The 72,089-nt window shown below is 40.0% G+C and overlaps 1 protein-coding gene across 2 annotated transcripts; it reads left to right on the top strand.

The window, feature by feature from the left end:
* Positions 1–23,629: 23,629 nt before the first annotated feature.
* Positions 23,630–67,400, top strand: Kdr (kinase insert domain receptor). 2 transcript variants are annotated; one of them, XM_046463737.2, is made up of 30 exons: positions 23,630–24,005; positions 27,660–27,753; positions 29,819–30,015; positions 32,819–32,949; positions 33,213–33,381; positions 33,970–34,109; positions 34,720–34,897; positions 36,274–36,388; positions 36,479–36,642; positions 38,637–38,793; positions 39,718–39,841; positions 40,357–40,465; positions 41,323–41,658; positions 44,000–44,146; positions 44,477–44,608; positions 47,134–47,240; positions 47,659–47,794; positions 48,161–48,265; positions 49,493–49,606; positions 50,139–50,227; positions 50,815–50,968; positions 53,079–53,176; positions 56,197–56,319; positions 56,473–56,584; positions 56,832–56,931; positions 57,311–57,416; positions 58,479–58,630; positions 63,333–63,432; positions 63,887–63,972; positions 65,727–67,400. In XM_046463737.2, the coding sequence occupies exons 1-30, from the start codon at positions 23,918–23,920 to the stop codon at positions 65,947–65,949; spliced, it is 4,086 nt and encodes a 1,361-aa protein (XP_046319693.1). In that variant the 5' UTR covers positions 23,630–23,917; the 3' UTR covers positions 65,950–67,400. The 2 variants fall into 2 exon arrangements, with proteins under 2 accessions (XP_046319693.1, XP_058441586.1); XM_058585603.1 differs by lacking the exon at positions 65,727–67,400 and adding an exon at positions 65,315–65,688.
* Positions 67,401–72,089: the final 4,689 nt, after the last annotated feature.

The raw sequence follows: 72,089 nt of genomic DNA, 5'->3' as shown, positions 1-72,089 counted from the left end.
GTCTTTCCAAACCCTTCTCTGTCCCCACATGGAAAAGATCATCATCTCCCAATTTCCATCTGGTCCTTCTTTCTGCTACCATCCTATCTGGTTCTTGGGAAGGGAAAAACATGCATTAGAGCCTTCTCATGCTGCACTTGAGTCTTGGGGTAAGCACTGAATAAAATTGGGGTAGGATGATAGGAAGATACCCATCAGAGCACTAGTGAGAGGGACCCGCGAGAGCTCACAGAAAACACGGACTGGCAATTTGAGACATTATCCTGACACAGGTCAATATTTTTAACTACTGTAGTGCATAGGAAGTAAAAGTGACAATGAGATGACTTTCCCCCCCATTAGATTAGTCAAAGTCTAAAATATGGATAATATCAAGATCAAGAACAAGAGCTGACAGGAAAGATATTTTCATGTGTTGATGCTGGGAAGTGAATTGCTGAAACTTTTTAGGAATTGCCCAAACATATCTGTACCCATCAAAATTTAAATTAGGCTTTCACCTAACGGTGCCCATCTAAGAATTTGGCCTAAAGAAACAAAAGTACCAGTTTCTAGGTTTTTATTGTAGAATTATTTGCCAAAGGACTATAGACAATAGATATGATTCAATAAATTATAGCATGTCCACATAACAGAATAACATGCATCTATTAAAAAGTATGCCTTAATTCAATGACTGTCTTTTTATTTAGTAAAACAGAATACTTTAAGCTTAATGGTAAACATATTTATGTTCCATAAAGGCAGAGAGCATGAATAAACGTACCCCAGGCAAGCCTCAGTAACTTCGACAACTGCAGATATAAAGGAAGCAGAGTAGGCATATTAATAAAACCTGTAGGAGGAAGGAGGGATTAGTGTTAGGGATCTGAGAAAGTCATAGAGGATGGGGTCCAAAGCACAGAAGAAAGGACTATTTTTAGGTCAGAAGAAATAAAAATAGGACAGGAACAGATGTAGGCAGTTTACATGATGGCGAACCGAGTACAAGATCAGAAGGAATTGAACAAGGGCGTTCTGGAGAACAGGAAAGAGAGAAATAATGGATTTCTAGGGTCCATTTAAGGTTGGTGAGCAAGAACATGTGGTGGAACCATTGTATCCTCTTTAAATTGACATGAACACTTGAAATTATATCAAAAGTTGGTAAAATTTCCTGGTAAGATAGAAAATTGTAGTCACAAATTCATAAGTCCCAAATTAGGAATCATCTTAAGAAATGGACGGAGTTTGTTGTTCTTCTACATTAGAAAAGTTAATTTCAACCATAGGATTTTTTTTGGAAAACTTTATGAGAAAATAATTCACATACTATAGAGTTCAGCCATCTAAATGATACAATTCAGTGACTTGTAGTATATTCACAGATGAGAGCAACCATCACCACAATCAATTAGAATATTTTCACCCCACCAGATGTACCCCTTATCTTCATCAGGTAACCTCCCCATCTCTACTCCACCTTCCCCCAGCCCTAGCAAGCATTAATCTCCTTTCTCTCTATATAGATATGTCTGTTCTGATTATACAATATTTGTTTCTTTGTGCCTGGCTTCTTTCCCTTGGTATAATGCTTTCAAGCTTCCTGTAACGTGAATTGTGCTTCATTCTTTCTCATTGCCAAATAATATTCCATTGTATGAATAGAACACATTTTATTTATCAATTTTCAAAGAGTATTTCTACTCTTTGGCTATGATGAATAGTATGCTATTAACATTATTGTTTGTGTTTTCAAGTGGATATATGGTTTAATGTCTCTTAGGTGTATACCTAGGAGAGGAAGTTTTGTGTCATTTGGCCTTTTGAGGAACAACAGACTGGTTTCCAAGTGGCTGCAATCACAGCATGTTGGAACTAGGTATTATAGGAATGTATGGAACACAGAAATTATTAGAGATGCTACCATCTAGGACAGTTAAATGATTTAAAGCCAAAAGGCTTATTATTGGGAGTTTAGAACCTAGATTTTGATCTTTTTGTTTAATTTTGTTACATTTGTCTTCTATTTCTTTAACTTTTTCATCTTAAACATTTTAATTTCCTTAAATATGTTTCACACATATACATTAATGACCATTAATGTGATTATAAGCATGTTGTCTTAATTTAATAAGCATAGTTTAATAAGCATGTTGTATATAATTTTTGTGATCTTTCTCCCCCACCCCTTTTTTTTTAAACTGGGGAATTGAACTCAGGGGCACTTGACCACTGAGCCATATCCCCAGCTCTATTTTTTTTTAATGTTTTTAAGTTGTAGATGGACACAATATCTTTATTTATCTTCATGTGGTGCTGAGGATCAAAACCAGTGCCATAAAAATTCTAGGTGAGTGCTCTACCACTGAGCCATAACCCCAGCCCTCCCAGCCCCATTTTACATTTTATTTAGAGACACGGTCTCACTGAGTTGCTTTGTGCTTCACTTTTGCTGAGGTTGGCTTTGAACTTGGGACCCGCTGATGGGATTATAGGCATGTGCCACGGTGCTGGGCTCCTTTCCCTTTTTTGATGCTTATTTTCCTTCCCTCCTACATTACTTTATTATCTCAACAGGTGACTAATAACCTAACTAATTTTTGTTCATATTTTTCTATGATAATATAATCCTATACACATGAAAGCCCCTTCAAATCCACCAGTATACTTTCATTTCATTAGTTTAAATTCCCTCATAATAATAACTGATGTGGATATTTTACAGTTTATGGAGTCTACTGATGAATGTTCACTCCTTGTTGCTGGTTTTTAATGTTCATGGTCAATGTTACTGTTAACATCACTGATGTTGGGGTGGTCCTTCTAAAAAGAGAGAGAGAAAGAGAGAGAGAGAGAGAGAGAGAGAGAGAGAGAGAGAGAGAGAGAAGGAGAGAAAAAAAAAAAAAGAGAAAAAGAAAGAAAGAAAGAAAGAACGAACAAATGAACCTGGGTACTCGTGTACTCAGGAAGCTTGGAGAAGAGATGTTTCCTGTTAGACGAGTTGCGTTGTTGTTCTCTCTCTCTCTCTCTCTCTCTCTCTCTCTCTCTCTCTTTTCTGGCTTTGAACTTGCAATCCTCTTGCCTCATCCCTAAGCTGGGATTACAGGCATGCACCACTGCACCTGGTTTCTCTCTCTCTCTTTAAAATGTGTCCTTTTTAGATATACATGACAGCAGAGTGTATTTTGACATATTATATATACATGGAGTATAACTTATTCTAGGATCCCATTCTTGTGGTTGTACATGATGTGGCGCTCCCCTGGGCTGGGGATGTGGCTTAGTGGTAGAGCATTTCTTTATCAGCTGGATATTGTGTGGTGCCTTGTTCACAATTTCTGTGAACAGTTTCAGATACATGTTTGGGAGAGGGATAAAACACAATATAGGTTGGCAACAAGTTTACTCAATCTAAGATTGTTAAGCAATTGTAAATTAAAATAAAATATCATATTTTACCTATAAGACTGGAATAATAACAATATTCAATATGCATAGAGGAGTAGAAAAACAGATGAACTCATAAACTTGCTGATGGGAGTATAGATTAATAATGTGCTCTTAGGGGACAATATGGCAGTATGTATGTTTCAGTACACATTTTATGATTCAGAAAGCTAGGAATCTGTCTTACAGGCATTCACACATGAGAAACAAGGATAGTAAAAGATGCCCACTGACATATTTGAAGCCACTTAAAAGTCTACAGATAGAGACATGAATTAGCATATTTTGGTATATGAATAAGATCTACACCTGATAGGCAAAGCTCTACAGTGCGTATTGCTAAGCAACAAATAAAAAACATCTCAAAACAATACGTTTTCTACAACCCACTTTTGGAAGTAGTAACCACAAAGGATGTGTGTGAGATCAGTGTGTACTTGTATGTACCTATCTAAAAAACAGAAAACCATGTACCAAACTATGAGCAGTAGTTCTCTTCTAGTGTGTGTATGTGTGTGTGGTGGTGGTGGTGGGGATTACTGATTGGAGTTATTTATTTCCTAAATAACTATAATGTTTAATACTTATGGAGCACTTGCTACATGTCCAGCACTGTGCTAAAAACTTGACACCTATTGTTTAACTTAATCTTGACCACGGCCTTATAGAGTATTATTACCTGAATTTTGTCTGAACTGAACCACAAATGGGTAAAGTAATTCGCTTGAGATGATAGAGTCAGAAGTTGAAAATCTGAACAAAGGTAGTCTGACTCTAGAGACCACGCCAGAAATTTCTGTCCATGCACCCATCCATTCAAGTGTCTGTCTTTTATCTGTGTATTATCTATCCATCTATCAATCATCTTTCTACACTAAGGTTGTTAGGCTGCTGCAGAGAAAAATAAACCAGTTTTTCATTTCTGTTATTGAAATATAATGTAGCTTCTGAAAATACACTAAGCCTTTTTAGAAAGTAGCATGGAAGACAGATAATCTGATTGGCTTGGTTCTTTGCCAGTGTGAAGGGGGTCAGCTCATTCCAGGACACCTGGGGGAGATGACAACCTGATGGTAGGACTCCAGATGGAGTAAAAATGCAACCAAGTAGAATCTGTGCTTCTACTCTGATGGACAGAATGAAAGCATATCATAGCAAAAAGACCTCAGCAATCCTCTCCATTATTTTGTTAATGAAGAAACAGCATCCAGAGTGTGTTAGTGGAAGAACTGGTAACAAAATCAGGTTCTCTGACTCAGGTCAATGCTGTTTCCATTATATCATGATTTAGGATTGTGTCATCTATGACACACATTTGCTTCCCAAGTTGTAACCAGAGAGATGGGCACAATTTGTTGGCTCATTCCTACCTCTGGAGAAGGCCCAAATGTGTGCGTCTTTGTCTAGAAGGAAAGCAAGGGCTGGAATGCCAAACTGAACATTTATTTCACCCATCGGCTTTACAGGTTTGGCTATTACACTCTCCTTAACAAGAATCAGAAGAGAATTGCGGAGGTCTAGTTTATGTCCCAATGGTCAGTTTGAACTCGTTGGTTTCCCAGGGGCTCCCTCCAACTCTGCTGTTTCAAAGGCCACCATCCTATTAAGTAAGAAAACCAACGAGGCTGTCTGGTTAGGCAGAGGTGTTGCTAGACGACAGCTGGACATGAGGCGAACTGTCTACGGAAGACATGGGCAGATCATTGAGCTGCAGTGGCGGGTCCAGGCATAGAGATGGGCAGGATGTCACTGTCAGCTAAGCTCATGTGCAGGTGACTGCCCCTGGACAGAACAAAGGTCAAGGGTCAGGAAACATGTGGACCCTGAGGAGGGCGGAGAAAGTACTGAGTCGAAACTACTTTTCCTGATTTTATTCAAGCCAAGCGGAAGGCAGAAGGCTGTGTCAGCTCCCTTCTCCGAACTGGTGCATCAGCAGGATGGTGGAGCCTCTCCCACTGATCTCCAGATACCACTCAGAGTTCACGGCCATCCAGCTGCCCTGCAAGAACCCTTCAGGAGAAGCAGGAGAAAGGCCCCTTCGATGTTTAGAACTCCTCAATCTTGCTTGGGCTGAGAACTGTCACAGAATGCCATCAGGGAGTAACACACCAGAGCCACATAACACCCACTTTTCAAATTTAGATTCTCAAATTTTTGATCAGTTCCATGTGCCCTGTGATTATTTCAGTCTGGAAGTTCAAGATTCCGAGGCTTTGAACTATTTATTAGCACCAAAATATCAAAATATTCACCCATGTATTGCTTAAGGAAAATTTGATTTTCTGTGAGGTAATGACTGAAAAGCTTAAATAAAATAATCTGCATCATGACTGTTCTTCATGTATAATGATTAATTTTGATGGGTTTATGGTTAATAGTTTACTTCACTTTCAGTCCCTAGGATCTGTTGGTAAAATAGTATATGAAAAGCAAAAATGTAAATGTAAATGCTGTATATATACATGTATGTATATACAGCATATATATACATATATGTATATATATATATATATATACATACATATAACATATACATACCATTTAAAAAATTATTATTGTTAATGTATATTTAAAAATCTCCACCAGCATAGAAAATAATGAAGTAAAAAAATAAGTCAACTGCCAATTCTGCATAAATCATCATTTCTAATGGTTTCTTATATTGTGTCTTGGGATTGGTTTGTGTGTGAGGTACACATATGGAGTAGAGAAGACTTTTTTTTTTAACTAAATAGGATTATACAAGACATCACTACTACTTGGCCATTTGCTTTTTCCCACTAGTAATATATTTAACTCCTCCCTAGTGGTAAGTATTCAGACTCTTTCTACTTTTCAACTTTTTAATCATCTAATTTTGCAATGAATATCCTGTCTCAGGCAACTTTGTAGACTTGGACATGCATATTTTCAAAACATTATATGTTGGTGCTTGTTACTCAACCCTAGTTAAAGTTTTGAAAACTGGAAATGGAGCCCAAAGGCAAAAACAAAGGGTATAATCTCTGGATTTTCCTCTTCAGTCTCTATCTTCAATACAACAGATAATTGAAAGCTGATTGCAGAAAAAGAAGAAGGAAAGAAATGTGTTTAGGAAAGTATGAACAAGGATTTTCTGTTCAGCTCTTAGCAGAGTTGTGAACTAACATTTTCATCCTGGCAAACTATTTAAAAGAAAGTACTGTGATTTTGTTTGTTACCACATCAATTACCTTTTGCCTTTTCAAATCTCACCACCTGCCAACCCCAGCCCTTGGTTACTACTTCTTCTAAAGGGTGGCTGTGGCACTTATTGCTGTCCTGTTAATTTGATATCTAGATTTGGGTACTTATCTAATATACCTATTCTTTTTTATAGAGTTTTTTTATATTGACTTTTAAAATTTTATTCATTTATTTATATGGGGTGCTGAGAATCGAACCAAGTGCCTCACACATGCTAGGTAAATGGTCTACCACTGAGCCACAACTCCAGCTCCTAAGGTACATATTCAGATGTCCTGATCTTAGGAACCTCTTCAGGTCAAGTTTTGTACCTTTCTGCACTGCTTTGAAAATAATAGTGAATAATTTAATCCTTTTATGAACTGGTTTCTCTAGACTTTAGAGCTCTACTTTATTTTTTTAAAGAGAGAGAGAGAGAGAGAGAGAGAGAGAGAGAGAGAGAGAGAGAGAGAGAAGAGAGAGAGAGAGAGAGAAGAGAGAATTTTTTAATATTTATCTTTCAGTTTTTCGGTGGACACAACATCTTTATTTTTACGTGGTTCTGAGGATTGAACCCAGCACCCCACGCAGGCCAAGCGAGCGCATTACCACTTGAGCACATCCCCAGCCCCTCTACTTTATTTTTTAATTTGCACGAAGAGATGGATAAGGAAAATATTTTTTGTTTTCACATTCTCTTTCTAAGGTAGACCAATTCTTGGCATCCAAAATGAGTTTCTCAGTTTGTGTTTCTAGGGTCTGGGTGGACCAAAATATGGCATTTTGGTAGATGATGACCATGAACTTTTGTTTTGTTTCTTTTCCTAGGTTGGATGGCCTGAGCTGGCACATAAGTAGAAACAGATGTTGAGAAGGACAAGGAGGTATGTGGTGCCAATGTCTCAGTTCTGGGAAAAGGAAACACTTCACAGAGAATAGGTGCCACCTGTAGAGGGTTGCAGTTTGCCAAGTGAAACCAGTTTGGCTAAAGATAGCCAAAAACAATTCCTCAGGGCATAAGGTAATGTTTGTTTACACTCGACACTGAACAAGGGTGTGTGTGAGTACGAGTCTGGCTATGTGCATACCTTGTTATACATTAAAAAAATCAATCAATGCAATCTGACATAACAACAAACTAAAAATGAATAACTCTAGGATTATCTCAATAGATTCAGAAATTCAACATCCATTTACAATAATTCCCAATAAATTAGGAACAGAAGGGAACTTCCTCAGAACTTCCTTGTGCATGTTCCTTATCAGTGAAGCATTTTGACCTAGTCTTGAATCCAACTGCTGAAAGAACAATTTTTATTTAATATTTGATCTGTTGAGAAGAACAGAACCGTTAAATTTTTAATAGGCATGGAAGAAAGAATTTTAAATTTCTTGATCTTTTTTACTATCCTACTGAGATTTGCTAAGATATCTGAAAAAGGATTTGGAACTTTGAAGAGCTGTGTAGCTCTACACAATGATAAAATATTGCTTATGTCATCTCAGCAGAATGTGGTACATTTGGAGAATTAATTATGCCAGCATTCATTAAACAAAATTTAATGAAAAACCCATTCTCTTTGGGCAAGCCACTAAACTTCTTGTGCCTTAATTTTCTTATATCTGAAATGAGAATAATAATTGTAATACCTTGCAGAGTTATTTAAAAGGGTCAATGTGCTAAGAAAGTTGTACACAGCATACAGGAAGTTATCTATTACTACTACTATATCACTAATAAGACTACAATCCTCATTCTTTTTCCTACCTTTTCTCCTTAAAAAAATTTTTTTTAGTTGTAGATGGACACAATATTTTTATTTATTTTAATGTGGTGCTGAGAATCGAACCCAGTGCCTCACATGTGCGAGGCAGGCGCTCTATCACCGAGCTACAGCCCCAGCCCTACTTTTTCTCCTTTAATTCACAAAGATCAGTAATTTAACTTAGTTGTAAAATTCCACTGAAATTTTGAAATATCTCCTAGATATGGGGATCCATAATTCTCTTTAATGTTGGAATTTAAGTCGTGAGGCCTGATATCACGAGAAGAGCAGTATATTAGACGTCTTGCAACGTGGACTAATGATATTCCTGTGGAAAAGTTGTCTCATTTTCTGGATCTCTCTTTACTAGATTTTAAAATGGGGGTGGATGGATTAGTGAGATGATTTGTCAGGTCCCTGTCAGGGAAAAAATGAAAATGTCTTGGATCATGATACAGACCAAGATGTAGAAACAAAACAACAAAACAAAACACCGTAATGTTTTATACTACAAGGTGAACTCTACTGCTAGTTTATTTTAAAGATTTAAAAAATAATCCTATATCAAATAAAAGAGCGTAGAACAGAAGTGAACATAAAATTTTCTAAAATTGCCAAACAGGTATAAAGATAAGGGCATGGGGGGAGGCTGCGGCTGTAGCTCAGTGGTAGAGCGCCTGCCTCACACAGGTGAGACACTGGGTTCGATCCTCAGCACCACATAAAAAAGTAATAATAATAAATAAATAAAGCTATTAAAAAAGATAAGGGCATCGGATTATAAAATACTCAGGGGTAGGGACAATGTATGAATATGTATCTTTGAATCTTCAGAGGCTGGCAGAAACCTGGCACATAGAAGTACCCCCGAAGAGTTTGTTAAAATGAACCACACAGAATTTACTGTTGTTGGAGCTTGTGAACTCAACAGTACTCAATTTGAATTGAATGTTTGAATTTCGAGTATGCTTGACATTTATGAAATCTGAAGCATTATATTAAGACATAAGTTCTCTTGAGTTTGCTGGATCAACCCAAATTATTTTGGATCAAATACAAGATAATAATATAATTTCACCTTCAATTATATATGATCCAGAAAATAGAAAAGAAAGGAATGCTTCTCAACTGTGTGAGGCTACCATTACCAAACTAACAAAAACCAGAGAAAGAAAATAAGACTATAGATAATATCACTCATGAATATGCATCAGAAGTGCTTCACAAAATATTAACAAATTGCATATAACCATATGAAGAAAAGTGAACAAATATTGCCCAAGTAGGGCATATTCCAGGAATGCAAGTTTGGTTCAATTAAAAAAAAATCAATCAGTGCAATTTGACATAACAACAAACTAAAAATGAACAACTATAGGATTATCTCAATAGATTCAGAAATTCAACATTCATTTATAATAATTCCCAATAAGTTAAGAATAGAAGGGGACTTCCTCGGCCTAATAAACAGCTTCTATGACAACACACTTTAACAACACACTTAAAAGCCTCTGGCCTTCTTTTCATGCTTAGATATAAAGTAAGGATGTACATTCTCATCACTTATAGTCAACATTATATTGAAGATGATAGCCTATGCAATAATTCAGCAAATAAATAAAAGGCATACAGATTGGAGAGGAAGAAATAAAACTTTTTTAAAAAAAATTCATAGTAACATGATTATCTACATAGAAAAATCTCAAACAATTCATCAAAAATCTGCTAGAAATAACATGAGTTTAGCAAGGGCACAGATGACAAGGACAATATAAAAATCAATTATATTTCTAAATAATAAAAACAAATAACTAGAAATTAAAACTTAAAAATTAGAACTATTTACAATGGCACCAAACAACATAAAATACTTTGAGATAAATCTACTGAAATATGGTCATATTTGGATGCTGCAAACTATAAAACAATAATGAAAGCAAGTGTAGTCAACTCCAAGATGGCCTCCAATGACCTTTGTTTCCTATTAGTCAAGTCCTGATGTTAATGTTCTCCTGCACTGAATAGGGTTGACCTGTGACCTAATATCATATTGTGGACATATGAGTGTGTGACTTTGGATTCTAGATCGTAAGAGATGTTGTAGCTTCCACCTTTCTATCTTGTATCACTTGCTCTAGGGTCACCAACTTCCAAGTCATAGGAACATTCAAGTAACACTATGGAGAACTCCTAACATTTCATGAGGCTCTGAGTCTTTCTACCAATTGCCATGTGAGAGAGTTGCATTAGAAATGGATTCTTCAGCCTTGTCAAGTCATCACATGACTGCATCCCTGCCTGTCTTGATTGCAAACTCATGAATGACCCCAAACCAGAATAACCCACTTACATTGCTCTCACACTACTGCTTCACAGAAACACTAAGATAATACATTTTCATTGGTTGAAGCTACTAGATTTTGGACTCACTTTTTATATAGTAATAAAAAACTAGCACAGGATTTGGTACTTGGAAGTGAGATGTTGTCATTACAAATATTTTAAGTGTCAGTGTGGCCTTCAAATAGGAGTGGTCAAAGAGCTTGTTAAGACTTAGAGAAGTATGTTAGAGAGATCATAAAGAAGACTGAGGAGATTGATTGGCCAAAGCCAGACAGGATTTAAGAAGCCTGCCTGTCAGGACTTAAAGATAAGTGGAGGGAATATTATTGGACAATGGAGACAGAAAGTTTAGCAGACACATGTAAGATGTTGTCTTAGAGGATTATCCAGTTATACGACAGGGCTTCTAAGAATCTGAAGGCCATTGTAGCCCGGCAGTTCCAATAGATGCCTGAGGTAGAGAAATACATAGCTCAGAGAGACTTGTGGGTGTAGATTTTAACTAATAGAGTGAATATCAAGAAGAACTATAGAAGAACTAAAATTTTTAAAAAGAGCGATGAATGCAGAATTATCACCAATTTAGACTGATATCCAGCCAAACTTCCTGATTGTTTCACAATTTTCATTTCCATTTAAGGACGCTATGAAGACACAAAGATGTAGATTGAAATACTGCACTTCCATTTACTAGCAGTGGTGCCTGTCAAAGTTTCTGATGCTTGTGAGAAGAAAATGAGATAACGTATAAGAAAATATTTTGTACAGTAAGGACTAGATATATGTTAGCACTAAGTATATTTTAGCCAGGAGTAGAATTAAAGAGCTACTCCACCCTGTGCAAGAAGAAGGGCAAGTGCAATCCAGAATCCCTTACCCATCCTAGCAAAGGAGACATTCATCAAGACACCTTCAAACTAGAAAGAATGAGATGGTCATTCATGATGTTTTTATTTATTTATTTATTTTTAGTTTTCGGTGGACACAACATCTTTGTTTGTACGTGGTGCTGAGGATCGAACCCGGGCCACACGCATGCCATGAGAGCGCGCTACCACTTGAGCCACATCCCCAGCCCCATGTTTTAAAAATCCAAAATGTATTATTATAAGTTTATTACTTATCTTATGATTTAAAGTGGTAAATTATCAATGAAAATATTCAAAACCATAAAAGAGAATAGAGTAATAAGTAGATTCCTTTCTATCTTCCTAACTTCTACCCTGAACTTCAGGGGTAATTATTTTTCAGTTTCATGTGTACCTTTCATGATTTTTATTCTATTAATATGTGTATAAAATTATTGTATGATTTTTGAAGAAAATTTAAGTCATCATATTTTTCTTGCTGAGGAATAATCACTGTTAAATTCTGATGGGTAAGTTTTTAGTGTATATTCTGTACACAAACACAAACACACATACGCAGACATTTTTAAATCTTCTTTTTTAAAAATGTTTTTTCAGTTGTAGGTGGACACTATACCTTTATTTTATTTATATGTGGTGCTGAGGATCGAACCCAGTGCCTCACGTGCTAGCGAGTGCTGTACCGCTGAGCTATGACCCCAGCCTCCAAAATTTTTAATCTTTTTCAAACAGCTCATGAAGAATTTTAAGGATGGTTATAGTCTAGACTGAGTTCTTAAGAATCCTTATAACTGGCTATAAGAGTTATTTCTATTAAATTGGGGGGAATCAAACAACAAAAAAGAGTTATCTCTATATATTACTTTTTTTTCTTTCTTTCTTTCTTTCTTTTTTTTTTTTTAAATTTGGCTTAACTTTAAGGGCTAGGGAAAAAAAAAAAGACATCATATACTACTTTGTATTCAGCAATGTTTCCAGATCAGAGAAACTGCTTTAGATGATTTATCTTTCTTGAAACTCAATTTTGTTGTCTTCCTTTCACCCAACCTCTCCCAAGCAGTTCTTCTTTCAGTCATAATAGCATTTAACAAAGAACATGACTCAGAAAAAAGTGAGAGAATTGCTTCCATAAACATAAAAAGCTTATCTTCTGTTCGAAGCTGAGACCTAGAAAAACAGTAATTTTCTATAAAAATGAATTGGTGTTTCCAGACTGTTGACTTCAGACTCTTACTTCCTTGACATTTTTCATTGATAGATAGGAGGATTTCATGCTGCCAAATGTTGAATGAATTTGAAATACTCAAGGATGCTTCAAGACTTTGTTATAGCTACTTTATCTAGTGGAAGATCCACCTTAAATCGGGCAAAAAACATTAAAATTGACTCACAACTCACATTAAATAGATTTTTAGGGGTGAAAAATATTTAAAAGTATTCTTGGTAGTTTTGAGTTTGTTAAGAATAAAGTATTTTGTCCTTAGGAGTTACATTTTTTAAAATTTCTCTCATATTTTTGGCACTCATTAGTAAGTCCACTGTGACTCTATCACCATGTTTTCATGAATAAGAGTTTAATATATCATTTTACACAAAAGAATCACATTAGAAAATAAACAAAGCTATGGATCAGGCTTTCCTTCTGGAGATTTTGATTTAATTGATATAGCAATGTGCCAGGTATCCGTGTTTTTTTCAAAGCTCTCCAGACCCAGGAAATTCTAATGTGTAGCCAGGATTGAGAATTAATGACTTAATGTTAACATATACATTCTCTAACAAATCTTAAATAACAAATAAAATAACTTTGAAAGTTAAATAATAAATATCTAATAAATTCTGTAATAAAAATCAGGAATAGTATGTTTGGTGCATGGGTAATACTTTTAAAAAGGTCTAAAATTTGGGTGTTTGTATAGATATGTCATAAGTACCTTGCTTTTAAAAAGCAAGCTAGGGCTGGGGGTGTGGCTCAGTGGTAGAGCGTGTGCCTCCCATGTGTGTGAGATTCGATAGGTTCGATTTTCAGCACCACATATAAATAAATGAATAAAATAAGATCTATCAACAAAATCATCATCATCATCATCATCTAATACTTTGCTGAATGAATGGAGATTGCTCAGCAGTTTTCCACCTGGTCTCAAGGAACAGGCCTCTGGCCTACAGAGTGTTGGGTGAAATCCCTGCTGTTGATGTCTTGGAAGACCCTGTTTCGTCACATGGCAGGAGAAGTTCGTGTTGCCAAGGGTGATTGTGGAGAGTTGTTTTCAGTCTCTTCAAGATGCAACCAGTCAAGGTCCATCTTAGTGGCTAATGGTGGTTGACTGAAGACAGAAGACTGGGTTGTGTCATCTCTTGTGGGTCCCCACAGCTCCATGGGTTCTATGTGGGAGGATGAACAACCTCAGAGTCAATTGTCATGCAGCCCCATAGAAACTGTGAAGAGCAGCTCCATATGTGGCCTAGCATTCACTCCTGATGGTCTCGTTCTTTTCTGATTGTGAGCAGAGTGCATCAACATTGAAGATGGTGTCGGGAAGAAGATGGTTGAGGTTAGCGACATAGTTTTGGGGGAAGGGATGAGACCAATTTTCAAATACATTCTTCTAGCAGTCTAGCCAACAGATGGTCAGAACTTGAATGGTCAGCTTAACGTCAGAACGAACTAGGAAGAGCAGAGATATGTTAGGAAGGAAGAATTGGCAAGATTGGGCAGCACTCTGGGATGACTGAAAGACATGAAAGAACTTTTTAGTGAATGTTTTCCAGGACATTTTTTTTTTCATTGAGAAAACAATAAATACGAACCAACACAAGAGTCTGCTTCAGAGTGCAGACTTTGGATTCACTCTGCTTTGTCTCAAATCCCAGCCCCACTGAACACAAGCAACATGGCATTAGGCAAGTTTCTTCCCTCCTGAGCCTTAGTTTCTGCATCCGGGAAATGAGTAGGTTAGCGATGAGTCAACCCATGAAAAGGGCTTGCAACATGGCCTGACCCATGGTAAGTCAATACACGTTAATTATTGTTCTGATGCTACTGTTGGATGAAGGAAAAACAATTTGAGAAAAAGAATAAAAAAGTTTGTCTTTATTTGGAAGTTGAGAGAAAAAAATTATGAAAACTATGCTAAATCTGTCCTCCATCTCACAATATGATGAGGGAGACAGATACACATTCTTCAATCTGGTATAAGGCAGAATATCATATATACTAAAACAAATGTTGAGCAATGAGTCCTTGGAGCATGCTTTATATAGTGGTCACTGATTAGTTGCGTCCTTAACATGCATTTCCCCTCATGTCCTAAAAAATATCTTCAGATTTTTCTTTGAGGACCAGTCTTTCCCACATTTTAATTATGTAGTTTGGGTGTTATTAACCTCACTCTTCGTTGCAAAGGTGAACTTGATTTTTTAAAAATTTATTTATTTTTTATGAGTTCTGATCAGTTATACATGGAAGTAGAAAGCTCTTTGATTCATTGCACACAATGGAGCAGAATTTTTTCTTTCTTTCTTTCTTTATTATTTTTTTGGGGGTGCTGGAGATCAAACCCAGGGCCTTGTACAAGCAAAGCAAGCACTCTATCAACTGAGCTATATCCCCAGCCCCGCAGAACAGAATTTTTCACTTCTCTGGTTGTATATAAAGTAGGAGTCACACCATTTGTGCAATCATACATGCACCTAGGGTAATGATGTCCATCTTTCCTACTCCTGTGCCCTTTCCCCCTCTCTTTGCCCTCTCTTTGATTGATATAAGTCTATTGAATCCTTCTTGACTGTGGTAAATGGTTTAGGGATGAGGCAGTAATATATTTTTATTTTTTTTATTTTCTTTTTTTTTATTTCTCAAGAGTTACTAGCAAAGATATTTTCCCTTTCTGTGAACTCTGTGGAATGAAGATGTGCAGCCATTTTTCCCTTATGAAGACAACCTGAGGACAGAACTGAGAAAATCACAAAGAAAAAGATGGCACAGTGAGACTGGATGAAACTGTGTCTGAAGCCCGTCCATCATCAAATGATCCTATATGTGTAAGCCTGCCAGTGGGAGTTAATTTGCTGTTGCTCACAATCTGAAGGATCCTGACCACTGCAGATGGGGAAGAGCAAGTCAGATGGAGGAGGAGGGATGGCAGAGACTTCTTGGGGCCTGATGTAAAAGGGAGGCTTCCTCTAATAGGCAGATATTGGCATAAAGCACCTTCTAAGCAACGAATCTACATTGAGCAAGTAAAAGCATCTTCTGGAATTGGTCAGTGGACCCTATATGGTTGGAACACAGAGTATATATATGACATTCTGGAAGAAAGAAGGCTTTAAACACCAGGCTTAAGATTTGGGGATTGATTTTGTGTGTCAAGGTCAATGGCCAAAAGATAGTTGAGCCTTGTGATTTAGGAAGATAACTTTGGTACAGAGGGAGGGAGGAGGGATTAGCATTTTTCAGGGAAAAAGGTAAAGTAGTTATGAATCAGGGCTGTCAGATGAATGAAAATAGGAGATGGATATGAACGATGTAAACAATAGAGACAAGACTGGATTTAGGTGGAAAAGAAAAGGCAGGAGAATACTATTGGCTCTGTGGTGTAGAATATGATCATTTAGAAGGCCTCTCTGAGTTTGAGAAAACTGAAGGAGGCATTTTGGGACGAAGAGTTCTGTTCTGGACACTTTAAGTTTAAGAAGTTGGTGACCCATGGTAATCCCTGGGAAGGACTGGAGGTTAGAATGTGGACCTCAGACAGTAAGTCAGAGCAGGAGAGCATGATTTTGCAAGTAATCCCTAAAATGAAGACAGTGGAAGGCACAAGAGGGAATGAGATCCCCGAGAGGCCATGGAAGAGATGGCCCCAGGGATGGTGAGAATGGATGGATTTGGAGTTTCCTAGTATTTAAGGTTGAGCTAAGGAGCCTAAGCCCATGAAGGGCATTGGCTGGATAGATAGGTGTGTCAAACAGAGACAAAACCCAAGAATGGTGGACAAGGATGAAGATGTGGACAGGCTGGCAATTAAGACTGAGAAGGTGTTGTAATGTAGCAGAGAAGGTGAGAGATTACCTCTTCTTTTTCAGAAAAATTTTCAAATGCAAGGGAAAATTACCAGACACTGAAACAGCTTTAGGGAGAAGCAATGTCAAGTTTTCTTAGGACGAGGAGATGCAGGTGTTACTGTATACTCCAACAACACTTTAGCATCTAATATTTTTGATGTGGTGCTTTGTTACTAGACTCATTTTCTCCACATCTGGAATTTCTATTTATATTACATGGTTAGATTCATGAAATAACTCCCTTATGGCTTTTCATCTGCTTGAAACCAGCCTGAATGATTTTTGGATGATAATCAATTAGATCTTGAGTTGTAGTTTTCATTTTATCTTGAAATTTCCCTCTGTGTGAGGCATTCCTTGGTGAGTTGTTTGGTTTATTATGTGAGTTAGAAATGAGCGTTCAGAAACCCTGCTCAAAGAGAATTTTTATTTGTGCCTCTAGGGAATTTTCAACGATGTTTTGGAAACTCTAGAGACTACATTTATATACAAAGAACATAAAACTTTTCTGCTGTCATTGACTAGCTCTCAATGCTGGTGAAGCAAGGTTACTGGGAAATGTTATTTTCATCCTGTAAAAATGCGAACAATGCCAAAACCCAGCACAACTAACCTGGAGTATGTATACCTTTCTTTTATGGGTATTTGCCATAGTTCTCTAGGGAAAAAAAATGAAAAAAAAACATGTTTTGGGAATACCAGTTAGTTTTTTGAAAACTTGGCAAGCTATGAGGGAAGATGGTATTAATTTACCGGAAAATGGTTATAATCTGCAAATGGCACAGACATGAATTCAAATCACACATTTCTTATATAGCACCTGTAAATCTCATAAATGCTTTATTCCCTTTTCTTCATTCAAAATCAAAAACAAAACCTTCCATCTCCACTGATGAATTAACAAAACTTTGTGTCTAAGTTGACTTTGCATCGTTCTATTTACTTCAACAAGTTGCTCTCTGTGAAGTCAGTTGTGATGGATGCCCAAGAGCCATGTGAGTCCAAAGGGCAAAAAAAGAAAAGAAAACCAACCAACCAAACAACAACAACAACAACAACAACAACAAAACAGCAGCAGCAACAAGTAGCAGAAGTGAAAATGACAAAAAATAAAATTCCAATGTCATTAATGTTCTGAGTGGTGTTAGACACTAGGAATAAAAAATGATTTGACTCAATCCCTTCTTTATAAGAAGAAACATTTGCATAAGTATATGACTATGTTATTACTATCATGTAAGTGTTGTATAAGGAAAGTAATTCTCTAGTTCTGTAAATAATGAAATAGTCCATATTAATTTTTCTAGGATAAAGTATAAATTCAGTATAAGTCTGGATATATTTATTATATGTATGACTTATTAAGGTATAAATTTAAACATATATAAAGTAATTTTAACATAGTTAATGTGTAATTTTAACCCCATAGTATCTTTATAATCTCTCTAATTAGACCTATAGTATATAAAGTAGGTTATTTTAATTAAGCATCATTTGCATTATCATCATGTTCTTAACCATTTTTATTATACCTTAATAACCATCATTCTAAACTGAGTTACTTGCTCAGGTGAGGTTCAGCTCCTTCCTATTTTTTCCTGGGGTGTCTCAAGTGAAGAAGACAGATGAATGGAAAGCAAAATGTATCACATGGGTTAGACATTGAGCTTGGAAATCCAGGAGGATGAAAGACAGACAGACAAACACACACACACACACACACACATCATGGAAGAAAGAAATGCACAAAATTTGTAAGTGAGCATTTATATAGAAGCAACTATTTTTCTTTTTTAGGAGGGCAAGATTCATTGTGCCTGGGGTTCCCCAGGCTGTGGAGGAGGAGGTCTAATTACCTGCCTTTCATTCTTCAGAATACCTTTTTAAAGTCAGTTCTGGCCTTCCATTTGCTTAGGAAAATGGAAGTGATTGTTGGGGGGAGGCAGAGGAAACTGGTGGCCTCAGTTCACCTAGATTCATGTCTTGAATGAGATCTGACCTCAACTGTATGTGCTTGGGGTAGGGGTTTATCCTGAAAGCTTAATACATCTTTTAAATCTTGGCTTCACCACTTACAGTTGTCAGACTTTGGAAGAAGTTTCTAAAATCCCCTAAACCTCATCCCCATGGCCTTATGCGGGACTAATATAATTATAGTATCTTTTCTACTGAGAGATTGTGAACATTACATAAGGTTATCTGAAGAAAATACCTGGCGCACAATAAGTGATCCCCAAATCTACTTCTTTTTATTATTACTTTAAAATGCAGAGTGTCTTGACCTTCATCATACTGATAACTAACGGTGAAAAACAGCATTAATTGTTTGCGAAAAGATACAACACTTTCTCCTTTGCTAGACTTTTAAGAAGGCAAAGGAGTATATATTTACATTAAGAATAAAGCATCTCTTCTCTTCTAAGGAGTACTTATGGTACTTGCTGTCCTCATGGGGTATAGTGGAGATGAAGTGAAGAACAAAACTAAGTGTTTGGAAGAGTGTCAGCTCAAATGATGTGCTCAGCAATTGTTGGCTACTCTTACCATTTTCCAGCATCTTTATCTGGTGCTGTGTGAACTTTGGGTTGATTATTTAAATTCCATGCATCTTTTACAGACTTTTAAATGATTACTCTTATCCTTCATATGAGATATTCCAAGAAACTAAAAGAGTTTGGGGCAGGCACTGTAGGTAATATACATTATAATAACTGAAAATTTTCCTTTACACATAGCAAGAAGTGAAGATGTTTAACTTGCTTAACAAAAAAAGATGAGGAGTTGGTTTTATATTTATTACAATGTAAGATATTATGAATGAAGTTGAACACTGAAGGAAACATCCAAGGCTGGCTTGACTTTGTGGTGACTTAGCTTACATAAACATATACTATAAGTTAAAAATATAAATCACACAGTGATTCAAATAAAGTTGAGTGTGTTAGGAAGACAGATAATGAGAAATAAGGGGTTTTACATGCATTCTTCTAATGCACCAGAGTTATGAGTATGGATAGATTATGAAACCCAGCCAACATCTGGCAAGATAGTCACAGGCTCTGGTAAGTTACAACAGCAACTGATATGAGAAACAAATTAAATGCAGTAAACACGAGAAAGTGTTATATAAATATGTAACCAATAAATGGCAATATTTCAAAATATAGCAGCCACTGGAAATGAAAATGGATCTTAATTTTTATTTGTATTTGTAAAAGTAGCACTTTCTTGTTTTGAAAAAAAATAGAAATATACAAAGCAAAAATGCAAGTTCCTATTCATCTGCCTCCACCTCATGATTTCCCAGAGGCAGAAACTTGTTTGATGTGCATTATCCTGCAAAATTTTCTGTTGTACATTTATTTTTCTGTATACCTACTTCCTTATCTCTATGCCAAAAAATGATAGGGAATAGTTTTGAGCAGTTGATATTCTTTTTTTTTTTTAAAGAGAGAGAGAGAGGGGGAATTTTTAATATTTATTTATTTTTTTTTAGTTTTCGGCAGACACAACATCTTTGTTTGTATGTGGTGCTGAGGATCCAACCCAGGCCGCACGCATGCCAGGCGAGCGCGCTACCACTTGAGCCAAATCTCCAGCACGAGCAGTTGATATTCTTAATGTTGAAAACAATTTTCAGGAAATGAGGTGTGAGCAGCAGATATCAGTCATCTAATTAAAGACCCGGGTAACAAGTACTACTAGGAAAGAAATGAATGTCTATTGAGAAAATCTTTGTCACTACCACAACCATCAGTAGAAAGTGTTTTACAGTTTATAGAGCATCTTCATGAAACCATCTCATTGGAGTCCCATAACAATCCTTGGGGTACAGTAAATGATTCTCATTTACAGATGAAGAAAGCAGTGTCTGAGACAATGAAAAGCTATGTGTGAGGTCACTCCCAATCCTTGCTTTTACCATATCAAGACATTGAGTGTGAGTCAGTGAGAGTCAGTAGTGTTTTATTGGACTGGCCATCACTTTGATTATACTTAATGACAACAAAAAGTTTTATAGTGGAAAATTTAAAACATATACAAATAGAATAGAAGAATGAATCTTTATGTAGTTATCACCCAACTTCCTCAATTATTAATCTTTGCCCATTCTCACATGTACTTGTTAAGATATGAAATCCAAAGTACTGATAGTGATGAAATCAAATTTGGGGATCAGAGTGCAACCTATTCAGTGTGTTGGATGTGCACATTGCATATTTTTGTGCACAGGTCCAAAGAAATAGCCAGAGATGCAAACTATTCTGTGGTTAAATAAATTTGCCCTAGGTGAAGTTGTTGTGATGACTGTTTCTATTACCATTATTTTCATCATTGTAATGCCAGCTCCTAGAATACTGCCTAACACATAGTAAGTGCTCAAAAAGGAACGAGTAAGCCTTATCTGCAGTTTGAATCTTGGCTGCTGAAGGAGTCCATGCACTCTAATAGGATAACCAAACTTCACAGAATGTTTTTCAAGATGTATCTGGTGAACACTGTGTCTGGGAATGCCAGCTTCTGAGTCCTAATGTAAGTGTTTTGTATATATTAATTCACTTAATTCTTGTAGAAATTTTATGGAGAAAACACTATTATAATCTTTTGCGTGTTTTATAGAAATGTAACCTGTAAGTTAGACAATATCATATAGACAGTAAGTGATATATATTTGGGAGCCAAACCTAGACATCCTGGCCCCGGAGACTGCATTTAATCATTCCTCTGCAGTTTCTCTGAGTACCATCTATGGAACACAGAATATACTTGGGAGACTTTGCTAGGTGATGGCCATCTTATAACAGCAAACTAGCTCACAAATATCATTCCTTTGCAATGCCAGAAAATGGGAGTCACAGCACATGGGACATACTTTTTTTTTTTAACAGACTTTGCCATTTTTCACAATCACAAGGCATTTCCAAATGCTGTGTGGGAGGGAATGTGGTAGACTGATTTCATTGAGATCCTGCCAAATTCTGGTCCTGTGGCCATCAAAGATACATCATTTCCTCTAAGACTTCTAAAGGGGCTATTACCATGGGGCCTGCAGGTTCTGGTTTGCATTTAGAGGAGACACTATCTTCTTAAGTAAGACATGGAAGAGGAAGTGTCATGAATTGTAAATAAGGCTTCCAGAGAGAAGAACTGTTTGGAGATGGAGATGGAGAAACATTGCCTTCTCCAAGATGGGATCCACTTCCCTTCTCTTTATCCAGCTCTGCCAGACCCCATCCTGGTTTATTTGCTAAATTAGCAGAAAGAGTTTCTTTAAGGATCTTTCCCTCTCCCCACAATAAAAACCTAGAAAAATATTAGTACATTTACACAATAGAACACTATTTGTAATGGTGTTAAAATAATAAGAAGGGCTGAGGGAGAATAATCTCCAAGATATATTTTAAAGCAAATAAATAAAATAAAGTGAAGCCTTAAAACACCAAATTACCATTTGTAAAAAGAAGGGTGGGAAATACCTATACCCATATGTGCACAGAATTTGCTTAGAAAAAGGAATCATAAAAATGCTTGACTGCCAAAGGAAGATCCTTCAACTCCAAATTTTTTTTCTCAAAAAATGTAACCATAATATACATTATTGCACTTCAACACTGTTAAAATACTTCAATTGTTAACCTGGAAAGTAGAAGAGTAAATACAGTAAATACATTTAAATGTAGAAGGAGAAACAGATTCCAATAATTGTGCACAATTAATCTGGTTTGGATTAGATATGGAAACAATGATTGTGTGTCTTCATTCTGCTGAACGATGTTCAACTTGTCATTTAAATAGCACCTGCGTATATCTAGGAAGTAAAAGACTATATGAACAAGTTAGGGGACATCTGATGTCGCCCCTTGGATGTGGGAAGAAATGGAGAGAAAAGAAGGAACAAATGGTCTACAAGGAACCAAGGTTCCCCTCCAAACAGCGCCACATGACCTCCACAGATGAGAAAGTGGTGAAGTTTGGTGAGGGTGTCCTGGGTCCCCAGAGTCTAGGAGCCTTGGTTTCATTGTTCCTTCAGCTACACTAATTGGCCAAGTACCTTTCCCTGTGCTAGCCAAAGGGTATCTTGGCTGGAAAAAGCTCTGCTCTGAAAAGGGCCTGGTCACAGTCATGCTAGGAGTTCCTCGCCTGGGAGCACAGTGGACAAAAGCCTCTCCACGAGGACATCCTCACTGGAAGGACCGTGCTGTCCATGCCGTTACTGTGCAGGAGCCCTGAGCACCCCCAGTTCCAGGGAGCCCTCCTGTAGGTGTTTGGTGAGAACCTGGCAGGAGTCCCGATCTGACGTGCTTCCTGGGTCTAGGCAGGTAACTTCAAAATATCTGAAACGGGGTAGGCGAGGAAAGAACGGGAACGTTGGAAAACTGGACAAGCGAACTTTCTAAATAAAGCCGTTCAGATTGGGATTTTTAAAACAATCGTACCGGCCAAAGTTGTCTACAACGAGCACTCAATACAGAACTCAAAACTACTGGCTGAGTCACTGCTAGTTTACGACCCTTGTTAAGTGTAGTCTCATTATTTACTTCTCACTGGCTGTCTGAAAATGCAGCGAATCTTCTGCCACTTGGGACGCTTGTAGCGACCAAGAAGGTCCCGCTTTTTGACGCGCCTGGTGAGGGCGCAGTGTCCTTCGCTGAGCTTCTGCGGATGCTCCCCAGATTCCCTGGGTCAACAACCGACTGAATCTTGGGGGGCTCAGAGCCCGTTATCGGCTACAATTTATTTCCACCAGAAACGAAGTTTTAGCACTGGGACTTTCTACCCCGAGGCGATTCGTGGCACAGTCCAGGACAGGTGCTGTAACACCGGATGTAGTGCGCGCGGCGAGCTGGGAATCCAGGCCAGATACCCAGTGCGCTGCTGGGCTGGTCGCAGGGGAGCTCCGCCCCGCCCCGCCCACAAGGCCCTGCCCCCGCGATCTAGAGTTTCAGCCCGCGCTCGCACGGGGCACTGAGTCCCGGGACTCCGGGAGAACAGGCTAGAACACTGCCGTGTCTTCTGCCCGAGCAGGACATTACTTGCGCACTACAGAGTCCAGATCCCCTCCCACAGCCAGCATAACTTCTCCTGCCCGCACCCGCAGAAGCCCCTGCAGCTGCGGCCGGAGTCAGGGCGTCCTCGCCCTGAGTATCCCGGGGTCCTGCGCTGGGGAGCGCATTCCACCTCTGCGTCCTCTTTGCACCACAGGCGCGGTCAGAAAGAGCCTGCGCTTGAGTTCTGGGCACTATGCCCCGCTCCAGGTGCAGGATGGAGAGCAAGGCGCTGCTGGCCATCGCTCTGTGGCTCTGCGTGGAGACCAGAGCCACCACTGTGGGTAAGGAGTCCACTCAGTAGGAGAAGGCGGAGAGGTCGGGTGCAGGCGGTGAGATGGGCATGTGAGATCTAACTTGGAATCATACAGCCAGAGAAATTGGGAGGACTTGACACTTTGGATTCTTTCACTTATCTATAAGGGAAACTGAGGCTCAGAGACTGGCCCAAGGTTACTCCGTTTCCTGAGCTCTAGTCCAGTTCCCTTTTCAGGTCTATGGTATCTTATGGGGCCTCGCCAAGAGCGTGTCCAGCGGAGCCTAAACACCCTCGGGCTCTGGGGAGGCTAGAGTGGGAAGGTGCCTTGGTCTGGCGGGCAGGAGGTGCTCCCGCAGGCAAGAACAGGCGGTGAAACCTTGTTTGCTTGTTTGTACACAACATCCTGAAGGGAGCGCAAATCTGGCTATCTGGATCTCACAGTGCTCTCTGCTAGGTCCCAAAGGGAGCAAGGGCCCTCAGGCTGCTGCTCCTTTTTAGCTGGAATACACATGCGCACCTATCCTACAAGGTGGGGTCCAAACGGAGGGAGACTTTTTTGCTTCTTCCGTGCAGGGTGACGCTTTTCTAACAGAGAGAGGAGGGAGGACATTAGGACTTGTCCGCAGGTCCGTGACAGATTCCCTAAGGTCTCAAAGTGACTATCAACTTTTTGTGCCAAACAATTTAACATCATTGGTCTTTTGGTTAAGAGAATCATCAGAGGTTCAGGTCTGCGAACTTCTGCAAAACTTAGTACCTAGTTCTAGGGCTGCTTTCCTTGTCAGGCAAAATTTCCCTGTCCTTTAGATTAGGAACACCCAAGGTCTTGGTGTTGTAGCTCTCCCTTCCTCCTCCTACTCACACCCCCCCCCACCCACCCCCCACCCCCCACCCCCCGCTCATTTCTATAGCTACAGCTTTCCAATTTCCATATTTCCACCCTTTGTAGGGTGAGAAAGGGAAGAGGGTGAGAGAAAGGGGGCGGGGGAGTAAAAAAATTCCTTATATCAAAAGAAAAGAATCCTATGTCTTAAAAGACACTGGCACTCGCATACAGTACCAAGATCATCTGTCTACACTTATTGAATTTTCCTAATAATGACTTGGTTCATTGGGGCTAGCTCCACCACGGACACTCATTTGTCCCTGACAAGACCTCAATGCCTTGCTGTCCCCCTTTCTTGGAAGAGAATGAAGGTTCAGAACATGTATTCCAAAAAGAAGTGAGTTGCTTTAAAGCCTGGGGTGTTTCCTAGTGCAGCAGTAGTAACTGTGATCTGGTTGCCCTGAATAGAATGGTGAGGTTGCCCTTTTGGAGTGTGCAACTTGCTTAATTGGATTGGGCTATAATTGGTGCCATCGAATTCTAGAGACAGAGCCACTGTTGTTTTTCCTGCCTGTCTTTGAGCTGGAAGGGTAAGAGTGCACAAATTAATTAATATTGGTTATGGGATTTGAACATAAAAAGGGCTTTTTATTGAGTAGTAGCATATGTACCTCTTACAGTCATTTTATTTAGAACTTTCTGAAGAGTAAGAATCAAATTTGCCAATGAAAACAAATGAAGTTTAATAGAACAACAAAAAAGTCTTGGTCTACAGAGATAAATCTGAAGTTATTATTGATAGCATTGTTGAATAGATTTTAGTTGTAGATATGGCTTTAGAAGAGTATGCTGTTGTCTTGGCTTCCTATGAATGAAGAACATGCCTTTTAAAAAAAATTACATGGCTAATGTGTCTGGAGTATGAAATGATCTGTGGCAATAATTTATGATAGAACTTAAGGAGTATCTTAGGGGCTGGGGAGTGTAGTGCAGTTGCAGAATATTTGCTTAGCATGCATGAGGCCCTGGATTTGGTCTCCAAGACTACCAAAGAACCACCACCACCACCACCAACAACAACAACAAAACCCAGAAAATTAAAACAAAAACAAGTCTTTTACTTTACTTTGGTGGAGAAGTGGACATAACTTATTGAGCAGCCAGTCATTTTACTATCACTTTTTTCTTACATGAATGTGTTTAATTAATGGTTTCTTTCTCATTTGGATCCTTGTGTGAATTGTATTAAGTTAGTGTGTCAAGGGGAACTCCATTATTGAAAGACTTTTCTTTTGCTTTTAAACACTTTGCTTTATGTTTTGCTTATGTTGGAGACATTTATTTCCTTCATGGTGAAGAATGCTAATTAAGTAAAACAGACTGTCCATGATTAGGTACCTAGCTATCCAAGAGTGGCCCATAGACCTTCTACATTAGGGTCAGCTGAAATGCTTTTTAAATGCAGATTTTGTAGGTCTAGGAATATCATGGACAGTACAATAAGTCAACACTGATGTCAATTAGTTTCTGAGGTTTATTGATCTAACTTAATTTCCAGTATTTTTTCAAAACTGTATTATTGTTGAATAAATCTACAGTGATGTCAGCCACCTATTTTGCACATTTGTTTGGGTGTGAGAAACTGTGCCATCAGTTGTTCATTTTTCCTCCAGTTGTTCACATTGGGAGCCAAAGATTCAATGCACTAGACATTTCCAATGGATATTTACTTACACTCTCTTTACTTGTACTGTCTCACACTTATTTATATTTGCTCATCCTCACTTATTTTCCCATCAGTCAATGCCAGAGTAGGCCTAGGGAGTCATTTGTTCTTAATTGATGTGAGTTAGAAAGCGGGGTGGGGTTGGGGGGTGGGGTTGGGGGGGTGCTTGCCCAGTATCAGTTACTTTTTTAAGCTGATACCTTGAAGATATTGATGTCCATTAAGAGCCTAGCAGAATGGACAATTCTTCTTTCTCTGAAGCTTTTCAGCACCTGCTGGCTCCTCTCCTTTAATTGACAGAGAATTCAACTCAGTTATGTTGGTATGAAGTGACCCATGTGAAGGTATTTTGCTTCCTCCTCAGCCTTTAGGTAAAGACAGGTTTCTTGGGCTTCAAACTTGATGTCAGGATAAGCTTAGACCTTTGATTAATAAGTTGAGATTTCCCACTTAGAGTTCATTAGTATTCCACTATTTTTAGTCCTGCTCTTTAAGGAAAACTATATTAATATGCATGTGTGTGTGAAATTGGGAGATGTTTTCTCTTCCTCAATTCCTCTGCTTCCATTTTAATGTGTGATCTTCATGAGCCATTATCTCAACTTTTGAGGTTCAGTTGCCAGCACTAAAAAATTGGCAGAGGACAATGTGATGGGGTCATAGACACTCTCACCCCTTCAGGGTATGTAGATAAGCTATATAGAAATCCCTCCAAGTGATTTTCATTAATCATCGATTTAGTCAAATGTGTACATCCTATGTTTTATAAGAAATGTCATCGGGTCCTTTCCCAAGGGACTGAGATCATCCAATGAAGGTTCATTTGGTTTCAATGTCCCATATCCTTTTGTAAGACCTTGAAGTTGGCAATGCAGGAAAACAGGAACTCCACCCTAGCTCCATGAATTGCAGAACTGTTGTGTTGGTTTATGACCATCTGCCCATTCTTCCTGTTATGACACAGCTTGTGAACTTCTACTGAGAATGGTGAAAAGCAAATCCCAGTTTCATACAATGAATTGCTGAAGAGGCCTTTTAAAGTGTAGAGTATGCATTGTTTATGGAAGGTGTTTCCTATTGGGTCTAACTCAATGGCACTTACATTCATTTATTTAATTTGTTTCTAGGTTTGCCTAGTGTTTCCCTTGATCCACCCAGGCTCAGCATACAAAAAGACATACTTACAATTATGGCTAACACAACTCTTCAAATCACTTGCAGGTAAGGATTCATTTTAGATTCAGATTTCCTATGTTGAAGAACTCATTGTTTATCGAGGGAAAGACAATTTCCATTACAGTACAATTATAATAGCATTGTAGTAATTGTTCATCAGTTGTGAGGTTTCTAAGCAGTGATGTAATCATGTAAACCACAATGAAGGTCTTTTCTCAAAAATTGTGTACAATTTTGCTGGTAATTTTTCTACTACTTTTCAGTATGCACGTATCCCTCTTTCTCTCTCTCTCTCTCTCTCTCTCTCTCTCTCTCTCTCTCACACACACACACACACACACACACACACACACACACACGTCAAAAACCAGTACAGCATCTGGCATATAGCAGACCCTCAATGAGTGTTGAATAAATAAATGAAGTTTGAGAACGTAACTTTATAGAATAGAGCTGAAGAAGTAAGAGCCATCATTTATTTTACTCAGTATGGCTTTTGGACATCTTTTTAGTTCTTCATAGGAACTTTATTTCATGAAAAAATTCTGACAGTAGTAGCAGTTTAACATTAAGCCAGTGATATTACTGAGTATGTGTCCTGTACAGGTCATGGACTTCATGCTCTGGCTTGCTTTTCTGGAATGTCTCTCCTCCCACTTGCTAGCAAGAAGTCATGCTATTGATTTTTGATAACTGGGAAAACAGATCTCTTGGATAAGAAGAGAGCTTTAAACTTTGCTTTCTAACCAGAAAGCAAAACAATAAATAAATAAAAGAAAGCTAGAAGACCATGTATTGAATGTAGTGATCATTCACAAAAGACCCAGAAGCTTCTCAAGACTAGTATGCTTTTGGCAGAGACCGTGATGGATTGAGGCAAGCTTGCCCTCTGAGAAGAGTGCTGAGGTCCACCAAGAATCTTGGGCAGCTGATTGCCATTGCTTCATACTCACAGAATACCAACTGGTCAACAGAATAACACAGATCTATTTTAGATTGCAGAGTGGAAAGGGTATCCCCCTGTTCAGTGGAAGGTCCCTGATGCCCACTCCTTGGGAAAAAAAACATAGTAGCAGGTGCTGTTTTTTTAGCTTTGATAATTTAAGACATTCCCAGAAGCAAAGGTTATTTAAAATCCACCAAGATTCCACACTTTCTTTTGAAACTCTGCATAAAAATTCCTTAGAGTCTGAAAAAGGTCGTGGAGCATGTTAAAAGTAACTTCCCTGATAGAGCTATGACTTCATGGAGATTGTGAGTTCTTTGAATAAGGTTGTGTTCTTCTTGATGTTAACTATTTTCTGTGGGGTCTTGCAGAGAAATGCTATAATAAAATTAATCTATGCTTTAATGCAGTTTTTACTAGGTCCTTACTAAGGTCCTGATTGGCTAGTTCCACCTCCTTCCTACCTAACCTCATCTCTTACTCCCTGCTTTGCCCACTCTTAACTGGTTACTCTTTGCCAGTAAAGGTGACTTTACTCTTCCCTCTGCCTGAGATATTCTTCCTCTCAATTTTTGTATGGCCAGTTTCATCAAGCTCCTTCCTTCCAGGACTCTTTGCTCACTCTCTCTCTTTTTCTCTTTTTCTTTTTCTATCTTCTATATTTTTTGGCATAGTACTAATCCTTATTTTATACAATAAATTTTACTTACATTTTAAAATGGACTATCTCCCACTAGACTAAGATTCTATAAGAACATTGATTTTTCTTTTCCATGTTTCTGGGGATTAGACCCAGAGGCTATAGACTGAAAACAGGGGCTTTACCACCGAGCTCCCCCAATCTCTGAAGGCACTGATTTTTGCCTGACTTATTGGCTGCTATATCCCCTGTCCCAACAATGATTTGCACATAATAGATGTTCAATAAATATTTGTTGAAGGAATGAATGTGTGAATTAGTAGAAAACTTAGGACTCTTGATAGTTGATTCCTGAAGCTGAGTCTATGGCCTCTTGTCATTTGTCAATCCAACTTGTCATTGGTAGGAGGCTCTGAATCTGTCTGTGAGGAGTTGATGTAAGTTTGAGGAACCTTTTGTTTTCTTAGAAGCAGCCTCATGGTGTGACATTTCCCATCAATACCTTCCTGGAATTAATTTTTCAGGGGACAGAGGGACTTGGACTGGCTTTGGCCCAATAGTCAGAGTGGCTCAGAGGAAAGGGTGGAGGTGACGGAGTGCAGCGATGACTTCTTCTGTAAGACACTCACAATTCCAAAAGTGATCGGAAATGATACTGGGGCCTACAAGTGCTTCTACCGGGACACTGATGTGGCCTCTGTCATCTATGTCTATGTTCAAGGTGAGTGGTGGAACAGAATTCATTTCCCACGTTAATTTTCCAGTTATAAAACACAATAGGCACAAAGAAGAATCGAGTCCAACAAAAGACTTGCTCCAAAGGCTGATTGCCAAGCGGAATCTACAAAATTCTTCTCTCCTGGGGCTTCCTTTGAGAAATGACTCACTGGTTGGGTCTGGAGCTTGGGCCACGTTTCGTTGCTTTTGCCCAATTAGTTCAGCTCTGATCTCTCTTCCAATGCTCCCCATTGTCTGTGGAGGCTCATAAAAAGCCTTCTGGTGTTTGAGGGAAAAAAGCTGAAATCTTTGAAATCAAGAAAGATTGGAGAGTGAATTATAGCAAGGTTTCTGTGGTGAGATAGGTTATCTACAGCAGTGTAGGAGATTGTCACAAGAATGTATGGGAAAACAACCAAGGGCTCTGGAGTATTTTTGTACATAGGAGCTTTATTTTTCTGACTTTCACTTTATAAAAAAATAAGTCACACAGTTATGTGCAAACAGACTCTACCTCAAACAGTCCTATGAGGACAGCATTTATTTTTCTTTTCTTTTCTTTTCTTTTTTTTGTTGCTTGTGTGATTTGACAGAGTTTCACTTTGGGACTGATACCAGGGACTCACCTTAGCATCCTTATAAAGTAAAATCCAACCTTGCATGTATTTAATATTTGAACACAAATTATGCTTTCTTTTATATTGTGAAAATCTGATACAATCTTAATTTTCTTGCATCCTAACTAATGAGATACCTATAATACTGTGTCATTTTGAAGAATGTAAGGGTTGCATCATATTTTGTTTGGCTATGCAAAGTATTTATCTCTTTAGTGAAGGATGGATTTTAAAAGACATTTTATTTATTTGTGTACATGCAACTTTACATCCCAGGGGATTTGAGGCAGATGAACGTGACTTTAAACTTTTTCCCAGAAGTGACTTTTACAGGACAGGAATTTCTCAGCTTTGGAAAACACCCTTGCATATCTTCACTTACGTCTCCTTGGGGCAGTGTGATCAGTGCCATGGAAGAGTGGAGGCCACATCAGAACAACCTAGGTCACTCCTGCATTGCACAATGTTTGAGAATGATTTTTGCTCAGGGTAAACACAGTCCAAGATAGTGCCTTCCTCCTCCCCTCTGCAGGATTTGAAAGAGGCAGGGCTCAGATCTTGGAGCATTTCTGGCTCCTTTTGATCTGGCAGTCTTGGGAGATGAGGCTCTCTCAGAAGATTGTAAGGATTTCCTGCTTTCGGCCTGTCTGGAAATACTACAAGATGAGCCTCTCCCATTATATCTCGTTATTTCCTTCTCCCCAAGTCAGGAAACCTGGAGACATGTGAAGATGCATTTCATGAGTTACAGTAAATATTTTATTTTGAAAGGATGGGTGGTTGTTTGGGTTTTTTTTGTTTACTTCCTATTTTTCGATTACTGAAAATAGAATTGATTTACTGAATAGCTTTAGTTTTACGTCAAAGTATTAATTTAGCTTCCAAAAGTTTCCTCTATAAGCAAGTTATGTAATATTTCTCAACATGTGGATGAAGCGTAGATGGTATTGAACAGCACCGATCTCGGCACTATTTGTATATTACTTGCCTTTGGGTATACCAGTACATTTTGCTTCCTGTCTAAACTTAATGTTCTAAGTTGAGCTATCCAAGATTTTGGTCATGAAGCTTAACAATGGGAAAGAATACATTGACTTTAGTATTCCCTAGGGACAGGTCTTTTATGTGCCCCATGGTCCCCCACCTTACTTCCTTAGTCTTTGACCCCATTCCCTCCAGCAATGGATGGAGCCAGGAAGTAGGCCCCGGCCTCCTAAGATAATGGCTGTGGCATGTGGTGGGCTAGATTGGCTGCTTTTCTGTGTTTTCCAGCTGGGAAGGAAATCAAACTTCTGCTGTTACAGAGAATAAGCTGCTTTTCTCCCCTTTGGTTCAATTAACACTTTCTTCACCTCTGAAAATGCTCAGTCAGATATGTTGGGCATAACAAGATGAAATGTTATCTTTGAGTTTTCAAGCATCATCTTTCTCTCTAGGGAATGGAGTAGGTGGTCTGTAGAGCATTAATATCATATGAATAATGTCTGAGAGACATTAAAATCTTTTTGTTTTTTTTCCTCAGTCTTTGACATTGTGGCTTTTCAACTGTTTGTTATTGGAGATATCAATATCTTGCTGAATCTCAAACCAAATGCAGTAACTATTCAGCATTATTTTATAGAGACTCTTACCTCTAATCTTCACAGTCTTTCAATGTCACATAAAGTATTTCCTTGAATAAAAATCCCTAATTACTTTCTGTTAACTTAAAGATTTTAAGTGGTTTTCATGGCATTTACATTATTTGCCTAAAGACAGAAGGTGAATTTTTCTTGGTATCAGTAAAATGTGTACGTAAAGTGTGTAGATTTAACTTTAAAATTTAAACTAAATATGCTTCTTCATTTAAAAAAAAAAAAAGTCAAGTGTCAAAATAGAGAGCCTTTAAAATATACTCTACTTGTTGATGTTCCTTGTGAAAAGAATCAGTCTCATTGTCAGAGCTTTAAAATTTTTCACACATGCACTCTTGCACACAAACATGCGCGCGTGCACACACACACACACACCTCCTGGAGTATATCTTTGGAGCCAGATATCTCCCAGCAGATTAACCTGTGGACAGCATTACCAGTGTGAAGTGTCATTTCCAATCATTCTCTTATTTGGTTGGAATTTATGAATCTGAAAAGTTTATGAACTTTTCTTCTAGGAACTCACTGATGGAATTACGGTTTCTTTTTTTCCTAGATTACAGATCACCATTTATTGCTTCTGTTAGTGACCAGCATGGAGTTGTGTACATTACTGAAAACAAAAACAAAACTGTGGTGATTCCCTGTCGGGGGTCCATTTCAAATCTCAACGTGTCTCTTTGTGCAGTAAGTTTTGTCTTTTCCAATCATCTCTTAGGTTTTCATGATTTCAAACTAATATTAAGATGGGTAACCCATTTCCAATATCCCACCCACAAAGAATATTAAACAGTTTAAAGAATTTAGTAAGAGCCAAAATGACAATGAATAAAAAAAAATCAACTTGCATTTAAAAAAAAAATAAGATGAATTTAGTGATCACAGTCCACGGCTTTCACTTTTGGATTGTATTGGATTAAATATTTAATATATATTTTTTTATTACCCAGAGGTATCCAGAAAAGAGGTTTGTTCCTGATGGCAACAGAATTTCCTGGGACAGCACGAAAGGCTTCACTATTCCCAGTTACATGATCAGCTATGCTGGCATGGTGTTCTGTGAAGCAAAAATTAATGACGAGACTTACCAGTCTATTATGTACATAGTTGTGGTTGTAGGTAAGAGGACATTTCCTTCCCATATTATTAATGTTGGACAATAAAGGGTGGTTTTTGCAAGAAGGTTCTGGAGATTAAGGTTTTACAGAGTGAAGGACAAGGGATATTAGGAAATATATTAAATATTAGGAAATATATTAACTCAGGATATGGTGCTGGGTGATTCACTACAACTACCCTTTCCTATCCTATATACCCATGTGCAATTGAGTTTTTCTCCTTTTTTATCAACACCAAGAATGAAAAATTATGTTATTTCAGAGCATATTTTATGAGAAAACTCAATATTCGTAGCATTGTTTGGCATCAATTCTTTTAATTGTGCCTGTTTTATGGAAAGTTCAACAGTTTACTAAAGCTGACCCCATTGGCCTAGACTTTTCTATCCACTGGGTTATAACATCTTTGAGATCCTTCAAGGTAGTGCTTTGTAAAATCTCCATAAGCCAAGAGTTACCAAGTATATATTAGTGAGACCCATAGGGGAAAATGATATCACACATTTTGTATCACTTTCAAATAAATTTGGGCCAACTTAGAGGTTTCTTTTCCCTCTCACTTTCTGTGTTTTTAATTTGCTTGCTCTAGGGTACAAGATTTATGATGTGGTTCTGAGCCCCCCTCATGAAGTGGAGCTCTCTGTTGGAGAGAAGCTTGTCTTAAATTGTACAGCAAGAACTGAGCTAAATGTGGGGCTTGATTTCAACTGGGAATACCCTTCTTTGAAGGTAACACTAACAATTCAAATCCAGACCTCTAAATACTTTGATAATAAGCCCTGACAAATTCTCCTTAAGAGATAGGACCCTTTCTGGCCAGATGCAAGAGAGCCTTAACACCCACCCACACCCACCCCCCCCCCCCACACACACAGTCTCTCTTACACACACACACACACACACACACACACACACAGTCTATCTGTCTTACACACACACACACACACACACTTTAAGTGCATTGCAGAACACAGCAAACCACAGAAAAGATGCAGTACTAAGAATTCTGTTCCACTCTGCTGTCATCAGACTGAATATTCATTTTCACTAGGCGATTGCATGAGTCTCCCTTTAAGGCCACTTCTCCTTAAACAGTGGTCACATTCGCCTGTGTTTTTTGCAGTTCACATGCACCTCCTTTTCACCAGGTGGATTTTTACATCCTAATTCCATTGCTTCCATTTACGTCTCCTGAATCCCAATGAATTTGCTGTCTACAAGATGTTAAAAGCCCCTGTTAGTAACATTAAATAGTTCAGCTTGATTTCCTTCCTCTAGAAGCTGTTGGTTAATGTTATGCTGGGCTTTGGAAGTTTAGAAAACTTTTTTTTTTTTTTAGCATCAGCATAAGAAACTTATAAACCGGGACCTTAAAACCCAGTCTATGCCTGTGATGAAGAAATTTTTGAGCACCTTAACCATAGATGCTGTCACCCGGAGTGACCATGGATTGTACACCTGTGCAGCGTCCAGTGGGCTGATGACCAAGAAGAATAGCACTTTTGTAAGAGTCCATGGTAAGTTGTGATCTCCTTTGGGAATTAAGCTATACCTAGAACAGTGAGGTAACTGAAATATATTTAGGTCACCTAAATATTTCTGTTTTGTTCTTTCAGAAAACACTTTTGAGCTCTTGCCAGGGAGGTTCTATGACCTAGAGGTCAAGAGCATAGTTTTGGGAGTGAGGGACTTGGCTTCAAATCCCAATTTTAAAATATGATGAACTAATATTGTAAGTGCTCTCTAAACATTGCTTGTTACAGTTAATTGTAATTACAATTATTACTACAGTAAGCACAGCATTAGTATCTAAGGTAGTTTTTAAATTTTTCACTTTGCTATAAAGCTGAGAGGCCTGCTTGAGTAACAATGAGCTTTGAAATTGGGGCAACTCAGATTCAATGATTTACTGTGGGGCTCTGGGCAGAGATACCACGTGGCTCTGCTTTTCCTTTCAAATCACCTTGATTTTTCACTTATTCTTTTTCATTCATGTAAATTTCTCAGTTTAAATAATTCACATGACTCTCTATTTACAAGCTTTGGAAAGGATTTCAGATTTCATATATGGAAATGCATCAGAGAGAGAGACAGGCTCTGGCTTCTGTTTTTACAGGATTACTCTGTAACTTATAAGGAATACTAAGCAAGTAAGTAAGGGCAGAAGAAGGGAGTCCAGGCAGGGCTCACTGCAATAATGAGTTGAGAAAGGGTGGATGACTTGGACATGGGTAGTGGAGGCGAGGGCAGGGAGAAGTTTTCTGATTCTGCCTGTGTTTGAAGGTCGAGTCAACAGGACCTGCTGATGGATTCTCTGGCTGGGGAAAAAGAATGGAAGGTGACTTGAGCTTTAGCTTGTGCAGCTGAGGAGAAGGTGAAGTCATCACTGAGACAGGGAAGATTGAGGAGGGAGTTTGGGGAAACAGGTTGGGTATGATCATTCAGAGATGCCAGTTAAACATCCAACTGGAGATATTTATTATGTAAACCTAGAACCCAAGAGAAGTCCAGACAGGAGAGAGAAATTTAGGATTATGCAACTGGTACTTTGAACCTCTAGATAAAGGAGTAGGTCTGAGGACTGAGTCCTGGGGCACATCGACACAGAGAGGGCCTGTGGAGGTTGTCATGGAGCAGAGGACCAGAAGCACCCACAGGGCCCTGGGCTTGGAGAAGCCACACAGAGAAGTGACTATTTTGTGATATTGGGAATGCACTGGAGGGGAAGGAAAGTGAGCGTAGAGGCTGGAGGAAAACTAGTGCGTGCAGAGAGACTCTGAACTGCAGCACTTGGACCCCAAAGGTCTTTCACTTTTCACTTGAAAAACTAAACCAAATGCTCATTTATAGTAACTTGACATTTATGACAACAATTGTTTTCATTTTCTTCTAGCAAAACCCTTTGTTGCTTTTGATAGTGGCACGGAATCTTTGGTGGAAGCCACAGTGGGAGACCGTGTCAGAATCCCTGTGAAGTACCTCGGTTACCCAACCCCTGAAATCAAATGGTAACTATGGGAAGTAAGGACAAAGCGTATTCCACATGAGTGCACGCCCTCTGAATGCACTAATTTCTGGAATTTCTTCCCCTCCCACAGGTATAAAAATGGAAGACTCCTTGAATCCAATCACACAATCAAAGTGGGGCATGTTCTGACCATTATGGAAGTGAGTGAAAAAGACACAGGGAATTACACTATCATCCTTACCAATCCCATTTCAAAGGAGAAGCAGAGCCACGTGGTATCTCTGGTGGTGAATGGTGAGTCCATTCAGTTTTCCCCTCTGCCGAAGATTTATCAGAGGATGGCTGTGTCTTTCTAAACTGCCAACCCACTGCTCCTTGCTCACTCTTCATGACTGGGCCACTGTATCAAACTGAGGGAGCTGAGATGAGACATAGGCCAGGGTGCTCTAGCCATGCTTCCTTAAGAAACCATAGACCCGAGCTATTTGGTGGTCAAATGCAAGGTTAAAGTAAATGATGCAATTGGTGGTCCAATTCTGTGACGGAAGAATGCTCACAGGGCCAGTTTGCTCCTGTCTTAGGGAATTGCTCACGTGGTCTGTAGATGGGGAAGACTCTTGAGTTTGGTGTCATGCATCTGTGAGGAATGGGCAGATCCCACTCAGAAGGCTTTTGCTGGGTCACACTGATGGCTTGCCTGGAGTCCAGGATCTGCCTCTGAGTCTGTAAAGGAAAGATAGTAAGCATTTGATTTAGGAGGATTTAAATGTTTTTTTTTTTCCCTCACACTGAAAGATATTAATTATTTGGAGATGGGGAGAAAGGTACTGCCATAGTCAAGTGAGTATGGGGTGGGGTATGAAGGTGATCTGAAAGAGTTTCCTTATTGCCGGACTTCTCAGGACCTTTACCAGGCTAATGAACATTGCCATTCTCCAGGAGGAAAGACAGAGTATTCAAGATGTAATAAATATATCTGAACAGAGCACTTCTTCTCCCTGAGTAAATCCGTTAATGTTTCACTCCAAACATAGTTAGAGAAATGCTTCTCCCTTGTAATTCTTTGTGTTCCTTCCCTACTAACATGCCACATGAAAACTTTAAGATATCCTCATGACGTTAGTTAGTTAAGGCACTTCCCCGCATGTCCTGATACTCCTCTGTATGTCTGCTGAACTTGGCTTTCTTTCTTTGTTCAGGGAGTATTTCACAGATAATAGGTTCTAGAAAGTTGTTTAGCATCCTCCTGGGTATGGGAGATTGGGGAAGGGAGAGAAACTGAAAAGCTGATAAGAAGGACCTGAGAAGGAAATGATCAAGCCAAAAATAAAAATAAAAAAATTAACAGCAAATAACCTCATATTATCAATTCATGAAGTCGCTAGACACTTGATCAACCCCAGCCTTTACCCTGCTATGTGAAATAAAGGCAAAAAAGAAGGCAGGTTTTGAAAGTAGAGAGGAAGCAGTGAATCTTTATAGCATGCAGCCTTGTGGCCATCAGCCTTGGTTTCCATTCTCTTTCTCTCTGAGACAGGATTTAGGTGGACTGTGATAATAAGGTCACAGTTTTACATTCATGACTTTGGAACTAAAAAAGAATGAAAAAAAAAGAAGGGAAGGAGGAGGGAAAAAGTAAAGGAAGGAAGGAGGAAGGGAGGGAGGGAGGGAGAGGGAGAAAGGGAGAGCAGGATGCAATCTAAGGATTTACAACTTCCTTTCTAATGTGGTGGTTTATCAGTGTTTGGTTTCAGAAGTGAGAGTGTCTGGGTTTGTGCTGGGTTTGGCCGCCTATTTGAATGGGTGACCTTGGGCAAGTCCTTGAACTTTTCCATTTTCTTTTCCTCAGATGTAAAGTGGGGGACAGTAACAGTGGTTGTGAGGATTAAATGGATTAAAGAGTGTAATGCACGCGCAACAATGCTTGGAACATAATCAATATGTTTACTATGTTATTCTCTTTTCTTTCTGTAGCCTTGCTCTGATCTTGTGAGATTGGGAAGACAGGGAAAACTACCTCTGAAATGCAGATGAGACAAACCAGGACATAGGGGTGTGAATCTTGCCTAAAGCAGTGTCTTAGTTTTCATTACTACTGGTTTATTGTTATTAGTATGAGTACCACCAGAACTCAAAACTTCTGTTTTCAAATTTAGATGTTCTTTCAAAAAGAAAGTGTAGGCAAAATCCAATACTTTAAAAAAGCTAGCTTCAATATTGAGCTGAAATTCTTTACTTTTATTCCCCAGAGGTGATTGACAGTTAAAAATTGTTTTTCCTATCTCCAGTCCCACCCCAAATTGGTGAGAAGTCCCTGATCTCTCCCGTGGATTCCTACCAGTATGGCTCCACACAAACCCTGACGTGTACAGTCTATGCTGTTCCTCCCCCTCGTCACATCCACTGGTATTGGCAGCTGGAGAGAGAGTGCTCCTACAAGCCCAGGTGAGTAGGGCCACATGCTCTATTTCCTGCCAGTTTTCCTTTCTTATAGCCAAGCTATGCCATGACTCCATTCTGCATGGAAGAAACTGTCCCTAAGCAGGCTCCTCTAATGGAACTTAGAATCTCCTTTCATCCTTTTTGTGTTAAGTTTTAGCAGATATTTTGGCTTAGGGCATCCCAACATGTGATTAGCTAGTTCTCTTTTCTTGGTCCTCATATGCACTTCTCCAAAAGCAGTTATTTGCTCCGTTTGCTAATTGCCAATCTTTGGCTTTTCTTCTTCTGCCAGTCCATGGGAGACCACCACTGAACTCCCTCTTATCAGAGAGAAGGTCCATCTCTCAGAGGAAGTGCTGATGGATGGGAGGCAGCGATAAACCTAGCTCAGCCCTCAGAGCCTCAGGTCTAGCTTATCAAGTCCCAACACAAATCCAGACATCCTTAAGGAAAAAAAAAAAAAAAAAAAAAACCAACAACAACCAACCCACCACCACCCCAAGAAGTCCACTTCCTGTTGTTGTTTTTGAAATGGCCACTACTAGTTTCTTCCTCTGCTGCTGGCCATTTCCTACACAAAGGCCATGGTCCCAGCAAGAAATGACTTTAAGAAGCCCAATGGCTTCTAAGTTTCCTTACCTTCCTTTGAACTAAATTAGCCTGAATTGTCTTGTGGATCCAATTTATGAATGGAGGTTTGTTCCCAGAATAGCTCTTCCCTCCTGTATCCTGAATGAATCTACCTAAGACCTTTTCCTTCAGTGCTGAGGCCTATTTTTAATTGGCGCCAAGTCTTGTAAAGTGGTAGGCTGCATGGAAAGTTATTTCTAAGAACACAGTCACCAAAGTCTGACCCTTTTCCTTACTATTTATTCAAATAAGGAGGTTAAATCATAATGTATCTGTTATTTTTTTTTTTTTTTGTAGCCAATCTGCCTTAATGACAAACCAATATACTTGTAAAGAATGGAGAAATGTGGAAGACTTCCAGGGTGGAAATAGAATTGAAGTCAACAAAAAACAATATGCCCTCATCGAAGGAAAAAACAAAGTGAGTTTGAAGTTCTTTAACTTGAAAATCTCCTTATCTCTCTTTATTGGAAGGATGGTATGATAATATATGAGGCATATTGGAGATTAATAATCCAATAGGTAGATGGATAATAGCATATTAAGTCAGTTTCAAAATACCATTGACTTTTGGTGCTGCCATTAGCTAACTAATAACTTACCAGAAAAAAAAATGAAATATGAATGCTGTTTAATTTATGCACCTATTGTGAAGTGATTTCAATTTTATAGATATGAGAATGAGAAAATGTGTATATTAATGATGTGTTATATTAAAACACATCATTAACCTAATGATTTTCAAACACTTTTGTGTAAAATGTGAGTTACACATCTGCATAATTATAATTGCTTCCATTTGAGGGTGGTCAGTGTGGTAGTGTGAATGGAGTGGGCAGGTCATAGCAATTATGTGGACTGCTGAATTTTAGTCTGAATGCATGTGCACAAACACAGCCTGCATTGTTTATGGCCTGGGAATTGTTTTCTCCACAGACTGTAAGTACTCTTGTCATCCAAGCTGCGAATGTGTCAGCTCTGTACAAATGTGAAGCAGTCAACAAAGCCGGCAGAGGAGAGAGGATTATCTCCTTCCACGTGACCAGTGAGTACTCCTCTCTGGAGGGTGGGCTGGATCACTCACCACTCACAAGTGGCTATTAGGTTTGAAAATTCTCTTGTCCTTGCCATTCATGTGAGAGGTGTGTGTGTGGGGGAGAAGGCTTGGTGGGATCTAGAATTGGTGCTTTTGTTCACAAAGGAAAACTCAGGTTTTGTGAAGTCAGGGCTATGTGAAGTCAGTTTGTACACCTTCACTGGAGAGAAGAGTTTCATGTATGCTTCAGACCACAAGCTGTATGCCATATGTAGGTCACCTCTCATGCTCATCAGAGTCTAACACAATGCATGGTTTACTAAGGTTCAATAAATGTTGGTGGGTTTGCTGTGAACAATTGCTGGGGTTGGGGTTTCTGGAAGCCATAGGAATGACATGGGAACAGTACTGTCCAATGCTTCTGGTTTTTGCCTGTGTCTCCTAGGTTTAGGAATAAACCTTAGCTGACTGTACTGGATAAAATATTTTGGTCTGGGCTAATTAGTTGTGATAAATGTAGCTTTATTGTCATTGAGTGTTGTGTGTTAATAAGCAACTAACTTTCAGAATTCCATGATATATGATTGGATAGTCTGCTTTAGGTTTTTCTTTTTTAATCTTAAAAGCTGTATTTAGAGCTCAAAGTGGAAATGTGATATATATCTGGGGAATTAATTTGCATTTCCAGATAATAAATGTTGGCACCTGAGTTGTCCAGTTTGGTTGTCTCTCTGTAGTAAATCTTCTGAGACTGCTAGAACTTAACTTCACTTGGCACTTTATCATGGTTTGAAGGCAGTAAGAAGAGGGTAGAATACTGTACCAAGTGAAGCCACCATCCTCTAACTATGGGCTTTATATTTCAGAGGGTCTTGAAATTACTTCGCAACCTGCCAGCCAGCCCACTGAGCAGGAAAGCATGTCTCTGTGGTGCACTGCAGACAGAACCACATTTGGGAATCTCACGTGGTACAAGCTCCGCCCACAGGCTATCCCCACAGGAGAGCTGCTCACACCTATTTGCAAGAACTTGGATGCTCTTTGGAAACTGAATGCCACCGTGTTCTCTAATAGCACAAATGATGTTTTGACCCTGGAGTTCCAGAATGTGTCCTTGCAGGACCAAGGAGACTATGTCTGCTCTGCTCAAGACAGGAAGACCAAGAAGAGACAATGTGTGGTCAGGCAACTCACAGTCCTAGGTAAGAGGCAGCTCTGGATCATTGTCCCAAGTCAGCAGGAATGCCATAAAAATAGTGCTTTCAGGTGCTGTGTGAAGATCATTGTCCTCTAGAAGCTTGTGAAGTAGACTGGTACACACCGAGTCACTGAAAGACCTCAAGGCAGAACAAAGCTAGTAATGAGGAAGGGATATATTAAAAAGAGAAGATAACATAGCTCTTTGTAGCCTTATGATGGGGGAACTCACTAGGGTCTGCGAGGGATTCGCTTGAACCAGGGAACTCTCTGCCTTATTCTTGGGCATTCACTTATTTGAATCAACACATTTGTTGGTTCAACACTATGAGCCAAGAAAATGCTAGAAGTTGGTTCTGATGGCCAAGATGGACAGGATGAGAATGTCAGCAACCATGTTCAGTCATAGCACAGTGAGCTCTCTCCATGTACAAAAAGATAGGGATTGGTCCCTGTTTTGCATGCTGCTGGAGCTCTAGTCACAGAATACAGTGGCATATACTAGCTGCTCACTGAGATACCTGCTCTGTGGACACTGATGACAGTTTGAGTTTAGACCTAGTAGAGTCCAGGAGGGGCTTTCTGTTCACTGTCAGTACCTCTGAGGCATCTCATATGGTCCTTGAGGACAGCTCAAGGTCAATAAGATGATACTTTTGGTGACCAGAAAGCTTTGTAAATTTCTAGCTAGAGCTGCTCTGTACAGCTTATTTAATCTTGTGCTTTACCTGAAAGTTGGGCAGCCATAGCTCTGTTGTTGGGGAAATCAGGTGAATTTGGAGAGTTTCTCTGTGCCATTTCTATTTTCTCCTCCTTTTAGTGCCCGTTTCCAGTGCTTAGAATGAATGTGTTCTCTCTCTCTTATTGTTAGGAAAGGGAACTGCACAGGTAAACTTAACTATATGAAAGTTTTAAAGGAATCGTATCTTGCTTGGGGATTTGGTATATTTTTTTAGGAGGCATCTTCAGATAGACAGTCATATTTGATTTGCTGGTTTAAAAACTCAGGTGATAGAAGAAAAGATATTTAGGGGTCAGATCATCCCCATAGCCCTTGAAATCATGCTACACATATGACCACGCATTTTCTGTTGACATTGGTGGCTGGACTGGTTTCAAGTTAATGAAAGAATTCAGAAAGAGATGTGAGGGAGGTTCCTGGAATTGCCTAGGAAATATGAGCTCACAGTTAGTGGGTTTGCTTCTTTAAGGATGTCCAAGTCACTGTCCTGAAATCTATTCTTAGAAATATATTAGAGTCCTGTACATTTGCTCCCATGTACTGCACTGAGATAATCTCATTTTCTTAAGTATTGGAGTGGATTCTTCCAGCATGATTCCTTTTGATGTTCATTTGGTTTGGACAAGACAGTTCCATAACACATGGACAATTTAAAGGGAAAGGGTTAATCTAATTTTTTACACTAGAAAAGTTTTTCTATCCTAGAAGAATAGTCAATCAAAGAGTAAACAAATTCAAATTAAACACCAGAAATAAATCAAAATGACAGATAATGAAAATCCTTTCTCAATAAATAACATTGAATGTGAATGGCCTATACTCATCAATGAAAAGACATAGACTAGCAGACTGGATTAAAAAACAAGATACCAAACAATATGCTTTTGTTGTATATTTAAACAAAAAACAATCATGTGCTTTAAATCCCTGACTTTCCTCAGGATATTGTTCTTTTAGTTTGTGTTTTAATGGAGATAGCATTTGACTTTTAGGTTTACTAGGTTCTGTTATTAGTTCATCTATTTACTTAGTTATAAAGACTAGAACAAGTTGTTTGAACCACTGAACTATAGTTATTTCACCTAAAAATAAGGGTACTGAACCTGACATATTCAATCATAAAATGGATAGTATAAATAAATATAGTTTAGTTTATACTATAGTTATAAACTACATATAGTTTATATATAGTTACAAATAGTATAAGCAAATTATGTAAAAATTATTGGACAGATATTAGGCATTTGTTGTGGAATTACACCGAAGTCTGGTAACTTCCAAGAGAAAACAATGGTGGCCTTCTAGGGTATCATCAGCTAGAACTTTTGTGAGAGGGGAGTTTTGCATGGGGAAATCAAAAAAGTTGCCCCCGTGTGATCTCCAGAAAGAATTGCTAAGGCGAACGTTCAAAGACATGCCGTGATCTGTCCGAACTGAACTGATTTTATTTGGCTTTACTCAGTGAACAGCAAGGCTGTCATCAACTTCTGTGTATTTTCAGTTTTAGTATCAATCAACAGGTTGCTCTTTAGCCGTTCATTGATACTCAAACCATTCCAAAAGTTATGACTACAGGTTCTCTGGTTTTATTTTTATGTGCACAGAGCGCATGGCACCCATGATCGTAGGAAACCTAGAGAATCAGACGACGAGTATCGGTGAAACCATCGAAGTGGCCTGCACAGCGTCTGGGAACCCCCCTCCACAGATAATGTGGTTTAAAGACAACGAGACCCTGGTAGAAGACTCAGGTGAACAGAACCTGTGTATCTCTTTGGTTATAGAATTTTCCAGGAATGTTGCTTAACACCCATATTATTTCTTGATTTAAGTTAGACAGAAAAGCAGTGTTAGTGTCCCTGGTCTGGCTCACTTCATAGACATGGAAGCCGAGTCCTGGGAGCCTTGCCAAATTCTCCTGGAAGCCTCATGGGAGATGAGCTGGCACTGGGTCCCGTGGGACTCTTCAGAGTTAGAGAATAGCCCAAGATGAAGGGCAGCATGTGTATTTAAAAAAATTTTACTGAGCAACTCCATAGATCACATCATTAAAAATAAGAACTCTTTCCATCCGCTCTTAGGCATTGTGTTGAAAGACGGGAACCGGAACCTAACTATCCGCAGAGTGAGGAAGGAGGACGAAGGCCTCTACACCTGCCAGGCCTGCAATGTCCTTGGGTGTGCCAAAGGGGAGATGTTTTTCATAATAGAAGGTCAGTGTGAAGTCATGGGTTCATCACCTGGTTTTTAAAGATTTGCTTGTGTGTATGTTACTCTCATAAACTTTGGGTGGAATTACTAGTGGTTGATTGTCAGTGTTCTTTGTACAAGCTGAGTGTCTCTTATTCAAAATGCTTGGATTTTTCAGTCTGGAATATTTGCATATATATGTGTGCATGTATATATGTGTATGTGTATGTGTATATATATATATATATATATATATATATATATACACACACATATAAATATATGTAAAATAGATAATCTTGGATGAGACCCAAAACTAAACTCAAGATTCATTTCTATTTCATGTCAATCTCATATACATAAGTTGAAGGCAATCTTATAGGATCTATATTTAGTGTGCCTGTGTTTTGAATAAGTCCCATCAGATGAGGCTGGGTGTGGAATTTTCCTCTCTTGGTATCATGTCAATGTTCAAAAACTTTCATATTTTGGACTTTTGGGTTAAGGATGTTCAACCTGTGCTTTGTAAATTTGCATCAATAAGCATATATTCTTTTAACAGAAAACATAATGCTTTTTTGAATTCTTCTTGTATCACATTTCTTATCCTTGCAGTTCCCGTTGTGGAAAAAGTCTTAGCCAGGCAGGGTTGATTCATGGAAGTGATACTTCTGCATTTATATGGAAAAATGTTAGAAATTGCTGTCTAATCCTGAAGATCATTGCTGTCCACTAAGTTGCAAGGGTGCAGAGTTTTCGTTGGTCTAAGGATAATCAAGATGCACTTGCAAACAATAGACCTTTGCTTTTCTGAAATGGAAAATGTTGGGTTCTTAAGTAAATATGGATGGAAACCTGGGAGTGAGGTGAAATCCGGCATTTTCTCAGTTAGGAAAAGTAATTTGTGACAGAATACTTTTTCGTAAGCAGTGTATTCTTGTGTCTTTTTTGGAACCCACCAGGGGAACACGAAACCGTACTGTGTACGGGATGAAGTAATGGTGTAGGACAGCAGGATGATTACAGGAGAGAGACTAAGGGATTTCTATGAACTCATCCTAACTTGTCTCTTGGTCCCTTTAACCTGTCAGATCCAAGCACTACATCTAGACATATGGACATATTTTTGAATCTGTAGGTTTATTACTGTTTCATAAACTGCACTTGCAAGTAAACATCTCAAAGGATGTGGTGGTTTTGTTGCTCTCAAAGGAATTCAAGTTCTAGGGTGAATCCTAGGGTGCCTTGCTGTGCTCTGCCTCCCTCTATCAGCTATCTGCAGCTGGTTACAGATACCTACGAGGGAACATTGGCACTGAGATCACAGGAGCTTCTTACCTGCAGAGAATGCCAAGAAAAGGAGAGGTAGATGTTCAGTACTCCTGCTAGGTTCCCAGATGTTAACAGAAATACTGATGGTACACATCTACAGGCAGCCGAAATCTTTGAAGTCTCTGCTTTCTCCATACAGATGGATCTTAAATCTTTGTATGTAAATGTGGAACCACTTCCTTAGGACCACTGGAGAAGCAAAGCCTACTTCCAGACACTTGGGACTCGTGTCCCTTGAACTCTTATTTTGCCAACTAATAATTACTTGTGGACCTTTCCCACAGCTTGCAGCCTAATCTGAGCCACACCACTCTTGGATGGGAGACCCCAAGTGATAATTGCTTCCTTATCACTTCTTCACTAATCACTCGTAGTCAAGGGCCTCCTTCTGCATTTCATTTCTCCCAATTGGAACTACACCCTGGAGTCCGGAGCATCGGCAGCTTTCCTGTCCACATTGAGCTTTTCCTTTTCTCTTTCCTTTCACAGGTGGTTTTAAACTCCTCTTCCTAGGTGGCACACAATGTGCTCATTTCAGTGCTCTCTTTTCCTCACTCAAGGTCCCCCTGTGCAGGGGGCAGGGGAGTGTAATGGTCAGCTCATGTTGGACCAACCTGGTTTAACTGCTGACTGGCCCTCTGTCTACTGCCTGTGTACTTCCAGTCAAGTAGCTTAACCTCTCTGATCTTTTCTTTTTTCTTCTGAAAACTGCAGGTTGTTTAGAGAATTAAGTGGGGCAATATTTTTAAAGTGCAGAGTAGGTACATGGTCACAAGTAGCCCTCTGTTTAAACTTCACTTATTTCCAAATGTGGTTTCTTAAACGATCTATTTTCAAACTTCATACACATCAAAACATTGACTTTCAGCACGAAACCAGACTTTATTATCCCCCAATGGATGTACTTGCCTTCCCTGTAGAATGTCATCGGTTTTCTTTCCTTCAAATAATACTTTCTCCAACCATATTCTATGTGTGTCTTTTAAGACATTTGTACGTCTATCCTTAATTACTTTAGAATTTTATTGCCGGAAGTTTTCATGAGCAATGTTTTTTAAGCTTTAAGTTTTCCATTGAATGCTCTAGACTCCATGCAACTTCAGGGTGTGTGGTTATTTCTCTCTAGGATTCTTCAGAATGGATAGGCTTGAGATCTTGTCTTTTCCTACTGAACCTTGTCACCAGCTGTTGACACTCATTCAATTGTGTCTCCCAGGTGCCCAGGAAAAGACCAACTTGGAAGTCATTATTTTAGTAGGCACTGCGGTGATTGCCATGTTCTTCTGGCTACTTCTTGTCATCGTTCTGCGGACCGTTAAGCGGGTAACAAAATAATTTCCCTTCTGTCCCATGCATGTTGGTTTTCATGATTAATGAAAGCTGACTGGGGTTCTTTGAGTTGTTTCTTCCCATTGTTATTGGCTCAATGGGCACATTTTCATTTCAATACAATAACATTCTTGCCCATTTTCTTTGGCTAGACCATTGGGCATTAATTGATAGAAGCCACTAGAAGAGAGTTGGGACTGTCTAGCGTAATTAAGATTTGAAAACTTAATTCTGCCCTCATTTGGGGAGAGGAGGGGACACTGGCAGCAGTATGATAATAGGACGACTCTGAAACTCCAAGAGTTTTATTGGAAAATGAGACATCAGGAATGAGGCTCCTATTAAACAACAATAATAAGTACACAAAACAACAGGGTGTGTGTGTGTGACTGGGAGGGTTGATGCTTTCCAGGCCAATGGAGGGGAACTGAAGACGGGCTACTTGTCCATTGTCATGGATCCAGATGAGCTGCCCCTGGACGAGCACTGTGAACGCCTGCCTTATGATGCCAGCAAATGGGAGTTCCCTAGGGACCGGCTCAAGTTAGGTGCGATTTCCGTTGCTATCAGTTTGATATTGGGTTTACCAAGCCATCTTGTCCTCCCTTGGGATGAAGACAAACCTAGGCTATTTAGATGTCATCTAGTTCAGAAATATTAATTCCACCTCTTGATTTTGGATAATTATCCCTTTAGCCTCATAGAGGGAGAGTCCCTGTAAAATCACCCAAAGCAGGACCTTTGGAGAGTAGTAGTCGTTAAATGACTAACTAAGCCAGGACAAGGGAGTGAACTGGATTGTCCATGTTAACCTGGGCTGTCTGATCACACTGTCTAGTTGGAATCTTTGCATGTGGCTTTGGTGCTATGATAATCCAAGCCCATTTTGTCATTGTCATTGCTGTTGTTTTTAGGTAAACCTCTTGGCCGTGGTGCCTTTGGCCAAGTGATTGAGGCTGATGCCTTTGGAATTGACAAGACAGCAACGTGTAAGACTGTGGCCGTCAAAATGTTGAAAGGTAAAAGCAAAATCATATGGTGATGTATCTGTGGCATCCTGTTGTTATATGATGTAAGGCTTGTATCAGTGGCTCTGTGCTTATGTGGGCCAACTGGCAAGCATGAAGCCAGTCTCTTTAACACCTTTGTGCAAGTTGGAATAAGTTCCCTCCTTTGTAACCTCATGCCAGAGTGCATGACTAGCAAGCAAATTTGGGGATGGAGTCACCCACCGTGCCTGAAGCTCTTATACAGGGCTCAGCTGGTACAATTATTCGGGTGATTCTGGGTCATGAGGAAAAAAATCTGTTTATATTAAAAATGTTTAATACATCGTGGTGTAAGATAATTATAGACCCTCTAGAAACAGGGGAAGGAAATTTGATATCAGTAAAAATAGTGAAATGCAAAAACAACATGTTCTCTAGCATTGGAAAATATGTAAAAGAACTTCACACATAAAACATAATTTGCAAAGTAAAAATGGTTATGCAAAGGAATAAAGGATTATGGGTTATTCTTTTAAAATTAAAAGCTTCGTAAGGAATTGTTCATCCTAATAGTAATGAATCTCGTCTGCCATTTTGATTTGGGGAGGGGATGCTCATGAAGTTTTTATGCTTCAACTGTGATGTGCTTTCATTGATGATGATCGTGCTACTGACCCTCTGCCAGAAGGGGCCCTCTCTCTCCTTATGCCTTTCCTCTACTGGTGAGAGAGGTATGTAATTTTTGAGATGGCTCACCAGGCCCTGAAATTCAGACCATGCCTGTGAATTAGAGGGACATGCAGCTGTCCATCCAGGATCAAATGCATAGTATTAGCTCCATCAGCTTCATGTGCCAACTGGCCTTACTAGCTGGCCCTTGTTAAGTGGCTTGTTGGCACACGGGAATAATGAATGCATGGCAGCAAAATGACCAGGCCTTAAGAACCTCAGTAATCCTGGAACATCAAAATCCAGTTTTGTACAGTTAGAGAATCTGAGCATGATTCTGTGGCAGACAGGTTCTCTGCTTCACAATACCAAACATTCTGTGCTCACTTAAAGTAAGAAATTGATTTTGAATTAGGAAATAGAATATACACTTGATTTTTCAGAAAATGTGCCTGATCTCTAAATTAGGTTACAGTTATATTACCCAGAGTGGATAAGTTGCACAATTGCATATACTGGGGAGGGAGCATCAGTTATCCCGATGTATTACCCACAAGGATGATTTTCCTCTTTATCCTGAATTTGTAGAAGGAGCAACACACAGTGAACACAGAGCCCTTATGTCTGAACTCAAGATCCTCATTCATATTGGCCACCATCTCAATGTGGTCAACCTTCTAGGTGCCTGCACCAAGCCAGGAGGTAAGTACCTGTGGATGGTTCTGGATGGCCGATTTTGACTCATGCTTCTCTGCTAGTATTTGAGGGAAATGATCACTACCCACGGCCCTTATTTCCTTAATTTAGAGTACTTTGCAGATTCCTGGATATACTTAACATTTCACAGAAATTTAATGAACATAGTAATTAAAATATTCTAAAACTTCCTGTGAATCAAGGAATGGCACAACACTATGATACAGTTTGCTACTTGTGTAAAAGGTGTTCAGATAATAAAAATAAACTCCTCCCAAAAGGAGACACCTTGGTGCTTACATTGAAAAGGAAAAAAGTTTTCTTCAGAAATTTTGGTTAATCTCCATGCAGTTGCTTTTCAGGAAAAGAAAAGCTATAGCATAAAAGGGTCGAGACCAGCTGATTTCTGTGATTCTGTCTCAAGGAAAGGTTGTATGAAGCCTTCTTCTTTGGGGCTTCTCTATGTAGTATTTGTATTTGTTTCTTAGGGAGAAACAAATGGGAATGGGTCTTTCTTGACACACTGTGCCATTTGCAGGCCCTCTCATGGTGATTGTGGAATTTTGCAAGTTTGGGAACCTGTCAACCTACTTACGAGGCAAGAGAAGTGAATTTGTTCCCTACAAGGTATGTTGTTTCCTAACTCAATTTTGCCATGTAGTCAAATGAAGGGAAAATCAAAGTGGTACAGATCAGGTTTTTAGCTGAAATTCTGTGAAGAGCTTGTGAGCAAACTTCTCACGTGCCCTCTTGCTTGTTGTAACTTCCGCTCTCGCCTTCTGGGGATACATGTGCTTTATTTTTGTGACTTGAATCTCCTGACCCATTACAGAGGGTGCCAGAGTTGGAGAGAAGACAGTTTTGATTAAGGAAAGGGAAGGGCGGAAGGAAAACATCTCTAGATTCTACTCTCCCCTCACCATATTGGCCCTGTGAAGTTCATGTCCCCTCTGTCTAAGGCCTACCAGGGTTGGACATGTGTGAGTGCAACCTGAAAGAGGAACTTATCTCTTTGAGCTAAAGTGGGAGCTTGGTTTTATGGAAGAAACCCTATTATATACAAGTTGTGCCCCACATTTCAGTCCAGCAATGGCATAATCCTGATGTCGTTCTTGTCTGCTTTTATAGAGTTTCAGTTGTTCCTACAGTTTAAGACATCTTAAGGACCCATTTCATCTCCCAAGAATTTGTTTTGTTCATTTGTTCCTTTTTAGACCAAAGGGGCACGATTCCGTCAAGGAAAAGACTATGTTGGGGAAATCTCTGTGGATTTGAAGCGTCGCTTGGACAGCATCACCAGTAGCCAGAGCTCAGCCAGCTCTGGGTTTGTTGAGGAGAGATCCCTCAGTGACGTGGAGGGAGAAGAAGGTACCTGCCTTTGCTAGCTGCATGCCGGATTCCTGCTTTCACAGGAACACACGAGGTGGCAGGCGTTACCAGGACCCTGGTCATGGCAAGGGGTTCATATTGGAAAGAGATCTGAATTCCTAGGCAGCTTCTATTCAGTCTTCCCAAATTTGAAGTGTGAAAGCCCTAAATAAATACTAGGCTAGGTAGAGTGGCTGAACAGGGCCATGCTGAGAAATCTGGGTGGCCCAAGTTAGCACCTGCTAACAATCAGACCTATGGTTAAAATACTGGATCAGCCTTTTTTTGGCAGGAATGCTCAGTGGGGAGAGGTAAGGGGCTCCCTGGGGCCTAAGTGGCCTCCCCATTGCTCTAAACCATCAGCCCCACGTTGCACACTTCATCAGCAACATGGAAGCCTTTGAGTCCATCCACCCTATGCAGCCTTCTCTAAGACAGTTTAGGAGCCAACTCTCATTTCTGCTCTGCTCCAAGTGGCTTTTCACATCTTGTCCCAGCCCTACTTCCTCAATGGAGCCTTGTCTTTATTTAGTTATGTTCCCAGTGATATTTTAGTGCTCTTTGTGGGTGGAGCTCTGGCCTCAGTCTAACCACCCAGACTTTAGTCAGCTCCAGGACTTGCTTTACTTCCCAAGTCTTCCTCTAGCTTCTCCTCAGAAGGAGCAGAGACAGCTCCATGGATGGAGACATCAGGTCCTTTTAAGGTGTAAGTTTAGAAGAACCCAATCATGAAACAGTGGAAGAGATTCCTTTCCATTTTCCTTGACATAAGTCTACAGGTAGAACTTGAATCTAACTTGTTCCTCTTAAGACGCTGAGGAGGCAATGTGAGGTCAGGCCTTGGGTTAGAAGAGAGTGGGGAGGTTGTCTAGACCTCATCTAACCAAGTGGAACCATCTCTTCCCTGCTCCCTCTCTCTCACAAAATGGGGGCCAATGAGCTGGAAACCCAAGGGGATTAAGGTCGGGTGTTGGGGTAGAAAGGGTGTTGGCCTCAAATTTTGCCTCCATTTTGGAAAATGAAGTGGTCTCACTAATCGTCCTTGAAGAGCCCCTTAAGTATAAAAGCCATTGAGGGCCTGGCACGGTGGCTCATGCCTGTAATCCCAGTTGCTCAGGAGCCTGAGGCAGGAGAATTGCGAATTTAAAGCCAGCCTCACCAACATCGAGGCACTAAGCAACTCAGTGAGACCCTGTCTCTAAATAAAATACAAAATAGGGCTGGGGATGTGGCTTGGTACCCTTGAGTTCAATCCCCGGTACCAAAAAAAAAAAAAAATTCATTGAGGAAAAGGTTACAGCCTTTTTAATACTTACGAGGTTATTATTACAACTCAGTTTGTGTTTACTCTGGTATTTAGGTCCAGGAAAGAGGTCATAAGTCTTATCTTATCTGACCAAAGTTAGCAGATCATTTTTGAAACCCCCATGAATGTCACAGGGTTTATTTGTATCCCTTGCACTGAAGTAAATCCTACCAATTTAGGTAAATTCATCTTTCTGTCATCTTCCTGTTATCTCTCATTCATATCCTTGGAGGAAAAAACATCCTCACGGGGGAGATTTAGTGTATTGAAAGCACTTTTTAAGTGTGAAAGTGAGAGAAGTAAGTTTGTTTTTGGTATTTTTAATTATCCATTGCAGATTATAGTTTGACCTTTGGTCTTTGTCCCAGGACAAAGCCTGGAAAGAAAAAAAAATGATTTGATGACCCTGAATATTGTTGTTTTATTTTTAGAGTTTTTGATATGAAACTATTGTTTATCCCTCTGGGTAGATGAAAAAAGCAATTGCTTAAAACAGCAAATTTGGAAAGGTCTTATTTTTGCTCCCTGTTCTCTAGGCCAATTTTACCTCCATTCTACTTCCTGTATTTACTAGTTCAATTTGACTGAAATGGAAAAACCAGTATTTCTCCTAAGGGTATGATGAAGGTTAATAATACTGGGATTCAGCAAATTGACAGAAGATAGAAGGATTTTCTCTGTGCTTCTCTTTTCTGAAATTTACCTCCCAAGTCTTAAAAAAAGATCATTACTCTAGCAGATTTAGAAACAAAATGTACCAACCCATGAGACTCCTCACCTCTGTCCTTCTGCCTTTTCTGGCAGCTTCAGAAGATCTGTACAAGGACTTCCTGACCTTGGAGCATCTCATCTGCTATAGCTTCCAAGTGGCTAAGGGCATGGAGTTCTTGGCATCACGGAAGGTAAGATAGATCTGGGGGAGGAGACCTCTCTCTTCAGATCACAGGTATGGACATAAGGTGTCTAGAGCCAGTCATTATGTCTGTTTGGGGCAGAAATTCCTGCATTACTTGTAGGATTCATGAAAAAGCTCTGCTGGAGAGGCTCTGTGTCTGCTAATAGGGGGTGGTTAGGAATTTTATGAAATTCATTCATATAGTAAGTACTTACTGAGCATCTACTAAGTGCCAGACAGTCTTCTAAGCACCAACCAGCAAAGTGCTTCATAGAGTTTCCTTTCTAGTGGAAGCAACCAACCATAGCAATATACGTAAGTCACGTCCAGAGCAGGTTAGATAGGAGTGTTTGTTGTAGGGGGAAGTAAGCAGGAAAGCCCACAGTATATACAGGAGAGGTATGTTTGTGTGTGTTTCTATGTGTTTGTACTTTGATTTTAAACAAGGTGGAAGAGGAGGGCTTTCCTAAGTACGTGATATTTGAGCAACAACCTAGGAGAGGTGAGGAGCTGGGCCTTGCAGATAGCTTGGTGTAAGGCAGTCTGCATTTGGTTTATTTTACATTCATCACCATCTACCAAGAAGTATTTGTTAGTAATATAATTAGAAACCAGGAAGGACAGGCTTCAGATGAAAGCGATTAAAAGAGCTAAAATTAGAAAAGTAGGGCAAACAAAGGCTGAGGTGGGAACGTGACAAGTTACAAATATTCCAAAGGTTGTAAACACCACGGAGAGGAGAGGGAGGGGGAAGCCACCACCAACACTGCAGAGGGTAAGATGCCTAGCTTTGCATTAAACAGGAAATTTTTTTAAAAAAATTGAAATTAATGTTCAGTAAAAGCTGTCTGTTGACAAAACGTATGGGCTCTGCCCTTACCAGGGAAGGAAAGGCTTAAGTGTTTTGTTTTCCAGTGAAACCCCTAACCCATTTTCTCCCCTGATATTTAAGGCCCATCACAGTTTCTAAGGCCTCCAGATCTCAGATGTCTCTGGAGTCTTCTCTCCCAATGGCAAGGGAGAAAACCAGAGCCTTTCAGGGTTTTCCCCGAGAGAAAGGCCTTCTGCCCTTCTTGTGTATTATGATTTATTATTATTATTATTTGAGGCTGAAGCTCACCATGTAGTCAGGCTTCCTTTTGGCAACTAGGAAGGAAATGGGGTTGGAAGGTATGGGAATGAGAGTCCTTTGACTTTTCTTGGATCTACCAGATGGTTTCTTGAGTATTACCTGGCTGCTGGGTTTTAAAAGGGAATTTCTTCATGTGTACATGGCATATTTTCTTTATCCATTCATTTATTGAAGGGAACCTAGCTTGGTTCCATGGCTTGGCTATTTTGAATTGAGCTGCTATAAACATTGATGTGGCTGCATCACTGTAGTATGCTGATTTTAAGTCCTTTGGGTATATGCTGAGGAGTGGGATAGCTGGGTCAATTGGTGGCTCCATCCCAAGTTTTCTGAGGAATCTCCATACTGCTTTCCAGAGTGGTCGCACCAATTTGCAGGAGAATATCATGCTAAGTGAAATAAGGCAGTCCCCCCAAAACCAAAGGCTGAATGTTCTCTCTAATACGTGACAACAAGGAAGGGCAGGGAGGGGAAAAATAGAAGTTCACTGGATTAGACAAAGTGGAATGAAGGTAAGGGAGGGGGATGGGAATAAGAAAGACAGTAGAATGACTAGGACATCACTTTCCTATGTTCATCCGTGAATATACGACCAGTGGAACTCCACATCATGTACAATCACAAGAATGGGATCCTAATTAGAATAAGTTATACTCCACTTAATAAATGGTGTAATATGTCCAAATATACTCTACTGTCATGTATATCTAAAAAAACAAAGAAAAACAAAAAAAGGAAGTTCTTTGGTTGGAAGGAGAGTAGGAAGTACTGTGTTTGTAGTACTGGTGCTTCATCATGCTAGACAAGGTGCTGCTGAATGCACCTGGTTCTGGGAGCAGTCCAGGTGCAGGATGGCAGGGTAAGCAATGGCCTGGCCCCTGTGACCATGCCGCATTGACTTCAGCCTCTCATCCAGGCTTTTCATTCATTTCTCATGTCCTCTAAGACTCTTAATCCCTCACGACTTTATCCTGTAATCTTAGATGAGAATTATGATAATAATTATGAGAACTGCTTAGTTGAAGGAAGTTAGATGAAGTTAGCAGATAGAAAAGGAAAATCAATAAGCAGAAAAAAATAGATTTTATTAGAAGCCAAGATGAGTTCATCCTGCTTTTCGGTGCACTAGAGAATCACCTTGACTTATAATAGGCTGAATTTGCTGTAATAGTTTTTTGGGGGAGGGTTCTGGGGGATTGAACTCAGGGGTACTTAACCACTGAACACATACCCAGCCCTTTTTTTGTATTTTATTGAGAGACAGGGTCTCACTGAGTTGCTCAGAGTCTTGCTAAATTGTGGAGGCTGGCTTTGAACTTGCAATCCTCCTGCCTCAGCCTCCCTAGCTGCTATGTAATCGACTCTTATGGTAAAACCTAACACTTTGGAAACAGGATGAGCCCCTCTGAGAACTGCCTGTCTCAGCCAGTCCAACTTCAGTCCAGGTCAAATAGGGAAATCAACAGAGAGCACCAAACCAACAGAGGCCCTTGTTTTGGACTTCCGTGCATTCATTCAAAATAAATCCATTCAGGGACCTCCTTAGAATAGTACATTTTTAACCATACACGGCACCGGCAAAAGGGATGTGTGGATGTGACCAGAAACACATTCTTTAATGGCCTAGAGAAGTCTATTTATGACCCCATCATTACACTACAACTAAATTATTCAGCTCCGAAGGCTGGGCTCTTTATGGAATAAACAGATGTGCGTCTCAGCGAAGCTCACAGACTGCTTTCCTGAAGTGTTGATAAAAGATCCTAGCCCAGTCCTTGTTAATCAGTTGCTTCTCTGGTGTGGGATTGTCATTGAAGCATGAGGTCACAACAGATGTAGAAGAGAAGGTCAGCTGTGCAGAGACCTAATATATATATATAAAATTCTCTTTTCAGTGTATTCACAGGGACCTGGCAGCACGAAATATCCTCTTGTCAGAGAAGAACGTGGTTAAAATCTGTGACTTTGGCTTGGCCCGGGATATTTACAAAGACCCAGATTATGTCCGAAAAGGAGATGTAAGTTCCAATGATGAGCCCTGTGATCTATTAAATTGCGGAATTCAAATGCCTTAACAGTATGCTACAGGACCTGTGTTCAAGAACAAAGGAAGTGTTTTCTTCAGTTATTTGCTAATTTGGGTTCTGATTTCTTGTCTCCCATCCTCTTAGGCCCGCCTCCCTTTGAAGTGGATGGCCCCGGAAACAATTTTTGACAGAGTGTATACAATTCAGAGTGATGTGTGGTCCTTTGGTGTTTTGCTCTGGGAAATATTTTCCTTAGGTAAGTTGCTTCTCTTTGTCCCTAGCCCCCAGACTCCCAATAGGATGGTAAAAGTTGATGATGTCAGGATGTCATTTTTCTCTCCTGTATTCTGAGTCCATCACGTGGAATTTTAGTGAAGCTGCAAGTTGTAAAATCCAGAAGGAAAAAAAGACACATAGGTGATCAGGATGTTCAAGAATCAGGCTCAGGGCTTCCTGTGAGGGAAAATGAAGTCATGTTATGCTCCTTTCCTGTTTTGTTCTAGGTGCTTCTCCATATCCGGGGGTAAAGATTGATGAAGAATTTTGTAGGCGATTGAAAGAGGGAACAAGAATGAGGGCCCCTGATTATACCACACCAGAAATGTAAGGCTTTACAAAGTCCCCTTCTGTTCCTTTTCCTTGCACATCTCCCTGCCCAGGGGACTTTCCTTTACGTTCATCTTCCTTTTGGGCCTAGTTTGTGTCCTTTCCCCTTGAAGCTCTCCATAATCTCAAGCACAGAACCATTGCTTCTTGAAACAACAGCATTTTATTATCCATACTGAACAGCTCTTATTAGATGGAATGTGCTTTCTTTTCTCTACACACTTGGACCTCCAAGGATAGGGCCCCAGGCTACAGAGATATAGCATCTCAGCTCATGGTAGGCTTTTTATAAATGCTCACCAATCGGCTGCTTGTTTTGAGCATCAGATCCGGGAGGAAAAAGGCAGATAATGCAAACGGGGTTTTTCTCCTCTAGGTACCAGACCATGCTTGACTGCTGGCATGAGGAGCCCAACCAGAGACCCACGTTTTCAGAGTTGGTGGAACATTTGGGAAATCTTCTACAAGCGAACGCTCAGCAGGTTTGTAAGCCTCCAACTTCCACACTAGCGTACTCGGATGCAAAGACTCCTCTACTGCTTGTCCTTTCTCAAGGCTACCATTCTTCTCTCTCAGCCACTGAACAAGGAGCCTTGGTCTCTAGATGTAAGCGACGGCACTTTTCTAAAAGCTATCATTACCCTTTAAACAGATGAGATCCTAATTCATAATCTGGGAGCAGATCACTCCTATTCCTACTTACTTATCTTTTTGTTACCTCTTCAAATAGTCTTCCAAAGTTTACAAAAAAAAAAAAAAAATCTGGTCAATCCACAGAGTATCAACAGTGGAAGGAAATTTAAGTAATTTGTAATAAATTCTGCAAGCAAAACTATATCCCAACTATGGAAGATAGATGAATTTCCCCTCTTGGTAAAAATCTCAGCTATTATAACTCCCCGATAACACATAGTCGTGGCCTTTATCATTAGAAAGTTGATCTCCAGTCAACATCTCTTACTACAATGGAAGCCAGTTTCCTCCTTCTTTTTCTTTTGAACCACTCGGGAAAGATGGGACAAATCTGTTTTTAATCAATAAACCTTGCAAGCGTTGAAACATATCAAATTACCTTTTCTTTCTTTTTCTTGAAAAATACTGTTAAATTGTGATATCTTTTTTCAGAAGACCCATGTTCCTATCCATTTCTTGCTTTTCTTTAGGCTGCCATCACCTTTTCCATTGCCTTGAAGGGCAGAGGCTAAAATTGGATGCTGTGCTCTTTGAAGGGTCTGATGGTCGAGAAATGGTTTCTCTCCTTCTCCACAACTACAACCTCTTCGTCCCATGTAACCACGGTTCTCCGTGGCCCCTTAACCCGTATTGTGTTTTCTGGACTCCTTGAATGTACCCTCATGCACACATCCCTTCCAAGCACCCTTCTGTTTTGACAAATCGTTTTAAACATTGTCTTGAAAGTCAGTTCAGTTGTTATGAGAGCAGCACACCCATACCCAAGAAGCCCCCCGTGGCCTGTGTTTTTCATGAAAAGGCCCTTGAAGGACCAAAGCCATAACAATAATGCTCCGTGTTTATTGTTTCAGGATGGCAAAGACTACATTGTTCTTCCAATATCAGAGACTCTGAGCATGGAAGAGGATTCTGGACTCTCTCTGCCTACCTCACCTGTTTCCTGTATGGAGGAAGAGGAAGTGTGTGACCCCAAATTCCATTATGACAACACAGCAGGAATCAGGTTCGGTATATGGCCGGCTTCCTCTGGGGGCTTCAAGGCCATCTCTGGGAGGGGGCATGGAAGGAAGACATTTTATAAAGCTGCCACATGCATCACGCTCCAGGGACCTCAAGCCCTGACACTCATATCACGGGCCGTGCTCCTTGAGGAGGGTCTGGGGAGCTGATTGCTTGTCCATCTGTAGCCCACGTTGCTGCCCAGCTCTTCCTTCAAGAATTCTAAGCCCTGCAGCTGCAAATAGCTGGAATGCCACAGTTTGTTAATCTCCAGAGAGAGGCACAATTTTACCAAGACATCTGTATTGAAATCGTCCCCATGCATGCTTTTATTAATGTGAATTAAATGGCTTAGGGGAGATTTAGGGAGGAAGAGTTCTCTGCATATATGAAAACACACGTATGGCTCTCTGGCGAAGACACAGCATGCCACGGGGCTCTGTCCTGAGGTAGACTGGACACCACATCTCAGAAGCCTCTCTGCATCTGATTTTCAGCATTTTATTTGCATAATGGGGCTTCTGGGCTTATTTAAAACACATGCTCTGCAGTCCTGCCCTGAGCTGTAAAGGGTCTGCAGGCGGTTGCTTTTTTTTCTGTCTCCCAGCACCTGTGCATCAGGAAAGAGTTGGTGCCATTTTCTCCAACATAATATTAAAATTGCCTTTGCTAAGGCTGGGGCCACTTCACTTTGCTTTTGGTGTTTTCCTCTTTTAACTGGAACCCCTGACAGCGTGGGCCCAGCCCTCCCTCCTGCATGCTGAGGCAAGGAGCTCCTTCCTGTGTCCAGCCCGTGGCCAGGTTGCCACATCCCAGGAAAGCTGGGGAGGCCTCATGGAATCCTGCAGGGCAGCGGGAGTCCTGTGATACCGTTAGAAGCCAGCAAGCGAGCCGCCGCCTTTCCATTTGTGTCAAGAGCATCCTGCATTGTTTGAATAACTCTTCCATGTATTATCAGACTTTGCCCATGTGACAACTCAGAGTCAGGCAAGGTAGATACTGTGATCTCTTCTGGATGTAGATGTTGACCATGAGGCTCAGCCCCATGGCCTGTGGGCCGTTCAGTGTTGAGATTAAAGATCCAGGCCTTAGAGTCAGGTAGAACTGGACTTCCAAGGCTGGCTTTTAGCACTCCATGACATATTGCAAATAATATAACCTCTCCCTCAGTTTCTTTATCTGTGAAATGCGGTGAGGCAACTGGTGCTGTTTGAAAATGATTGTTTGAAGAATCACGTGCTATAATGTGCCTGGCACGCGAGAGCGCTTAATAAAGGACAGGGATTAAGTGAGTTACTTACAGTCAAGTCCTTGAGACAAACCTAGTTTCTCTGGTACCTAACTCTGCTGTTTTTTCCCATGCCAAGGGGGGGCCTTCAGAGAGAAAAGATTTTTCCACATTTAATTCATCCCCACGTAGGCTTTTCCTACTGTGAATTCAGTGGCTTGGGAGAGACTATACGAATTCCTGGTTCAAGTTCATCTGCCCTTCTAGCCTGATCCCCATTCCTGCAACACGGTTATTGCTTTCTCCTCCATCAGAGAGCCATTTGATGGGTGAGCTGTACTCGGCGTGTTTCTGTGACCAAGTTGAGTGGAGATCCAAGCTGGCAGCCTCTTGGCTCTCCTGGGCACTTTGCATACGGCACTGAACAGAAGATGAAGTCATGTGTGTGTGATGAAAGTGCCAAGTGCAATGCTGCATCTAAAAAAGGGCTGTTAACATTTATCCCCAGAAGCGTGGACAAATGTGACACCATCCTCCCAGCACAGGCCTGGCTCCTATTTTCTGCCTGTGAGTTGTCTTGAAGTGGTCTTCCCAGGCTCGTTTCTCTTTAAGCCAGCTATAATTAAAAAAAAAAAAAAATGGAAATTGGAATCTTTTGTCTGCGTCCCCTCCCAACTCTCTCTACCTCTTTTTCTTTCCTACAAATAAAACTCACACTGACCTTCTAATCATCTTGGACGCATCTACACACGCACTTCATCTTGGGGCACTGCTTTTTGGGGGAGAGTGCAACGGGGCTGGGGTACCTTTCTGGGGACTTGTTCTGTCCTCTTTCCAGCCAAGTCGAAAAGCTGATTTCTCACTTGCTTTCTCCTTATAATTTTCAACTCTATCACATTATAAATAGAGCTGGACAGAGACATCACTGCGGGAGCCAGCTCCTGGTTCGTTGCCCCTTTAAACTATCTGAAAAATATTTGTTCAGCCTTTATTTAGAGAAGAGGCTGAGAAGTGTGTGGGGAAAGGACCACTTCTGTCTAGACTTAGCTTTGTCTCTAATTTCCCCTGTAGGTCAGCTCTGGCCCCAAATTTGCATGCTTCCTGAAAAAAAAAAAACACATATTCATTGGATTCATCTCTTTGAGGTCAGTTTGGGGACCATCTGTGGTTACTCTGTCATTTCCTTTGGGAGTCTCATCTCCCACTCCCAGCAGTTTATCAAAGATTTCTTTACAGTTCTCTCCCAAAGAAAGGCTTTGGTGCATGCCATTTTCTTCATTCTGCTTAATTGCTGGTGGTGATTAAATGCCTCTGGTAGATCGAAATCTGGGACAGCCGGCAGGGCTGCATTTGGCTCTGAGGTTAGGCTGCTTGAAGTGGGACTGTCCTTTCTCCAGCTTTCATTTGTTCCACACCCCATACTTAGCCTTCCCTCTGCCCGCTACGTGATTGGCGCACACAGGTGTGAGAACAGGGCTGTGCACATAATAGGTGCTTAATAAAGACCTGAATGGTCTTGTCTTCCAGTCTCTTCTACCTTTTCCTTTCTCCTTCTTCCAAGAGAGTCAATGTGGAGTAAGGAAAGAAAGAAACCACTTTCTTGCCAACTTGAATTTGAATCTCAGTTCTACTCTTTTTTTTTATTATTAGTTGTTCAAAACATTACAAAGCTTGGGAGTTCATAATCTGCTTGAATCAGTTCTACTCTTTATTCACCATTTTCTCTCTGAACCTTGGTTTTCTCATTTCCAAATGGGAATAAGAATTTCTATTTCATAGTATTGTGAAGATGCTTTGTCCACTGTGAGGGACCATGCTACTTTTTAAATTAGTGGGCTCAGAATTCAAGGAACTGAAGGCAGCTGCGTCATTGCCCGAGCCCAGGTGTCTCTGGAATCCATTCACTTCTCCAAAGCCAGTGGGTATCCCTTTCTTCAATCAGGCTGACCTTCTTTCTCCCAGATAAATGCAGTGTTCCCTAACTGGTCTCACTGCCTCTGGTCTCACCTTCCTAAAGGGTACATCTGACCATCATTCTCGTGCTTAAAATCCTTGTCTTCAAAATCATTCCAGACATTCTAGTCGTGTGGCTTTGGACAAGTTCTTTAACCTTTGTAGGCCTCAATTTTCTCATCTGGAGAGCTGAGTTGATCATACCACCCCTGGAGTATTTACCGCCCCCCACTGTTGTGAAGATACCATGAGATGATGGTTGCAGAGCATCCAGAGCAGTGTCGGGTGTGTGGCAGATTCTCAGTAAAGGCTTCCTGAATGGTTGACTATGGTACTGGTAGTTTTTGGCAGCCACTACTTTTGGGGACTGGACATGGAGAAAATGGACCATGCTTGTTCTCTGTGTGTCATGTCCTCTTCCTTGTGGAGTTGTCAGAGTGAGGATGTCACTGGTCAACTTCATTCTCCCCTCACTAAGGGGAGGAAGCAGGCTGCTGGGGAAGAGGAGAGAGACTCAGCTTCCATTCTCCTTTGGCCCAGAATCTGTGCCACATGTTCCAGAAGCCATTTGTGATGAGAAGTAGGTGGAGATGAGGGAAGACTTGTTTTCTGTCCCCGTGAAAAGACCTTCCCTTCTCTCCACTTGGGGACTGTAAGTGGTTTTGCTAGCATCACCTAGACTCACCCAAAGCCTTGTGTCAGGGGAGAAAGGTCTCCCAGGGAAGAGGTGATCTGCTGCCTGCCAAGTCTCATTCTTTAGGCCTCTGAGGGAAATTGTCACTCTTTGGAATTCAAAAGGAAAATAAGCTTTGGTTGATAAAGCGTTACTCTTCCTACCAATACTAGGCTCAGCCTTTGCCCTGTTACTTATCAATGATAGACTCTGAAATACAAATATCTTAAAACCCTCAAGCCACTGCCCTTCTTGAGAAATGCTACTGTGGGGAATAGAAACAGTGGGTGGTGAGACTCCGCCCACCTTCCTGGGCGTACAGTGGGCCCCTGTCATGTGCAGAAGGAAGGAGTTGTCTTCAGATCACTCCTGAATCAGTCTCCTTTAGGGAGAACTACAGGTGTTTCTTCTGCCCAGGTTGCTCTGTGAACGTTATCCAGAACAGCTTTCTAGGAGATGGCTGGAAAGATGTGAAAGACTTTGTTAAATACCTGGAGCTCAATGGGGGAACTGCCTACAGACAGGGCCAAGGAGAAGGTAGCTGATCACTCAGCCTGCTGTTGTTGTCTAGAGTCCAAGTACTGGACCTCAGAAGAAAGATTCAAAGGAACAGGGCCTCCTCTAGGCTCTGCAGTTATATTATACTTTTAAATGGACTTTCACAGGAAATTAAGCCTTCAGTGTGTGCTAGCAAAGAAAGATTTTTTGTTTTGTTTTGTGTTTCTTTTTCTAAAGGATGTTTGGAAGGTTGCTATTAAACTTGTGGTTGAAAGATAATGAACTTAGGTATTGCTTGTGGTATCTGCAGCCAAATATACCACGGTTCAAATATAAATATTTGTTCTTTTGCAGTCAGTATCTGCAGAACAGTAAGCGAAAGAGCCGGCCAGTAAGTGTAAAAACATTTGAAGATATCCCATTGGAAGAACCAGAAGTAAAAGTAATCCCAGATGTAAGTACATCTTTTAAAAATAGTCTTAGAAATAATACCAACGATGAAACACTAGCTAGATAAATATTAGCCTAAGCATTAGAGTCTTGGAGTCTCATTATAAGGCTGTCCTTGAGAGTATGTGTCATGGGGTCATTATGGAGATGGAACTTGGGTGTTTTCATAAGAATGGTGCCTGGTCTGAGGTTCAAGGTCGTGTAGCTTTATGCTCAATTTCACTTACGTGCAAAGGGATTCTGGTGAAAAAGAGGGATGGAAGCAGGCATCCTCAGCTTCTTCCTACATTTTATCTTCTCCTTGGCCTAGCAGCAGCTTCCTCAATATCCTGCACAGTTCCTGCCTAGGGTACCTTTACCTTCCTTGGCAAGAAGTTGGAGGATACTGTCTGATAGATTTGGGTTAAGAAATCAGAATACACTCAATCAACTGTACCATCTCAATGTCTCTTAAAAAGGACAACCAGACGGACAGTGGTATGGTTCTTGCATCAGAAGAGCTGAAAACTCTGGAAGACAGAACCAAATTAGCTCCATCTTTTAGGTAAGACACAGTCAAATAAAAACAGACCATTTTCAATAGGAAGTTTTGGAAGAAATTTAGGACTTCCAATGTAAGTGTAGCTTTTCCTTGTAGTGTCTTTGATGGTTGGGGAAATTAGCATCCTAAATTAGCAACCTAACAAAGAATAGACACAAACCAATGAAATTAAGCGACCAGTCTAAAGCATATACCCCCCCTCCCCCACAAAAAAAGATTTGGTCAATTTCTATGACCAAATATGCGAACACTTGGGAATTTCTGAGTATGCTTACTGTGGCCAGTAGTTTGTATGGTATTGGCTAAATAACAAAAGGGTCATTGGATGTGACCCCTGAGATATGATTAAAATCTTTGTGGACTCTGAAGAATTTTCAAACTGGCATATAAATGAATGCATCTGTTCTTAAGAATATGGTATGTCAATAGATACATATCTATTTAATTAATATGCTTAAATGCTGTTGTCTGAATTATTAAGTATTTAACTGTGAGAAAAGTATTAAATTTGACTTTGAATATAATCTCCCCCATATGGTTCAGTAGGAATTTATTGTTGTTTAATAGGTGTACCTGCTTTTAGCATAAAATATTTATGAAAACCTATATTTGTAAAAGTAATAGAATAAGAGTAGTTATTCATTTGCTAGAGGGTTCACTCTATGTAAGAACAGAAAGTGATTTTAATCTCCATAACTGCTGTATAAAATGGGAACACCCATGGATTTTTGAGTGATGCTTATTGCAATAATAGTAATAATAACAAATGTCATTGTGTGATTTTATTGTTTTATTTAGTGCCTAATAAGAAATTGTGAGAACCAATTATATACTTCACATATTGATTTAAAATATTTATTGAGCAGCTCCTATGTGCCAGGCACCATACCATTGCTTGAGACACTTAAACTAGTTTTACTGTGAATTGGATTGAAAGAAAAATTGTATTTGTAGTTCTTTGAAATAACTTTTAAATCATAAGTGAACACAGAGTTAACAAAACCCATTTTATGAAGTTGTGAAAATGAATAATTTAAGCAGAATGTCTATTAAGGAGAAAAGACATCTTAGAATGGCTTGAGAAAGGGTAAATCCTGAAGTTTTGGATCCACACAGCCTGTATTTCTAAGCTTTGACCTTGTTAACTATGCCATTGAGCACATTATCCAGTTGCTGCTGAGTGATCGGGGCCTCAGTCCATCCAAGGAATGTGGTTTTGATGAGCAAAGAGCAGTTTTTGACATGTCTGGCTTGATTGCACACACGCTTGAAGTTAGTAAAGTTTAAAGTTGCTCAAGAACTTTATTAACACCCTACCCATGCCTTGTGGTCCTCTAATTGACAGAATGGGGAAAGCACAAGTGAACTTATAGAACGTCCCAGTTTCCTTTAACATCATGAAAGAGGCCCTTTGGCTGTTATCATTGTATACAAACTCGTCAGTCTGCAAGACCATAAAAATCTTCCATTGGTTGGAGCCTGTGTACAACTCAACAGAACTGCCTTTCATCTCATCCTGGGCTTGAAAGACTTGGACCCGATCAAGAGGACTTATCTGCATCTACTAGTTCATGCTAGTACCTGAAAATAGACCTTGTCTGAGCAAACATGATATGCCGATTAGCAAGTGAGAGAGATAGGGAGCTGGTGTCTCCAGGGAGATTAAGGCCCACGTGGAGCTGGGAGTGGGGTTAGGGTGAAAAGCCAAAGAACTGTCCTGTGTCTTCCAACTCACTTGCTTGTCATTTCTTCCACAGTGGAATGATGCCTAGCAAGAGCAGGGAGTCGGTGGCATCTGAAGGCTCAAACCAGACCAGCGGCTACCAGTCTGGATATCACTCCGATGACACGGACACCACTGTGTACTCCAGCGAGGAGGCAGAACTCTTAAAGCTGGTGGAGGTTGGAGTGAAAGGTGGCAGCACAGCCCAGATTCTCCAGCCTGATACGGGGACCACGTTGAGCTGTCCTCCTGTTTAAAAGGAGGTGCCCGTGCCCCACCCCACTCCTGTAAATCACATGAGAGGTGCTGCTCAGATTGTCAAGTGTTGTTCTTTCCACCACCCGGAAGTAGCCGCATTTGATTTTCATTTCAGAAAAGGACCTCGGACAGCAGGGCTAGTCCTCTAGGCATTTCCTGAGAGGTTGCTTGTGACCTAAGAATGTGTTTGTGTCTTCTCCCAGTGTTGACCGTATTCTCTTTTTCATTCATTTAAAAAGCGTGTATAATGTACCCTGCGGTGGGTCTCACCATGGATTAGAACAAGAGACTAGTTCTAGGAACAGCCCTCCTAAAGAAGTGGCAATACTTGGGGAGCGGGCACAACTTAAAAACTAGAAGATAACCAAGCAGTGTAGGTGCCTTAGGTGTTGGAGATGGGACCGGTTTGCAGGGCCGAGTCTACCTAGGAGGCTTGGTTGAGCACACGGGCTGCGAGTCCGCCTCACGTGTAGTATGTGGACTGAAGGAATGGAAGACTGAGCTTGCTATGGAGAGAGCATCGGAGCCTGCGGATGCGCTGTGTGGCTCTGGGGAAGTGGTGCGTGATCCCTTGGGAAATGTAAAGGGTTCAGAAAGGTTTCTGTTCTGGTTTTAGAAGGTTGCGTGAGCTTCCCAGTTGGGCTAAAGGCGAGTTCCTGGTGCTGTTTCCGACTCCTGATGAGAGTTCCTTCCGGACCCTTATGTGTCTCCTGGCTGAGCCCCAGGAAGGAAATGATGAGGCTCTGGCTCCTTGTCTCCCAGGCCGATCCTTTAGTCAGAGCGCCACAAAGAAGGGACATTCAGCCCGAGGCTCCCTGTCATGCTGACGGACTCCAACTGCACCAACCAGTTTCTGGTTTCATCTGGATGAATGCCCACATATGTGTCCTGATGGGATGTGTCCAAGACTGAATGCCGTGGGTTCAGTGTCCAGCTGCGGTGGCAAAGCTGCAGGAAGGGTTTTTCCCTTTGTTCCCACATCCTCATCCCCAACCCTTCAGTATTTTAGTTACTTGGCTTCTCTACACTCTAGATAGCCTGGTTGGGTTTGTTCACTCATTGAATGATTATTAGCCAGATTTCAAAATGACCTTATAGCCAAAGTTTTAACAAAATCTATTGTATTATTTAGACTTTTAACACATAAAGCTATTTCTACTGGTTTTTGCCCTTGTTTTTTTTCCTTTAAAAAAGAAAAGAAAAGACAGAAAGAAAATGTATTTTTTCATTTGGTACCATAGTGTGAGATGCTGGGAACAATGACTATAAAGCATGCTATGGCACATATATTTATAGTCTGTTATGTAGAACAAATGTAATATATTAAAACCTTATATTATATATAACAATCTTTGTACTTTTCACATTTTGTATCAGTATTATGTAGCATAACAAAGGATGTGATGCTTTTGGCAACTGACGTCATTTTATTAAAAAAAAAATTGAAACACTTGAAGGAATTCTTTTGCAAGGTCACATATACCACCCTATCATTTATCTCATTGCTAAAATGAAGGAGGAGGAATTAGACCTAACGTGATTGTTTTCCATTTTTACTTGTTCCTTTATTCTTCTTATAAAGAATATCTCTGCAAAATGTTTATATTCTTTATAAACCAATAAACGTATTCATAGTAAAAAAATATAGTGGTATACTATTATCACAACCATTTTGAGGATGAGAACTTCTGTTTGGAGGCTGATTGCTCCTTCCTCCCTCTTCTTCACTGTACAAAGAATTCACAGTCACATTCTCGTTATATTCTGACAACCTTTGAGAATGTTAACAGGTTGACTGAGAGGTATGTGACTCGGTAGCTTCCAGTGAACCCCATGTCTGTTGGAATAGCTGTCCTCAAAACTCATGGGTGAGAAATCCTGAGACAGGTGACCAGAGCTCAGGGAACCATGGACCAGGTGTATAGACTACAGTAACATTTACTTCATAGTCAGAGTCAGAACACCAGGTTCCTTATTGCCATTTTGAATGATTACCTTTGTCTGAATTTAGTTAACATGGTTATTTAACTAATTATTGGCACCGTTAAGTGACCATATCTTTTGTGGATTTTTTAAATATAAGATTTTGAAATATTTGCCGGGCGTGGTGGCACACAGCTGTAATCCCAGTGGATCAGTCGGCTGAGGCAGGAGAATCACAAGTTCAAAGCCAGCCTCAGCAACAGCGAGGCGCTAAGCAACTCAATGAGACTCTGTCTCTAAATAAAATACAAAATAGGGCTGGGGATGTGGCTCAGTGGTGGAGTAGCCCTGACATCAACCCTGGTACCCGCCTCCCCCTCCCAAAAGATTTTGAAATACTTATCTAGTCAAATAGGCCTCTTATTAATTTTTTTTAAAAATGGCTTCAGGGTTTTTATCTTAAGAATGTTTTTCATAACTCTAAAATAATCCCAAATTCTAAATTTTCTTTTTTATTGCATTTAAATCCACTTAGTATTTATTTTATACATAGAGTAAGGTAGGGTCTAAGTTTATTATTTTTTTTTTCCAAGCACATTATCAATCATGGTACCACTGCTGGGGAAACAGCTGTCTTTTCTCTGTGGTTGGAGAAATGTGTATGTTGTATAATTTTTCAATCCATATTCTCTCACTGAGACATTCTGCATAACTTGATGATGGAGAAGAAGACATCTGTGCCTGTGTGTGGTTCCTGGGGACAGCATTTAGCAGACTGTGCGATTGACTGGGATTAGTCCATTAGAGTCTTCTGCCACCTTTGTTAAAGGAGGGCCTGAAAAGAGTTCCTCCTCTGTTCCAGCCTCTTCCAGTAAATGAGTGGAAGAAGAGTCAAGGCTCTTCACGGTGGAAAAGACCTCATTATAAAAACACAAGATTTTCTTCACTTTAGGAAAAAGAAAAGATTTTGTTTTTCCTAAGTGGCTCCTGGCTTTGTTTCCAAAGTTAGGAATTTGGATTCAGCTGAAACTTCACACTTTATTAAGAAATGCTTTCTGCACCTTGGGCAGAACCATTGGGGGAGCGGTTTGGCCTCCTCCCTCCTTGCTCTGTCTTCCACGTGTCTTGCTCTTAGCCCTATTTTCTCTCCTCACTGGCCCTTGTAATGAAGAAAACATTGTGGCTTTTTAAAGAGCTTCCGGCATGGTCCTATTTTCAAAGCTTTAATTGGAGTCATTTGGTGTGTGCCTGAGGCGAGGCCACACTCTTTCCTTGGCTTCATCTTGCTCTTCTCAATGCCTTCGGCCTCCTCCTCCTCCTTTTCTCTTCCTACTGACCTCCTTCTCCTCTGCAGTCCACCCCAGCAGCCCCGCTCCTCAGCATCACAGGAGAGGGGGGAGTTGTGGGGAGTTTCAAGTTCGTTACTCCAGCACCAGATTTTCCCATCCATGAATATTCCTTTATCCTTTTCAAGGAAAGGAAAGAAGAAAAGTAAAAATCTCAAGCTCACAGCTTTGTAGTTGCTAACTCAATCCAATCTTACGGTCTCCTTTGCATGTCTTTCTACTCTGACTTAGATATGTATCACCAGATGATAAGATGTATGAAAACCCAGAAAGCTGAAGTCTGTGGGTGAGGTTGGAGGCAATGCTTTCCCCATACATCTTTCCACATTTGCATGTCCTTTTCCCCTTAAGGACAGTGGGCATGTCCATGCATTCTTGGGTAGGCAGTGAGCATAGCCCAAAGAGGTTTCTAACTCATTTTGATAAAATTGCATTTTAAGTGAATCTTGCATGTTAAGGGTTTAGACGTAAATAAAAATCTATAGTTTTTTTTTTAAGTAATTTTAAGTTGAATTCTTGGAAAAGATGCAGAATGCTCCTAGGTGATAAAATGATTCATTTTGTTTTTGATTGGATTAGAGAGAAGTGGTGGAATCTGGGAGGAGCACCCCAGGAAGAACTTTAATAGGTTGGCCTGAAGTTCTAGAGCTAAAGGAGTAGATAGAGTGTACCAACCCAGAAGTCTAACCCAGAGATAAGGGCTCTGAGTCAGGACAACATATTCGAATGAAAACCACTGATAAGACAAGGATACACTAAACTGTGGTTGAAATCAAGTGAATGTTAGTGAGAAGACATCAAATTATACCTTAGATTCTTCTTTATGGCACATGATTTTTATGTAACTTTTCAAAGCCTCTAAAATAAGATCAAATTTAGTGGTCTCACTAATTTTTTTTTGCTTTAGTTTAAAAATAAAGAGGAAAATATGTAGTTTGATTTTTTTTTTTCATTTTAACCTCACTGTTTGTTTATACCCAGAACATACAATGGTGTACTTACCAGAAACTGGTGTTAGCATATCCTCATACCTTAATTGCTTTTAGATCATTGCAATAGAAAAAAGGCAAGGAATAAGAAGACTGGTTTTGCTCCATTTTTACTCTGCTTGTCTTTTCATTTCATTAGAAAGTAATATTTTGGGGGATGTCTTAGTCTGTTTTCTGTTACTATAACTGAATACCTCAGAGACTGAGAGGTTTATAAAGAAGACAGGTTTACTTAGCTTATGATTCCGGAGGCTGGGAGTTTAATATCAAGGCTTTGGCTCCTCGTGAGGGCCTTTTTGCTGCATCATAACACGTAGGGGGCTATCATGTGGCAAATCAGAGCAAGCGTGCTAGGCTGGGATCTCTCTTCCTCTTTCTACAAAGCCACTAATGCCATGAGGGCCCCAATCTTCTGACCTCATCTAATCCTAATTACCTCTTCAAAGTCCCACCTCCAAATATATTAACAGATGACTTGGGAGATTAAGTTTCTAGCTTATGAACTTTTGGGACAAATATTAAAACCATAGCAAGGTGAATAAATTCAGGAAAGTGAGTTGAATTCTTTAGTTAAAGGCACTTTCCCAACATTTGACTCTGGGTCCATGCGCAGCTCACAGGACACAGGGCCTGGGCTAACTCGTCAGAGTCCTCTGAACTAGCATTACCAGGAGAGGAGTAAGGGGATCCTTTCAAGATCAAGTGGCTTATCCCAACAAAGGGAATTGAAAACATTCCACATTCTATTTTTTTTTTTTTTTTGCCACCGAGACAATGAAAATCCAGATACAAAGCAGAGAATTCAGGACAGATAAAAGATAAACAGCAACATTCCATGGGCATCCCCCAAGTTAACAGCAAAAATGGCAGATGGTATCCTGTAGTATATACTGGGGAAAAGCAAGGTCTTTCATAGAAAGCAGTTGTCAAAGTTTAATACTGAACTTGACATAAGGAATCTTTCATTTGTTTGTTTCCATTTGACTCTATCTATAAAATACTTAAAATATGCCATATATTCTTTGCAAAAGTTTATTCATATTAACTCATTTAAGTGGTAGAAACCTACAAGTTAAATGTGTCACAGTGTAGCTCAGGTGGGTAAGCCAGGGCAAAACACAAAAAAGGACCCTCATTAACAGCTTCCACAAGTGTTTGTTAAGGATTTAGAATGTGCCAGACATCCTACAGCTAACGGTCAAAATTATTTCCTTAGTTGCATGGGCCAAGAGTTATTAAAAAAAAATAGGAGGAACTCTGTTCTTCATCCAAAACTCTCTGTGTATCTTAATGTTCTCATCTTAATGAATTGAGTACATTTTCTTATTGGTTCAGCCATTCTTTATCAGCCATGCTTGATTAGGTTCAGGAACCGTGTTAAGTATTACAATATATAGATGCACCCTTCAGGAAGCCAGCCTGATTTTAGATTGGGAGTCACATGGGAACAACCAGGTAAGAACCTTCTTACTAAAGGCTGAGGAAATTAGGCTTATCTTTGTTCTCTTCATGTAATAAAATTTGTATTTCACTTGTAAAGTTAGATGGGATACTCCTCCAGAAGAATCTTGTTTGGGCAAGGATTGAAGGACAACACAGAAGGAATCATTGGTGTTGTTGTGAGGAATGCTGGGTTGCTTGTTAAGCTTCTGTTCTGCATTTTAAACTTTTCCAATGGATGAAAATCCAGAGTACAGAAAGAATTCTATTATTGTCATTAGTGCTACTAGGAATTATTCAATAGGATTTGTTTCATAGAATGATTTCCCCTTGAAGCATTTCAAAATATCATATCAAAATATCATATCATAACATAAAAATATTTCCTAAACACATCGATTTTGCAAAAAAAAGGGAAAAAAAGTATACTTCTGCACAAAT

Source organism: Marmota monax, unplaced genomic scaffold (genome assembly GCF_021218885.2).
Source record: "Marmota monax isolate L192 unplaced genomic scaffold, Marmota_monax_Labrador192_F-V1.1 WCK01_AAM20220418_F8-fsc00025, whole genome shotgun sequence".
In the NCBI taxonomy this organism is placed as follows: domain Eukaryota; kingdom Metazoa; phylum Chordata; class Mammalia; order Rodentia; family Sciuridae; genus Marmota; species Marmota monax.
This window is presented reverse-complemented; position numbering and strand designations above follow the sequence as displayed.

Excerpts from the sequence above, each read along its gene's own strand:
- Kdr (XM_046463737.2), top strand. The coding sequence starts at position 23,918 with ATGCCCCGCTCCAGGTGCAGGATGGAGAGCAAGGCGCTGCTGGCCATC. Across the intron at positions 39,842-40,356 it reads TCATCGAAGGAAAAAACAAA|ACTGTAAGTACTCTTGTCAT; the intron begins GTGAGTTTGAAG and ends TTTTCTCCACAG. Across the intron at positions 58,631-63,332 it reads GACAACACAGCAGGAATCAG|TCAGTATCTGCAGAACAGTA; the intron begins GTTCGGTATATG and ends GTTCTTTTGCAG.